General features: G+C 36.2%; 5 protein-coding genes across 8 annotated transcripts; 2 read left to right on the top strand and 3 right to left on the bottom strand.

Moving 5' to 3' along the window:
• Positions 1 to 11,852: 11,852 nt before the first annotated feature.
• On the top strand, positions 11,853 to 24,262 carry LOC131932251 (small cardioactive peptides). 4 transcript variants are annotated; one of them, XM_059289110.1, is made up of 6 exons: positions 11,853 to 12,073; positions 19,225 to 19,251; positions 20,384 to 20,416; positions 21,057 to 21,146; positions 22,939 to 23,187; positions 23,964 to 24,262. In XM_059289110.1, the coding sequence occupies exons 1-6, from the start codon at positions 11,996 to 11,998 to the stop codon at positions 24,015 to 24,017; spliced, it is 531 nt and encodes a 176-aa protein (XP_059145093.1). In that variant the 5' UTR covers positions 11,853 to 11,995; the 3' UTR covers positions 24,018 to 24,262. The 4 variants fall into 4 exon arrangements, with proteins under 4 accessions (XP_059145093.1, XP_059145092.1, XP_059145094.1 ...); XM_059289109.1 differs by having other exon boundaries at positions 21,042 to 21,146; XM_059289111.1 differs by having other exon boundaries at positions 21,042 to 21,146; positions 22,939 to 23,203.
• A 1,896-nt stretch (positions 24,263 to 26,158) lies between these two features.
• On the bottom strand, positions 26,159 to 39,727 carry LOC131932249 (deoxynucleoside kinase-like). Its single transcript, XM_059289107.1, has 10 exons — positions 39,640 to 39,727; positions 30,909 to 30,985; positions 30,651 to 30,725; positions 30,353 to 30,406; positions 29,142 to 29,231; positions 28,807 to 28,883; positions 28,461 to 28,549; positions 27,254 to 27,333; positions 26,946 to 27,026; positions 26,159 to 26,275 (listed from the first exon to the last, which is right to left on the bottom strand). The coding sequence occupies exons 1-10, from the start codon at positions 39,650 to 39,652 to the stop codon at positions 26,159 to 26,161; spliced, it is 753 nt and encodes a 250-aa protein (XP_059145090.1). The 5' UTR covers positions 39,653 to 39,727.
• An 875-nt stretch (positions 39,728 to 40,602) lies between these two features.
• On the top strand, positions 40,603 to 45,890 carry LOC131932250 (DNA fragmentation factor subunit alpha). The gene is made up of 5 exons (XM_059289108.1): positions 40,603 to 40,614; positions 41,280 to 41,520; positions 42,037 to 42,195; positions 42,565 to 42,677; positions 43,258 to 45,890. Exons 2-5 carry the CDS (start codon positions 41,403 to 41,405, stop codon positions 43,474 to 43,476), a joined length of 609 nt encoding a protein of 202 aa, XP_059145091.1. The 5' UTR covers positions 40,603 to 40,614; positions 41,280 to 41,402; the 3' UTR covers positions 43,477 to 45,890.
• A 1,382-nt stretch (positions 45,891 to 47,272) lies between these two features.
• On the bottom strand, positions 47,273 to 49,106 carry LOC131932252 (uncharacterized). The gene is made up of 3 exons (XM_059289113.1): positions 49,014 to 49,106; positions 48,235 to 48,322; positions 47,273 to 47,647 (listed from the first exon to the last, which is right to left on the bottom strand). The coding sequence occupies exons 1-3, from the start codon at positions 49,035 to 49,037 to the stop codon at positions 47,415 to 47,417; spliced, it is 345 nt and encodes a 114-aa protein (XP_059145096.1). The 5' UTR covers positions 49,038 to 49,106; the 3' UTR covers positions 47,273 to 47,414.
• A 1,532-nt stretch (positions 49,107 to 50,638) lies between these two features.
• Positions 50,639 to 53,734, bottom strand: LOC131932248 (cell division cycle-associated protein 3-like). The gene is made up of 4 exons (XM_059289105.1): positions 53,670 to 53,734; positions 51,505 to 51,810; positions 50,768 to 50,902; positions 50,639 to 50,667 (listed from the first exon to the last, which is right to left on the bottom strand). Exons 2-4 carry the CDS (start codon positions 51,797 to 51,799, stop codon positions 50,639 to 50,641), a joined length of 459 nt encoding a protein of 152 aa, XP_059145088.1. The 5' UTR covers positions 51,800 to 51,810; positions 53,670 to 53,734.
• Between the last annotated feature and the right edge of the window lie 3,251 nt (positions 53,735 to 56,985).

Genomic DNA, 56,985 nt, shown 5'->3' with positions numbered 1-56,985 from the left:
ATAGATAGATAGATAGATAGATAGACAGACAGCGAAACTATTAGTATTAATTAGTCTTCGGAAAGTAGTTATGTTTCCATAATTTTTTTCTCATTTAATACAGAAAACAGGTTTATCGAAATCTTTGTCCTGCTTTATTTTCGTGGAAAATGTTTTTTTTTTTTTAATGTAAACATTCCGACAGAATAACTGTTTAGCCCGTTGGTACTTTACGGTTTCTATGTCTCTGTGCATGTAATGCCATAGTGTGGTCAACACTGTGACATCCAATGAACCGGAACTAGAAACTTTTTGGTTGGGGGTTATCAATTGTTGGGGGGGGGGGGGGTCCTCCCTATCGTCACACGCCGTCACAAATAGCCCAATTCCAAACATGACGTCACTCCTCAGCCTACACCCCCCCCCTTTTCCCCCTCAAAATAGCATTTTTTTTCCAAACTTCGATTTATTTCTAAAATATTTCTGAGAAAATCCTCAACACAAAATAATTTTTTTTAAATTTCTATTACAGTTTCTAAAAAACATATTGATGAAATTTTGACATAACGGCTAAAATTCAGTTTATAACATTACTTTCTGATCCCCCCCCCCCCTCGTCCTATATTGTCACAAAATACTACCCCCCCCCCCCCCCTCCCCAAATGGGTTGTAAAAACAAATGAAAAGGTCATTTTAGCTGCATTTTTGCTTTATAAATAGTTTGGGGTGGGAGTGCAAATCAAAAGTTTGAGGGGGGTGCAAATCAAAAGTTTGAGGGGGGGGGGGGGGGGGGTGCAAATTAAAAATTGGCTCCCAGCGGGCGCCATATTGAAAATTTGTCCCCGGGCGCCGGGAAGGGTCGCTACGCCTCTGACGTCGTCTAAGGATGACCCCTCAACGACCCAGTGTTATTTTAAACTAAATGAGACGAAATCCGAATCAGTCTCTCATGTGCTTGCCTTCAAACTTTTATGACACGGACGAATCCCAAATGACCCGTGATTTTTACTGACCCACATTCAACCCACCGCCATGTTTATATACACATCACGTGACCCTCTTCCGGAAGTTTAGTGGACAGCCAGCCTCGATTTGACATGGCAATAAAAAAAAAAACCCGGCACTTTGTTTTTCGAGCTGCCAAATTTGACGCGGTGCAACCAGGCAAGCGTGGTGCCTGTAGGAAATCTGGCCACATGAGCGGGAGTTATTTACGGAATTTACGGCAGGTTTTTTGGTGCATATTTCGCGGTCGTGTGGCAACCTAGCCGTGATTAGCGGTAATTCCTGTTCTGTGTACATAGCACCGAAAAGGGTAATTGTTTGCGAGTAATGAATAAATTGATCATTTGCTGCAATTAATCAGAAATCGTATCTGATTGAGCTTGGCTGGCTTTCATACGCAACGTAAAAAATTCAGTTTGTGTGTTGGTCTGTGTTCATTGTGTGTGTTGGGGGGGGGGGGAGTTGGGGTGGGGGAGGGAACAATAATATGTGGGGGAGGGAGAGAGCTGAGTTATGAATTTGTTGTGTAAATGTTTGCTTGTTTTGACTCAACTAAGATAATTAATGAGATATTGATTAAGACCACGTAGGAATTCCCAATTCATGAGAAATCGATAACTGTTTAAACAGAGCTACACAATATTACGTTAAGTTAAAAAAAATTATTTTAGTTAATGATAGAAATTGGTCTCTGGTCTCGAGTTCGAACCCACGGGCAGATGAGGCTCGATAGCGGGGGACAGCCACTCTTCTAGGAGAGACAACTCCAAAATCAAACAACTGCTGCCTTGTAGTTTGTTCTTGGTTGGACAAAAGCTATGGAAGCAAATCCAAAAAGAAAAGCAGGCTGAATTCGGAGTCAATGGCCTGAATGGCGCATAACCAGTTGACACGTAACGCGTAATTGTGTTGGAGTCGTGGTCGAGTCGGCTAATCTCATGGTTGTTAAGAATTTGGAAAGGTCTCGAGTTCGAACTTTCTGGCAGATAAGGCTCGATCTCTTCCAACGCTAAAAATTAAGAAAGAAGAAGAAGAAGGTCTCTAGGGTGTATAGGGTTAAGGCTAGCATTAATGTCTATACAAAAACAGTGTTAAGAATTTATTTTGGTTTATTTTAGAGTCACAATAACTTTAACTAAAAACATCAAAGTCAATAGCATTCTAGTACCAACAACCTAAAGTTTTCATTTTCCCTTCCGGTGCAAAACCGGCAATCTACTTTCGCTTTCGTTACTTGGGTTTCCGTAGATAAACCGGTTAAAAAATCTGCCGGATCTTGAACGCAGTCAAGTCACGTGATGACCGTATATGTCAGATCTATGAAGCGTGAAACGACTGAACCTTAATCACTGAAGCGTAGCCATTCGTGACCATCTAGTACTAATACATCAAAGTCTGACCTTATGTATAACCACTCTTCCGTTGACCATAGAGACTGTTACCCAATTCTTGATCCATTTGGCGAGTTCAGCAACAGAGATGTTGAAATAATTTTAATTAGGTTAATTAAAATTCGGTCAAGTTAATATAATTTTCTGATGATCAAAGCGTTCTCTAGTCGATCGACTTATGTGGTTAAACATGACCATCACTTGAAATAAACATTACGGAAATCAGCGAACCAAACACTGTAGTCTTCTTGCTCAAGTTGATTTTCAAAATCTTAGTTATTTTTAAAAAAAAACGTTTTTCGAAAGGGGAATGGGTTGACAGGGAGACTAAATAGATCAATGGAAAGATGTTTACTAATTATATAAAAAAGAAATCATGTTTAAAAATTAAATTTTAAAACCTTTTTTTGACTTCACGCGAAATTTAATATGATAGGATATGAGATTTTTAATTAGTCGAACGCATTCAGTTAGACCCCACCAAAATTATTCGCGCTGAGACCCTACACAGATAGACACCCACTTGGAACTGGTATATCAGCCCTCTGAAAAGAAGACAGTGTAGAAAACAAAGCAGAGCCTGAAAGCTTTGAGAAAGCATTCACTGAACCCTTCTTAATAGTTTATCGTACGCACTGACAAAATCCGATCGTGAATCATACGAGCCTGGTGTGTGTCTTGATCTCCGCTGAACCCCTGATACTGACTCACCGAACCCCTGGAGTTGGATCGAACCCAGGTTAAGAACCACTGGTGTGTAGTTTTACCCTCATCCAGGGGTAGCTGTGGGACATAGGGCGGGCAGCGTTTCGCGAATACAGTGTGAGGCTTATAGAATTGAATTCATGAAAATGTACCTCCGCTGTAAAATTATGCACTCTAAACAAATTACAAACCTTTTTTCCCTTGAATTACATCACCGATTTTTTCCATCAATTTATGTTTTACAAAAATAGATACAAGAATGTTAGAAGCACTAGCCTCGCAATCAAAAATAGAGTGAATTGAAGAAATATTTCAGCAAAGACCAAAATATTTATTCTTCGTTTCACATGACTTCCCAGTTCATTTTTAACAGTGCTTTCAGCTCATCAAGTAAAGGACATTCAACTGTATAAAAATGTATTCTTAACAATGATTAGGGTAATGAAAATCGAAATTTAAAAATAAAATATTGTTGACAGCCTTCCATTAAAAAAAAAAAATTTTATTTTAATTTAATTACATCATAGCTGTTTGTAATTGCAATGTTAAAATTATTACAAGGGTATTCATTTCATAAAGGTTGCCTTGACATTAAATTCATTATTTGATCTTTATTCAGGCCACCTTGATATGAAACGTTAAAAGTTAAAAATATAGCGTGCTTAGCATCACCTAGCGTTCCTAGAACCATATAGGTTAGCTACACCTAACACCATTAGCTGGATCTAACACCGTCAGATATAGCTAACACTATCAGCGGTGCTTAACACCATCTAACCATCATCAGATATAAATAGCACAATCAGATGCACCTGACACCATCATAATATACACCGCACACCATCAACTACGCCCCACCACCTCCAGATACACCTAACACCATTATGTACCGTAAAACCAACAATTACAAATAACACCATCATGTACACCCAACACATCAGCTGCATCTAACACCATCAGTTACACTTACCACCATCACATACACCACTCGGTAAACTAAACCTTATCATCAGTAACTAACACCATCACATTTACTTAACAGTAAACAATCTAACACTATCAGGCTCACCTAACACCATCAGATTTACCTAATAGTAACACAACCTAACACCATGAGACGCACATAACACCATCACGTACACCTGACACCTTCAGGCGCACCTAACACCATGAGACGCACCTTACACCATCGCGTACAACTATCACCATCACGTACACCTGACACCATTCAATTCACCCAACACAGTAAACAATCTAACCCCATCACACGCACATAACACTACTAGACGCACATAACACCATCACGTACACCTAACACCATTCAATTCACCCAACACTGTAAACAATCAAACCCCCTCTATCTCACGTGTGAACTACGGCCATCTTTGTTTACACCTGTAATGATCCCTAAAACGTCAGAATAATTAGACAGCAGTTTGATCGCATAAATAATCGATTGGTGACATCATCGATTTGTGTGCCGAGTTAATTCGCGTCTAGTCGTGGTTGAACCGCAATCTGTCTGGCTGTAAGGTCGATTGCATTTTAGGACGTATCAACCTGATTTTTATAAATTAATTGTTCGATCATTGTGTGACACGGTGGGTTGTTTTCGTGGGGGTCAGAGTACTAAAATAAAGATTGGGTGGTTGTGAGGGTCATCATACTAATATCAAGTCACACTGACATATGCTGGCACTACCAAAAGGCTCACAACGGTGAAACCATTTTTCAACACAGCCGTTGCGACGTGACCCTCCCAAAAGAGGGCATTAAGTTGCACGCGGCGAACCACCATCCGATACCCTTGCCCATGCCGTTTAGTAAGGATTTGAACACTTAATTGCTACTCAACATAATGTTTAAACGTTTTGTATAAAGAACATAATAGGGAAACATAGAAATAACAAGGTGTAATTGGCATAAACATGTATAAAATGTATATGTATAAAATTTATGTATGTATATGCTCATGTAAACCTGCTCTTGCTGCCTACCCTTGCTCGATTGGGGAAGCAGCAAGAGAGAAACAATATTAAACACACATACACACACACACACAAAGAAAAAAAAATATCAAGGCTGGGTTGTGATGGGGGTCATCATACGCATATCAAGGGTGGGGTTATCAGGGAGGGGGTTGGTCATCATACTAAAATAAAGAGTGGGTTGTTGGGGGGGGGGGGGAGGCATCATACTAATATCAAGGGTGGGTTATCTGGGAGGTTGTAGTCATCAAACTAAAATCAAAGGTAGGTTATTGTGGGGCGATCTTACTAATAACAAGGCTGGGTGTGGGGGGGGGGGTCTTCATATTACTAACAAGGATGGGTCGTTTTAGGGGGGGGGGAGGGGTCATCATAATAAAAATCAAATGGTGTCTTGCGTTGGGGGTCATTAAGCTAAAATCAGGGATGTGTTTCTTTCAGCAGGCATCTCTTGGGGGGAGGGGGTCATAGCTCTTCTCCCTCGGAAATTACCCCCCCCCCGAAACGAAATATAACTTATATACACAAAAAATACTTCAACCACTGTTCGCTACTCTACCCCCACCGCCCTCCTTCGAAAGTTGTTAGTGCCCTACATTTGGAGAAAAATGTCTGAAAGAAACACTGCTAAAATCAAGGGTCGGTTCTCGAGGGGTCATCATACAAACATCTTTCATATCCTGAGACAATTCTGTTAAGTAGGAAGATTTCTTCATAGAATGAGTGGGTGGGGGGGGGGGGTAGATATTAGACCAAAGATCGCGGTCATTAGTAAAAGCTAACATTGGTTTGGTCGTGAGGTTTCTACTTGTTCCTGGCTAGTATTCTATAACAACCAATTCGTAAGTTCATATCTGCCAGTTAGGCTGACTCTGTTGTAGAAATCAATCACATTTTAACACAAGTATTATTTGTTTATGTTTTTGACATAGATTCCATTCCCTCGGGTTATTGAATTATACCCTCTGATCGTTTAATTTTTCCCTTACATCGTTGAATTATTCCTTACATTAGTGAATTATTCTCTCATACTGTAGAACTATTCCCTAAAATTGGTGAATTATTCCCCCAGATTAATGAATTGTTCCTTCAGATTGTTGAATTATTCTCTCAGATTGTTGAATTATTCCCTCAGATTGTTGAATTATTCCTTCAGATTGTTGAATTATTCCCTCAGATTGTTGAATTATTCCTTCAGATTGTTGAATTTTTCCTTCAAATTGTTGAATTATTCCTTCAGATAGTTAAATTATTCCTTCAGATTGTTGAATTATTCCCTCAGACTGTTGAATAATTCCCTCAGATTGTTGAATTATTTTCTCAGACCTTAGATGTATTCCCTATAATTGTTGAATAATTCCCTCTGATTGCTCAACTTTCAAGACCGCCATGCCAATCAATTGAACACCGGTCACACTGACCCAGAGATAATTTTTTGATCCAAATTAAAAATAATGTCATTATGACGTTTCAACCTTGGTCCTTCTAAAGAAATCGACGATAATATATTAATGGAGATGTCGCATTTTGTTTAACATAGAATTTTATTATTTTGTTTGTAGGGAAATTAATATTTTACTTGATTACTGGCAATGATATCTCTTTGTTTGATTTCTAGTGTATCTCGTCTTTATAGCATACAAGGATATATTGCATGAAATGCGGCGTTTATTTTATTTAACGCAAATATACTGCATAATCTAATTACATACGAGTATTTAAGTCAAATAAATTGGTCAAAATATATTGCACTAATTAACTATGCCAATTTTTTTTCAACAAATTTAGTATCACAAAATATATTACAAGAAAAAATTAATAAATTTACATTAAAAAGGTACAGCAAAAATGGATTATACCAAAATGTGTTGCATGAATAGATGTTACTGTATTTTATCAAATCATATGTTTGATATAAATCTTTATATAGTAACACAAAAATTAATAATAATTATCCAAAATAATAAACATCTTTTATTTGTATATAACATTTAATTAATTCTTTAATTACAATCACATTTTTGGACCCTCGACCCCCAACGCTTTGAGAACCACTTGCCCCTAAAATTATCCTCGATAGTTTACATGGTAGGGGAAGCGACCACTGGCGGCCTATTAAATATTGAATCTACAAGCTTTTTTTTCCCGGGACGAATAGCCTCCCCCAATCTTTCCCATGAGTCAATGCGGTGGTTCAATACCTGAATCAACACTGCTATCGATGAGGTCTTCGCGAGATAGGGTTTTGTTACTGAACAGGATTTTTTTTTGTCAAACGCGACATTCATGCCAGGCTCCATTTAGATGGAATTTTTATTTATTTCTATGTAAAAATGGCAAATATTTTTGAAGGAAATGCTCGGATTCTTGATTTAGAAACATGTGAATTTAGAGGTTAAAAATAATCTTTAAGTTTGTATACGCCTATATCTTTACCGAAAAATGTTCAACATACTGTAACCAAGTAGGCCCTATTCTCTACGCTGCGGAGTGACCTAGAGGTAGTTAGCCAGACTTCTAATCTAAAAGTCTCGAGTTCGAATCCGGGTTCAAGTCAGTAGAACGTCCTTGATATTTACTTAACTCACGTTAGTGAAAGTAGAGTCGGTTGGGCAAAGTGCTGACCACACTGTCGCTTCATATGCCGAGGTCATAGACAGGTGAACTCTACCTCACTTTTGCCCCATAGACCATTACGTTAGGAAGGGGGGACTTTACTATTCTCACTATTTTTATTTTTCTGTAAAGTCGAATTTCAAAGTCTTATAAGTCTGACTCATTTATAAATTTTTTTTATTTAAAAAAAGATCATCGATATTTAAACAATTTTTTTGTAAAAAAAATATTAATAATAACTCTACATGCTTGAGCGCCCGTATCTAGGAATTAAATGTTAATCAAAGCCACGCACCTTTTTATAGCACAACTAAATTGAAAAACAAATACCACATCATTTTGTAAGACGCCATTTTCCGCGAGACAAGAGATTTGTTTTAGCATGCTGGGAGATCATAGGGCTAGACCACGTGATGTTGACCAATTCCATTTAAGCCTTCGGTGCGTCGGTTGGTCCAGAAACCGGAGGTAAAAATTCTGGCAAATATCAGACGACAAATGCCGACAATTAAAGACAGCTCACGTACCGCAAGGCTGGTTTAAGAAAAAGATTTACAATAAAATGTAAAGGAATATTTGGAAATTAATTTATCTGTCATATTTAAATTGGGTGTACTTCATAGATGTTTTTATTTTATTAGTCTATATACCAGTAAAGTCAGTAAATACAGTCACTAACTTAAATTATTTCTAGCAATATTTTACACAAGCAGAGTTTCTTCCAGGCACTCTTCAGGACGGTAAGCCCCCCCCCCCCCCCACCCCGAATGGAATGTATATAGAAAATATATACTTTTAACCGAGACCGCAAACGCCATTTTCCAGTAGTCCCTTTAAATTCTTCATTACCTGAGCATCTTTCTTCAACACCTCACCTGAACGAGAGGTCACTGCACTGTTCATTAACGAAAGAATTAATTAGCTAATCAATTATTTAATTAATTATTGCATGACTCGATTAATTCAATGGTCTAATATTTAATTAGACCATCTATTTCGAGATGCTATTATGACATTAAGGATTTAATAATTTGTGCCAATATTAATTAGAGATCAGGAATTTTTCGGGGTGTGTCATGCAATAAACCCTCCTCACACACTCCCATTCTCCACTCCCAAACAAATCCCCCCACACCCCTCACACACACGCACGCACTCACTATAAGTTTAGTGATGAACTTCATCAAGTGTATTTCTCAAAGAACCAGGAATACGTTGTCTTATAGTGCTATGAGACCGCGGCATTAATGACCGGGCTAAACTAGGTAGGCAACGCATTGTGGCTGGAAGAGGGGGGAGGGGGGGGGGGGAATACCAGCGTGATCAAAATACAGTCGATAATTATTCTGTAGAACAAAAATAATTGATGTTTTGAAGACTTGAATCGAACTCATCAAGTATTTTACTTTTTTTTTTGGCGTCAAACATGTTATTGACAGTGTCAGTTTACCTTGTCATATTCGATTTAGTATTACAGTTTTCAACATCGTCGTATATTTTAGACTAGAACTTACGATAAAATATGCCCAAATAGACCCCAAACCTACCATACTCAAGATAATGATACTACGTTGATTTTAATACAACGATTTTATTTTTAAATTATCAGCTTTAGAATTACAGTGTTCGTGTAATTTAATGACAATGGTGCAGAATTTTTTTTTTAAACCGCTGTAACTACCAATGTAATTATTCTGTTTCGCGTGGTTAACTTTTCGTCACGTGTGATTAACTTCTGGTGCTTGATTAAATCGAGTTCTAATTAATCCTGATTTAAAAACAAATAGATGGGCACCGCCTGATAAACAAGAGGATTAACTCTGACGTACAAAGTTGCGATAACTCTGTTTCGCTGACTGGAGTTGACTCTCTTTTAATGCAGAAAGCATGTTTCACCTTAGTACTTAGATCTAGTATTTTTTTCTACGAATTAGTGGCAATTATTTAACAAAGGTTAATAAATTACAATAAAGTGACAGGATTTGACCTTTACCGTAGACCGCATCCAATCAAAGATACTGCGTTTGTGTTTCTCAACATAGCACTGAAATAGTTCAATGAATAAATTTAAGTGCAAAATACCTATTCTATGATAGGCTTTCAATCTGCCACAAATATTCACATAAATAAAAACGTAGATATAACGTATTTTCTTGTTACCATGTTATTCTCTTGTATCGTAACTCTAAAATTAACAAGTTAAATCCTAGCCCTGACTATATTACTGAACATAACTCTGCTTAGACACACATGTTCGATATACCACTGTATTGATCTTCAATATACCAACGTATTAATCTATTTGATATACCAACGTATTTATCTATTCAATATACCACCGTATTAATCTATTCGATATACCATCGTATTGATCTATTTGACATACCAACGTATTGACCTAATCGATATACCAACGTTTTGATCTACACTGTGTAGGCCTATGTCTTGGATCTCACCCAAGACTTTAACTTTTGGAAAGACGTGTAGCTTTGTTAAAGCGTCGATTATCAGGCATAGTCGTGTTAGAGTTTAATTTTTCCGAACTACGACCAAGAACACACTTTATACTTTACCACAGCAAAACAAACCACGTTATAGCACATTTGTTAAAAAAAAACTGCGTTAAAAATTAATTCAAGCTCAGGTTTAAAAATCAGCAGGAAGTGTGTAGCGAATAAAAATGTGTATTTCCGGATAGAACGCCAATCCCTTCATTCATGTCTGTCAGTGTATACAAACTTTAAGCTCAAAGTGCACATTTTATTCGAACTCTCAAATTTCAAGTTTTATTACTCTAATAATCTTAGAATATCAAATTACAAAAACAAATGTTTAATGTGTAATTCATTATTCATTTTGTTTTTTATATTTACGGTTACCGGAAAAACGTAATTGATAAAAATATATTTCACTTCCGTATCAACATTTGTGAATGTTTAAACGTCAATCAATTAACGTTTAGAATTAGCATTCGTGCAGTTCTTTAAAACAAAAAACTGCTTTTATAATTACATTTCAAGGAAGTTCGGACTAGGAATCTATTCAGACTGATATTACTGAAGAAAAAAAATAACATGATAACATTAAAATGTCTGATCACAAAAACATGCTTGAAGATTAAATAGTTAACCTTCTACATCATCTCTTTCCGTCCTTATCCATGAAGCCCCACAGACTAGAAACCGGGATTCGAACTCGAGACTTGCGGGTTAATTGACGCAAGGTCTACAATCCGACCACACTGTCCTTTTTTTAGAGGCAAATGTACGAAATGTAGAGATATTCTCTATGACGTATGTTCAACAGGGCAGCTGAAGTAGAGTTTACCTGTAATTGTTTTTAACCAAAGATCATGTCAGACTTTTTTTTCTTTGTCTTTGAACAACTAAAATTTTAGATTTTGAAAATGTGCTTATGATTCATTTTTTTGTTTATTTTATTCACCTGTTTCTGTGACTTCTGTCCATTAAGAGATAATGTGGTCAATCCTAAGTCTTACAGTTACATGCGAAAAATGAAAGATCTTTGAAAACCATAAGCCATATATAGAAAAAACCATCGTTGGTAATACAAGACTGAATTCGATATTAAACAGAATACAATTTTTATATCGATACGTTGGTATATCGAATAGATCACAATTCTTTTCAGTAGATGTATTTTAAAAGATTTTTTTTTCTCTAAAAATTTTTGTATAGATTTAGATATTTCTTATAGTATTGTATTAATGTATTTGAATAGTTTTATATATTTCTTATATTATTTCAAGAATGTATTTTACTGTAATACTAATTGTTTTCGACATACCTCATTTGTTCTACACTGAGGCCAATTTATTTTCATAATTGGAGACTATATTTAAATGACGTCATGTTTAGGTGGTTTGAGGGGGGGGGGGGGGATTGTCATGACGTGCAACGTAGGGAATGCTTTAGAGTGAGACATGTGACGTATCACACGTGTATATCTCATTCTTTACCACCGCAGTGTAAAGGACAAAAAGAAAATCTGAAATTTTTATCAACGACCAATTTCCTGAGTCCCTTGGTCGTTGATAAAACATTTGACGTCATTCGAACGTCTATGACGTAAAAAATATCACCACTCCTCTACTCTGCTTCCCCTACATTTCATTAAAACCTAAATGATGTTGTCTCCCACAGGTCGAGACGTAAAGACTACAGCACCGGGGAAAGAATTATCAAAAGATAACGAGGAGCCCAGCTTGAAATAAGGGACGTAATCAGAGGACAGAAAATTTAAAGAGTTAACCCCCTTGAAGAAAATCAAATTTAAAGCCAGCCAAAGAAAATGGAAATTTCGCTGTCCAAGGTGTCTATGTCACTGGCTCTGTTGATAGTCATCGTCTACAGCGTCACGGGAGATCAGGTCAGATTGTTAGAGTTGTTTCCCCTGATTTCATCCTTGTTTATTTCCCTTTCAGTCGTGTCTGCTGTTTTTCTATTTGTTTTAAAACTAATAAATAAATATATAGATCTAGTATACTAAACCTGTTATATGTTTTACTTATGTTAACTGTGGATGGCTTTTATTCCTAAGAAGTAAACAATTTTTTTTTCAGTTATTAAAATTTTATTAAACACTACTATCATAATCTTAGCGATTCTACTATTTTTTATTATCTCTTTTTTAAAAAAAATGAATTAGTTTTAAATATCAATAACTTTTAATGATTATTTTATGTAGAAGTGGCAGAAGATAAATCACTGATTTTTTTTTGTAAATATTAATTAACAGTCAATGCAAACAGTTGTATTGTCGTCGTGTTTTTTTTACGTCTGTTTACTCTGTTTAAATACAGGTTAAACATTTTAGATCCCCCACCCTTAAGGTGAAACTACACGTAAAATTTGTGTATCACAACCATTTGACAACCAAGCACCAAATTTAAGTCGGATTGATAATTTTACACATCATCTGAACTTCAGTGTCTTGCCCCTCCCCCCCCCCCCCTGTTTATATTGATGATGTCACTATGTCACGTGTGGTTGCTACCCCCCTTACACCCACACCCCCATCCCTTTCACGGCCTAAAAAACTGATGATTCTAAGACCAAAAGAAAACTTTGGCTAACTAAGGTGACTTGTGTTCCAAAACAAATAATTTAAAAAAAGCTTTCCTCAAGTCAACGTGTATTAAAGTTCGCTTTAAATTAATTAATTTTTCAAATCCGCTGTAATTATTTTGTAACAATAACAAAGGGAAAAACTAACTTGTTAATTAATTTGAAAAAAAAACTAAGCCTTTATTTTAATTTTAATGACAATCAAACTTCGGAAATCAAGTTTATTTTAATTTTAACGACAACTAGCAAAACTTTAAGTTGATTTTACTTTTAATTTTGTGCGGCTATTATTTTCGGTTGCTGTTTTAAAATCGGTGTTTTCGGTTGGTGCGCCTGAGGTATAAACCACCATTTCTATAGCGAATGGGGTGAGGGGGATTCGTGAGGACATTTAAAACTACAAGCATATATATTTTCAAAAGGCATGTTGTTCTTAGATAGAGAGAAAGACGGCGGTGGGGGGGGGGGGGGGCTGGGCTGAAGGAAATTTAGATTACCTTAAGCGTACAAAGTTAATTGGTCCTCGTTTTGCTCAAACAAAAAAAATTAAGCCTAAACGAGATGTAACTCTTAACCTAATGTCCAGGCTCTCCTAAACTCACCAACCGTGGAAAACTTTGAAGCGTTATAATGGCCGGCTGGCAGACGTCATTACGTCACGAGATGTTCGATCGCCATCTTGCTAAGTACCCCATCCCCCCGCGGCCGGGATTCCAGAGTGCCGACCCAGCGCTTGAGTGGGTGGGTCACTCCCTGTTCAGTCACGCGTAACAGCCGGCTCGAATGACACGCATTAAAGCACTTGGTACGGTATTTAGACTTGATGCTGCTATTAGTTGGTGTGGGGGTGAGGTCGGTTGCCGTGGGGGTGTTTGGATGAAATGTCAGGGTGTTGAAAAGGTTGATGTGGTGTGAGGTGAGTTCAACATTCTTCAATACAAGTAGTGGTGTTAGCGGCAGTGATTGCACGGAGGTATTACAAAACGGGTTTTCCCCATCCCCTACCTTGCCCTTTAGGCTTGAATAAAATTCACTAGATGGTATTCTGCCTTGGTGTAATTAATTGCTGGTCGTTTAGTGAACAGAGTTTCTTCCAGGCATCTCTTCGGGGGAGGCGAAGCCCCCCCCCCCCAACGAAATGAAATTTATATAATTTATATAGACAATTTATACTTTTAACAGTGTCCGTCCCCCCCCCCCCCCCACAGAAGAAAGTCTACCGCCCCCTCCCCCCCCCCCCGAAAATTTCAAGTGCCACCCCCCCCCCCCCCCCCCCACCCCGGAGAAAAAAGTCTGGAAGAAACACTGTTAGTGAAGTCTTAAGATTGTCTGTTTAAATGGTGGCTATTTAGTCTTAAGATGGTCTGTCCTTATTGCTTGTCATTTAGGAAAGTCTTAACTTGGTCTGTTAAGGGTCGGTAAAGCTCAAGGCTGCTAAACCTAAAAGTCTCGAGTTCGAACCCTCGGACAGATGAGGCTCGACAGCAGGGGACAGCCACTCTTCTAGGAGAGACAACTCCAAAATTAAATAACTGCAGCCTTGCATTTTGTTCTTGGTTGGACAAAGGCTATGGATGCTAATCCAAAAAGAAAAGCAGGCTGAAGGAGTCAGCCGCCTATATGGTGTAGAACAAGTTGACACGTAATACTTAACTGTGTTGAAGGGAGTATCTTTAAACACTAAAATTAAGAATGCTGAAGAGGAAGAAATTCGATCTGCTCAATTGGTGGGCTTTTGGTGTTGTGTAGTGTTGTTGGTATTTAGATGATGTGTTAGTTTGTTTGTCTTTAAATTTTTGGTCTCTAAATGATGTTTTCAGTTGGTGGTCCGATTGCTTTGTGGTATCACTAGAGCTAGTGCAAAAAAAAAAGTTCAATTTAAAAAAATAAAGAACACATTTAAAAACAATTACAAAATAATCACATTGCAACATGTACTAAAAAGTAGCTCGAACAATAGTCTCACATTCAACGAATTAACCTCACAGTTAATGAATTAACCCATTACCTCCCAATCGCTAGAGGCGAGGGTTCGCCCCCCCCCCTCCCTCAATCGTTACCGTAGGCTGTGCAAATCTTTTAATCTAACGCACCATCCACCATTCTGTTTTATCCCTTTGTCCCCACGTTTAATGTTCTATTGGAAATTACCACAGTGATCAATAATACCCTGATGCCAAACAACAGCCCCCCCCCCCCTCATTAACACCGGGAGATGTACCGATACTTGCATTGCTTCTGAATAACTTGTCAGTTTTGTTACCCCCCCCCCCCCCTTCCCCTCCACGTACAAACACTCCTCAGTATATTTTCGCAAACACGTTAAAAGTATTTTAAAATAAGTGTCTGTTTTGTATAGATTGGATTATATATATTTTTTATTGTTATTTTAGTCGTAGCTTGTTTCGATTCTGATAGTTGTATTCCTAAGACTTTTGTAAAAAAAATATTTCATAAGGTAGGTCTAATCATGTTTCCTGAATTATGTTTTTATTTTTTTTATTTTGTAAGTTGATACGTTTCATATAAAACGCCACGACGAATTAAAAAATCAATTATTTAAACTGTGCTAACTTGTTCAAAGGTTTCCAAAAAAAGTTGGATTACATTTCGCTTTTATATACGAATCAATTATTTAGTTGTTGGTTTGTCAGACTTGTTGACCTACTGTTGTGACCTCTGTGTTGAATCGCGTGACCATACCACGTGACTTTGTATACATGCACATTTTTAAAAAGGTCAAAGGTCTTGTTGTTTTTTTTTAATCTGATACTGAACATTTGTTTTAGACTAGCCACTAGAAGTAACAATTAACCTAACCATTATCAGTAACTTAACCAGCACTAACCTAACCAGTTAACTTAACCATTAGCAGTAACTTAACCACCACTAACCTAACCAGTTAAAAGCTCATTTTAACCTAACCATTATCAGTAACTTAACCAACACTAACCTAACCAGTTAACTTAACCATTAGCAGTAACTTAACCACCACTAACCTAACCATTTAAAAGCTCATTTTACCTGCAGTTTTGCATTATAAATATAAAAAATATATGGTGGGCGCCAAATCGAAAGTTTGTCCCCGGGCGCCGGGAAGGGTCGCTACGCCTCGACTACTCACAGCCTACCATCTACCGACATATTTTTTTCGCATTTTAATGAGATAAAAGATATCAAAAGCTGCTTATAAAATAGCTTGTTGAGTAGCGAAACATAATATTTGGGGTGTGTCACAGTCTTCGACTAGACTAGTGTGGTACCGTGTAATTATTTTTATTGACGGTATAACGGTTAGGGTCAGGATTAAGATTAAATTAGAGTCGGTAGAGTCATGATTAAGGTTAAACTTAAGTCAGGACCAGGGCCGGCGTTACCTATAAGGCGAACTAGGCGGTCGCCTAGGGCGCCATCCCTAGGGGGGGGGGGCGCAAAATGCAGCCCCACCTCACTAATTTGGAAAGGTCGGGGCGCTTTTTACTAGTCACTTTGCCTTTTAAATATTTTTGTTTCAATTTTTTTGTTTCAATTTTTTTTTGTATTTAATCAATAATTCTAGCAATGTCTAAAACAGTTTACCGTGTTTGATGTTTTGAAAGACGTCACTTTATTTAGGGGATCCAAAATTTTACGAAGATTTCAACGGATTACCAGCAAATTTTAACGTGTGTCATCAAAATTGAATAGAAGTATGTTATAATAAAGCTACCGTTTTTAGACTTTCAAACAAAACCTACAGTTAAGTATTCAATAGGTAAAATATATTGTTTTCACAGGTTTACATAGCTAATATAAACAATTTGTTATAATTATTACGAAATGAAATTTACAGCGTTTTATTGTGTTTTTCAATTATGTCTTTGTTACACTTGGTTAATTTAGCTATTCTTGTGAAAGTTATTTACCTTGAATAAAATTTTATTTGGATTTTCGAATGGGAGATAATTCGTTGCTTAACTTAACATTCCATTCAAATTCCTGCAACTTAGGTTGACCGCTTACATATAAATACAACTTTAAGTTTTATTTGCTATTGAAAAAATTATATAGAGCTTAAGTTCTAAACAAATAATTTGGTAGGTGTTTTTAACATTATTAAGTTGAAAAACAATACATCAGAGCCGTCGTAGATTGCAATACTTAATGTTAGTAGACATACAGTCTTAGTCGTAAATTAAACATCTAATTAATTGTTGTATTTTCATATTTTTCACCCTCTCCTAAAGGATTCATATATAACAATTTTATTCTGGAATCTATAACATTTATAACCTTTTATTTTTCAAAAACAAAACAATCGTTACATAATAACACAACATATACATTTTACAATTATAACTAAAGACAGTCAAGCTTAAAACAGGTTACTTCCGTTTTGGAACTCGCCTTGGGAGAACTGCAGTGAGCTTAACACTTCAAGAACTTTTTTTTTCAGTGTTTTTTTTCCAGACTTTTTTGGGGAGGGGGGAAGCACTTGAAATTCACTAAGGGGATGGGTTAGGGGCTATGTCGTAAAGTACAAAGTAGACTCGTGGACTTAGCAACAATTTCAATAAAATTTGATTACGCTTGCAAAACTGGAATTGAAGGAATTAGTAAACACTTATGAGACGAAGGAGGCAAGTAAAATTTGATTTTGATGTCTACTTATAACGTGTATGCAATTGATAATAGATTAATATGACACTTTTAATTAACTGTTTTCTTATACAGATGTTTTAGTAATTAATTTGTGCGAAGGGGGCGTTTTTATAAGTTTTGCCTAGGGCGCTAAATATCCTGGCGCCGGCATCAGGTCTAAAGCCAGTGAAACGGCAAGGGCCAGTGATAGGGTTAGAGTAAGGATCATAACTAGATTTTGGAATTATAAACATAATAGCAAGTGTTATGCTATTTTTATATTTATAGTATAACTATTCAAATCTATATTAAGCCTAGTTCCTATATTATACCCATAGTTAGACTTTGGATATCGATACCATAGATATCAAAATAGCATCGAATACGTTTTCTCTGTGTTTTTATAAGTACAACGTTCTATTTCCTCCATAGTTTTCCAGCCCCCAAAAATAACTGCGTCTAAACGACGTCAGAGAGTCACGACGTGAAGAAAAACATCGAACAGACGGTTCGTCTAGTCACGTATTTTTTTATCCCGCGCCCCGCCCAAACTCTGGACAAACCCTCCGCCATGAAACCTAATCCCCGGATTGACCTGCGCAGTGAAACAAATGGCGCGTGTCATCTGTATCGGCCAGCATCTTCGGTCGGCTCGCGATTCTATCGGCCTTTTGTGAGCGCCATAAAACGGTTAAACCGCCGCCGGGGGAAAAATTATCCATCCAATTTGTAGATTGACAAGTCAGGGGGCCTGTACTCCAACGTAATAAATGTTATTAATTGCGTCACCTCCCTTTATAAGTGAAAAAATACCAGCTGCTATTTTCTTGGCGTTTTACAGACAAGTTACGTCAGGAATATGGATTTTTGTTTTGTATTTGTGATTATTCTGGCGTCCAACGCAATATTGTTTCATTATCTGGCAGATTTATCTCAATAGGGAGCTCGCTGTGAATGGAACTGGAGATAAAAATAGGCCTATATTAAATGAAACGAACTATAGAAGAATCTGAACTTTGTGATATGCTGACGTGGGTGAGGGGGTGTGACGAGGCGGGGGGGGGGGGGGGGTAAGATAGGACAGCTGTCATTACATACATGCCAGGTTTTTTCGTCTCGTGTGATGTGGTGTAAAAAAATTTTCGACACTTCTGATGATGCACATCATATATTTAAGGGTTACAGATTAAGATACACAATTGGCAAACTTGGCTAATACCATCTTAAGCTTAGGCTTTATGAAGATAGACAATGTTTTGATTTGGTGAAGGTATAAAATATATATATATATATATTAGTAAAAAAAAAAAATTGTATTTCAATTATTTTTTTTAAATTGACGTTATTGATGAGAGAGTGAAGGGTCCTGTATTTTATCTACCTAAAAGGCTGGTAAGTAGGTCACCAACCAGTTTTATCGGCTCAATAAAACCCTCATGAGCTATAGAACTGGTTGGTGACCTACCAACCAGTTCTATAGATACATACATTTTACAATCCACAATAATCAGCATAATCCTGTAACCACTAATTTAGAAAATGAAGCATAGGCCCGTATAAAAAAAATAATCATCTTACCCATAATTTAGGATCTCCTGATGTAAACTGATATTACTAATGATATTGAAACGTTTTATGCCTAGTATTGCAACAATGAAGCGATAATGATAGTGATGCTTTTCAACGATAATACTGTGATAAATTTAACCATTCTGTCATAATGCTAGAGCTCAGCTAGAGCTGAATACCTTCTCTAACTTCCGTAATTTTATAATGCCTACTATCCTTGTATAAAGCATTTTATCAATCCTTTTTTTATTTTTTTATTTTCAGGGTAGTGAGAACGTTGCCAGGAGAGCGGTGAGTTCTAATTAAATTTTTGTCCACGTGTATGTGTATTCATTAATTAAAATCATTCATCAATGCAGCTATTTCATTAACTGACATTCATATCTATTTATTTAATCTCCTCGTGAATATTTAGTCTATTGTTTTTGTTTTGAAAGTAAAATTTGGGATGGAGTTCAGTGAAGCTAATTTTATTTTTTGTTTAATTATATCACATAGTGTTGTATTGGCTCCTATTTGGGACAGTTTTAGGTTAGGTTCGGTTTTCCTGTCGCCCCTCCTGGGACATAGGCCGCTGAAAAAAGTTTTCCAAACGTATCTTTCCTGGGCTAGTCTCTCCAACTGTCCCCAGGTGTATCCAATCTTCTTGGTGTCTTCTTTCAGGTTACGTTTCCATGTCTTCCTTGGTTGGTCTGGGCCAATTCTACTAAACCAAACATTGTATTTGATTTCCTTTATAATTTAAATTAATTTTTGTTTATGAACATTAACAAAATGTTGCCGTACTTGCACCCAGTGATGTTGCTAGGTCGGGTGTCACCCGGTGCGGCACCTCTTGGTGTCACCCCCCTGAATGGTGTCACCCGGTGCGGTCCGCACCTTAGCCCCAGCATTGCGACGCCTATGCTTGCATCTACTTGGGCAACAAATGACATTTTTTTTCATTGCTTAAAGCAAGGCACTCTTCTAATCCATATTTTGTTAAATGTGTAACGTAAAACTTAAAGCAAAGCTTTCTCCAAATCCAAGTGTTTCTTTCTTCTAATTCCTTGAAATTTGTCTATGGTACTCTATTGTAACAGGACCTGTTTCCTTGGCTTTATTACCACAAAAACGTGTCACTTAAGAACTTGTTAGATTTGTTTGTTTATTTATGTTTTTTTTTTTTGTTTCCATAAAAACATATCACAAATTTATTTTATTGAAACTTGTATCATAAAAAAAAAAATCTCTGAAAATTTTGCTTTTTGGAAAGTTCAGTAAAATAATTTTCATTGGAACTTTTTCAATTGAAACTTTTTTTCTTCAAAAATTGTTCCCTTAGGACTAGTTTCAATTAAACTTGTTCCTTTTTAATCCCACCCCCCCCCCCTACACACACACCTAAAAGTTGTTCCCTAACACTTCTCTTCTTGTATTCCAGACCTACTTGGCACTTCCAAGAATGGGAAGATCGGTGAGAGACCAACTGTATTCGTGTATTCTTCCGCCAAAGAAATAGTCCTAAACAAATGTGTTGATAGCGGATCATTTACAACACATACACACACACACACGTACACGAAAACAGTTCAAGACAGCTAGATTTACATCTTTGAGATCCAGCCTTAAAAATTATTTATACTTCCAAATATTCTAGGCGTTATGAAATATTATGTTCACATTCTTTAAATTATATAAACCGTCTTCTTTATTAAATTAGGTATTCCAACATACCATTCACTTGAAAAAAAAATAAAAAAAAGAGCAATTCATTAAATACCCCTAGCTATCTTACGGCATACAACAAAATTATTTTAGTTCGTGCGGTTATTTCTGTAATACGACAAGGCCTCATTTTTTTTAAAAATCTCAGCTACATATTTTTTTTACAGGTGTTTTAGATTAATAAAAAAAAACGGTTACATTAAATAAGATATTTTTATAATTTTTATTTATTGTATGTAATTACTGTTTGTGTAGTCTGAAATGCGGGATTCGATGCTCTTTGTCTGTGTGTTGAGAGCTCATCCCGCAAAAGCAGAAACCTGCTTGAATTTTTTTTTCTTGTTTTTTTTATTGCCCCTGTGATCATGCCACAGTTGTCGCCCTTGCAGGAGGTGCAGAAGAAACCGCAGCTCCCCTGGAATTTCATTGTTCCCCGAAAGAGGGGGCTCCCCCAAGGATTTATACTTCCGAGAAAAAGGGCAAGAGCTGCCACTTTGTTACCTTGTTTGTTTACATTCTGTTGAGTGTTTACATTTATTTCTTCCCCCCACGTGTTTGTTGAGCGGTAGATTTGTGCATGATCGATCTACGTCACGTCCTGTAGAGTCGTCTGCTCGTCTGTTCTGGCTGCCGAGAGTTACAGTAAACATTCTAAAACGGCAGTCGTTTTTTTTTTCAATGTTAAATTTGTGTGTATTTTTCGCTTTGTTTATTATTCGGGGGAAAAAAATAGCAAAATGTGGGCGTCGAACCGCCCACCCCCTCTCATGTTCAATCGATTTAGAAATATTCGAATATTCCAGAATTTTAAACACTATTTATAGGCGCATTTTAGGCTGTAGAAATATGTCATGTTTATTTCAGATATCTTCTTTGCGCATGCGTAATTTTAAACAATCATTAATAATCAATTATTTAAATACGATGACTGAATCATTACAATCATATAACAAGTTATGTTATAAAAATATGTTATTTTTAAATTGATATATCTATATATTAATGACATTTTTTTAAAAAGAGTTTTTTTTTAACAGTAATACATACACGTGTATCGTTATAAGTGCGTGTATGTTATGTATGATTTGTGTATGGGGCAGAAAGAGAATGGTATTATGGTAGTGAATAGAATTAGCGTATCTTGCACAACCTTCTACTGTAGTTTCGCACATACTCTCTAACTAAACTTCGTTGTTTTTCAGACCTGTGTTGCAAACTAACATTAGAAATGATTAATTTTCACTGTACTAACAAAATGGGTCCTTAATTATCTAACATATGTGTTAATATATGCTCCTGACGTCAATTTTAACAAGATAGTTATGGTATTTACAGTAAACTAATTAGTTAATTACACTGTGTTGAGTGTTGACGCATTATTCACAAACTAGGCTTCATATGTTGAACTAACAGTTTATATTTAACAAAATACGATTGTTGGCCTGCTTCCTTTGGGATACTAACAAATTTTGTGTTGTAAATAACATTTTTAACCTAGGCTAATTACAATTACTAAAACTGTTTAATTACTCAAGAAATATATTCTAATAAAACAGTATTACTACTTTTTTTACCTCGTTAAATTTTAAAAGACTAAAATTATTAACCTATATAGGATTAACACAACTGGTTTTTAGCTAGACGATTATTGTTTTTTATTTTCTAAATAATTTCGCTAAAAATATTGTTTCGTAGACTAGAAATTAGTGCATTGTGTTCATAGAGGTGACAATTTTAGGGTTAGCATCATACAAGCCAGTAGCCTTTTGCTACTTTTCCGTTATGAGGTGCCAGCTAGTCACTATATTAGCCAAGTATAGAGTGCCTTACTTCTATCATTATACTAACACGACTCATTAAGTTTTTACCTTAGCTAGATGGTAACCATAACCCTAATCAATCACACAGGTAAGTGTCTATTACCGTCACAATATTTATGAGTGATAAATTCCCTATGTGGTACCCCATAACGGAAAAGGTACTGTAATGTATTGCATGATTAGTAAAAGCGTTTTTTAAAAAGCCAGGCATATGCCAAATAAATAGATCTAGTTCTTTGCCAAAACAATTTTTTTTTAAAAATAAGGAAAATTGAATTCAAACTAGACTTAAAATTAGAAAAAAAAATCACTTTTAAAACAGATATTTGCTAGTTTAATTAAACCAGTAAACTTAATAATTAAAAAAATATTATTTTTGTTTCGTATGATAGTGTTACATTTTTACGAATGTTTACTATATTATAATTGATCCAACTTTTTAAACAACCAGGGATATCTAGCCTTCCCAAGAATGGGCCGCTCCCACTTCAAGTCTGAGACCGTCGATGACATCAGCAACTGCTGCGGCATCGGCCTGAAGAACGAGTTCTTCGTCGGACAGGACGGGAGGGAAGAGTTGCAGTCCGTGTGCCCGCCCCGCGCCGAATGCTGCGAAGGTTTGAGGGAGATAATCGACGCTAAACCCGATGGTGTTTACTACTCCATGTGTGTCCCTACATGCCCCCTCAGTCAGGATTCTGTAAGTCACCGATAAAGTAAGAATTTGTTTTTTTGTTATCGTTTGTTGTGTTGTTGTTTTTTTGATATCTTTGCACATCATCAAGAAAGCGCAGTGACTGTCATAAACGACGCCCCGCCGCGTGTTTCTTCCAGACATTTTCTCCGGGGGGGGGCACTTAATTTTTTTTTGGGACACAGGTAAATGTGTATGTTTTCTATATAAAATCCATTTAGTTCGGGGAGGGAGGGGGTGGAATTTCTTTGGAGAAGTCCCCCCCCCCCATTCCCCCAGAGATGTCTGGAAGAAACTCTGGCCGCGCTTTTTTTGGCTATTTTTTACCTCTCTGTATCGTCAGAAAAAGCCAGTATTTTTAATAAACCGTCTTTTAATAAACCGCGAGATTACGGCTAAAATAATCCTTTTTCCTTTCTAGATCTAGCTTTACTTTGTACAATGCAAAAGTGTTTCGGCACACATTTTTAACCCCCCCCCCCCCCCCGCCAAGGACTTTGATCGCTGTTCGATGCTGTGACTTAGGTAGTGGATTGTTGGGGGGGGGGGGTGCACTTGAAAACTTATGGGGGGGGGGGGGGGCGGACTTAAAATTCCCCATAGGGGTGGGGGACGCTAGAAAATTATTTTTCAACCAGTGCCTTCCCCTCCTTTAAATCCGCCTACCCCTGTATGTTTCACGTACCCCCTCCATCATGGTGAAAAATGTCTGAAACGCAGCTAGTATTTGAATATGATAATTTGACAACATTGTTTATATTTATTTATTTTTGTCCAATCAGAATGCCCGATCTTCAGAAGTGAGAAACAAATTGCTGAGTGTACTCAAGAAGTGATGACGTCACCACATTTCGTCTCGGATGATATGTTTTGCTTCTCATGATATTCAGTCGTACCTGAGTGTTGCTGTCTAGATTATAACCAATTGTACAATTTTTGCTTTGTTTTTTGAGGGAGGAGGGGAATGATAAAAGATAATTGGGGAATTATACAGATATTTTTTAGAATCTTCAATATTGGAAAAATATGTATGTACGAGAATTATAATAAACTTACAGGGGAATTTTGAACAAATTTGAAATGTTTTGATTCGGTTTTTTTTTCTGTTCTTTTGAAGTTCAGTGTTTATGATTACATGTACAACTCACTTAAGCATGTCATAGGTTAAAGGTGGCATGGCCAATGGAATTGATAAACTAGTGTTGAGTTGAAATAGCTTTGGCCTTAAAGCCAATAGTATGAGTGGGCTACCCGTTATTTAAACAAAACTATCTGCAACTCTGGCGGTATGCGAATGTACCATTAGACTCGTCCCAAATTGCTTTCTAGTTTGTTGATATATAGACAACCAAATATATCGATGCCAGCCGGATTTTTGTGGGATGAGGTGTCTTGGTAATTATTTCCAGTGATGGGAACAAGATTATAGCATTGTATCAGATCATCTTTTCCCGTTTGTTCTATAGACACATGGGGCAGATCAAGTAGTTCAGCTGTTACAATGACCTCGGCATAAAACGAGATAATGTGGTCAGCACTATGCCCAGCCGCCTTTGTTTTCCTAACGTGAGTTAGGTGCCGATCGGAGCTGAGTGGACATATACATAAATACATACATACATAATATATACATACATATATATATATACATATATATATACATGTATATATATACATATATACCTACATATATACATACATATATACATACATATATATATATAATATATATATATATATACACATACATATATACATACATACATACATATATATACATACATATATACATACATATATATACATACATATATACATACATACATATATACATACATACATATATATACATACATATATATACATACATATATATACACATATATATATGTCTAACATAAGCTAAGTGAAGCAATCCTTAACACACAGGATGCTAACTACTCACAGCCTTATCAGAATAAAAACTCATAGTAAAAAATAAAAAGACAAAACACATACAAATAACACCAAAACAATTAAATATAAGCAACTTCCAAAAATTTGAAATAAATAATGGGTTTAATTGTATGATATACCAAAAACAAACAATGTATGTGAAAAGTCAAGAAAAGTAACATTAATTATGATGACAACAAAAATAATAAGTTACAGCTATTGAGAAATAACATAAAAATATACACAAGTTGAGTCAGACAATAGTTTTCAACAGCTACATGGTTGTCAAAAGCCAACCCAATGTGGTTTTAATGTTCAACCCACCACATGTGGTTGTAACATTTTATTGTGTGTAAAAACATCATAAATTAAAATATGAGAACATTATGTATATTAAAAAAGGATTTCAGTGCCTATGGATGATCAAATAGTTTCTAAAAAAATTTCAAATCCAACCGTTAATTATTAATTTGGTACATTATGTTGACCAAAATCTGGTGTATATCTAGGTAACAGCTAAGGCGGTTCATTAAAAAGAAATATGATTTTCATTTAGTCTTTTCTATGACTTGTTAAAATGTTGTAACTATTTAAAAATATTATTTAAACAAAGTTAAAATTAATTTTTAAAACTTTGCACCTTTTTTGTAAAATATTAAAAATTATTTTGTGAAGATTAAAATTATTCTTTTAAATGTAGGTCTATAGAATATACAGTAACAAAACTTTAATTATAAACCTACTTTAAAAAACTAAAATTGAAAATTTTCATGTTTAAAACTTGGCACTTTAAAACGATAAAAATTAAAATATTGCCTTAAAATTAAAATGATTAAATAAATATAAGAAAAAATCTGATATTTTAGTGCAGGGTATCATTAGATCAACAAAGTCACCAACGTGTACAATACTTCATGTCATTCAACAAAGTGTCTCTTTAATCTAATTTGATAATTCAGCTACTGTATTTCAGTATTAAGAAATTTCACAACTGGATTTCAATGAGTGGTAAGAGTTAAACTATAGCTAACATCAGCGTGCGCTACCTGCATTCTTCTTCTTGATTGTCTCTATATGGTAACAAATCTAAAAGAATATCCTGACTCAACCCTTCAATTTCTTGCTGAAGATCTTCCAAACCTTTATCAGCATTTATCACCTTAAAATAAAATTTAATTTTTATGAGCCTAATTGTATTATAAGGGACAGTGTGGACAAAGAATGGTAGGGCACTCAGTTGCTAGCCTAAAGTCTTGAGTTTGGATCACGGTTCAGATTAATGACTGAAAGATGTACCAGAGTCCATACAGCTCTAATGGGTACCTCACCCATGTTGGGGAAAAGTAAACTGTGGTTAGTCATAGTGTTGACCACAGCTTCCTTTTATATGCCGAGGTCAAGTAACATTTGAACTCCACTTCATCTATTGTTAGATCTTAAAGGGGAACTTAATTGTGTATTAAAGAGGAAATCTAAAGATGTGCAACAAAGTCTAACTACCATGGGTAAGACTAAAGAGTAGCAAACACAATTTGTAAGTGTAAACACAAACTGACCACAACTTGTAAATACAAACTGACTACAACTTGTAAATACAAAATGACCACAACTTATAAATGTAAACACAAACTGACCACAGAATGTAGACACAAACTGACCACAACTTAACACAAACTGACCACAACTTATAAATGTAAACTGACCACAACTTGTAAACACAAACTGACCACAACTTATAAATGTAAACACAAACTGACCACAGAATGTAAACACAAACTGACCACAACTTGTAAACACAAACTGACCACAACTTATAAACACAAACTGACCAGAACTGGGGCTGGGAGTTTTCCTCGCTTGTTATGCAGGAGCCAATCATCATGAAGAACATGGAGAGCCTTTAAATACTCCTGGAAGAGAAGAGCTCCATTAAAGTAAACTGGCAGTAGACTAAGATAGACAGCAGTAAATAAAAAACAACTGTGTGACAGTAAAAGATATTTAATAGTATATCAACAACTCATTTGATATGTGTTACAGATATTACTAAGAATGGAATGATTTTGTTCATCATTGTGTCAAATATAAATTTTACTAAAATATTTTATATGTAACATTTAAGTAGTTATTTACTTACGATGGGGACTCCTGATTCTTCCGACCTGTTTCGCGTTTTGATTCTGTTAGCACAAACCTCTGGTGTTGCTCTCAAGTAAACTGTAAAAAAATGTTAACTGTCAACTCAAACGTAGCATAAGCTAGTTGGTGTGTAGGACAGAGAGGAATGTGACTTGGTGAACTTTATAGTTGATGAAGTGTCTATTACTTTACATTAGAGCACAAAATGACGACACCTGTTACAATATGTCCAGAAACGTCAGATATTAATAAAACATAAAAATAATACTGATGGTGTGGCCTAGCGGTAGAGTGCTAGATTGCTAACCCGAGAGTCTCGAGTTCAAATCCGGGTTCAAAATCAGTGGAACGTTCACTCAGCTCTGATGGGTACCTAAATTACGTTAAGGAAAAAAAGACGGCTGGGCATAGTGTTGACCACACTATCCCTTCATATACCCAGATCTATGAATCAGATGATCTCTACTTCATCTGCCCAATGCATCTTGGGCACGAATGGGATTAAGAAGAAGAACAATAATATTGAACAAAATAAAATACACGTTTCAGAACCAATAATTCATGTGGCAGAGGAAGAGGAGATTTTAAAAAATTTAACCACAAGATATGAAGGAATAGCATCCTCAGTACTATGCCAGGCCATCTTTAAGGATAATGATCTTATTTAAACTAGTTTTTTAAAGAGTAGATTTAATTTCTAATTAATATGTTAGGCATAGCATACTATAAGGGGGATTGTCTAAAAAAAATATTTTTTTAAGTTCATGTTGTAAAATCTTGGGCTTTCATAGATTTTACACTAAAAAATGATAAAGCAATTATGAATTTTTAAGTTTGAATATCAGTACAAATTTAAGTAATTCATTCAACAACAAAAAAATTGTCTATAAAAATTGTATGGTGTAAGGTAGGTAACTCAAGAAAAAGTCTTATATATTTTTATTGTCTGACTAAAAAAAATGAAGGGTTACTGCAAAGAATTAATTAAAATTAAACCTAAGTTCTAGATTATTTAGGTACAAATGTTTTACTGCAACTGTTTTTAATTACACCATTAAAAAAATCTTAGAGATTATGTTTAATCAAATTATGTTACTTCTGATAAAAACAATAGGGAAAAAAAAATAAAAACAACCAGCAATATTTTATACAAAAAATTGAACACAAGTTTTGACACATACAAGCAGGCTTCAGCATAAACTCACCTATCAGATCTACCTGGACATCTTCATTAACATCCACCCAGTTGTGCCAGGCTGTAAGTATAGAGTGGTCAACATCTGGCATTATCGAACTAAAGATTGGACAATATGATGGCTTTCAGTTAGACAATAATAGAAATTGTACTAGAATTATAATTTTAAGATACTCTTTTTAAACTGTTAAAAAAACACTTCTTTTGATGTGTAAATTTAAAAATGTGATATCCATACAGGAATATAAAAAAATATTTAAATTTTGTTTTTAAACAACAATGTATTATTTGCGCATAAGAAAGCTAAACTCAAGTAATAAAACTTCTTTTGTATAAAATATAAAATTTAGACCTACTTTTGTTTTAAATTTTCGATAAAACAATGCCTCGCGCTGTAGATTGACCTCTCCATCATCTTTACTGAGTATGGTTTCTGAAAAAAAAAATAATTTTATTATTTCAATAATTTAAAATATAACTAAAAATTACATCCAACTAGTTAACTCATTCACAAATGGTGCTACTGCTTTCCAAGGTAGGCAATACGCAACATAAATAAGAAAACAGATGAAATTTATTTGTTAAAATTCAGAAATTAAAATGTTTGCAAATATAGGAATATTTAAGCCGTTCATGTATTAAATTTTAAATGTTAATTTATTTAAAACAAGCAAATTACAAATAACCAGACCTCTGGTAGTTTATGGTGTTCCAACATTGAAAGTGTGACAAGGAACTGGAAAGCACAGCTCCAGCGCGGGGCATCTTTATACATTAGCTCCTAAAATTCAAACAAAAGATACTTTCAAAGTTTAAAGTCTTGTTTAATTTTTAAAAACAGTCATAATTTAGGAGGACACATGAATACATTTTTTCAGCATTTCCCCATTTTTATTTTTTAAATGTTAATTTTACTATGGATTTTTTTAAGTGTCTGCAAAGGATAAAAGGCACCCACTGGCCCAACACCATCTCCAATGATAAAGATTACAAGGTTAAATGGCAATGGAAGTTTTTTGTGAAATAATTAAAAAAAGAAGATGGAGCTGGATGGTGCATGTGTCAAGAATGAATCCAGACAGTAGCGTAGCGAGGGGGGGGGGGGGAGAGTGGGGCGACATATGTCCCCGGGCGCCGACCTTAGGGGGCGCCAAAATGGGTTGGAAAAATAAATTCAAAGGTTGAGGGGGGGGGGGGGGAATTGAAATCTTGATGGGGGGAGGGGTGCAAATCAAAAAGTTTGTCCCCGGGTGCCAGGAAGGGTCGCTACGCCTCTGAATCCAGATGACATCACAGGAATGGAACTTAACAGGACGCCGCAAGGAAAAAGAAAACAGAAAAGGTGAAGGGAAATGTGGTGACTCACAGCTAGAAAGCAACTGGGCTAGACAGGGCTAGCTTGGGGAAAGAGAATGGCAAAGGCTGAAAAAGTTGTCTGTAGCTGCCCCATGTGTCTTGGGCACAAAAGGGAAAATATAATGATTCTGATTATTATACCATGTAAGATGCTAGGTTGTTAGTGGTTTAAAACATGTTTTAAACAATATTTTTCTTCTTCTAAATATTGAATTTTACAGGTATATTAACTACCTACTTTAAAAAATGCGGGGACGGAATGGCCTACCGGTAGAGATCTAGGCTGCTAACAAGTAAGTATCGAGTTTAAATCTGGGTTCAAGTCAGTAGACCGTCCCTGAGTCCACCCAGCTCTGATGGGTACCCATCTCATGTTAGGAAAAGTAAAAGAAGCTTGGCATAGTGGTGGACCACACTATCCCTCCGCAGGCTGATGTCAGAGAAACAGGTGAACTCTACTTCACTCGCCCCATGAACCGTCAGCTTTGGAAGGGGAACTTTACTTACTTTACTTAAAAATGTAATAATATAAAAACTAATACTTACAAGTGCATTATAACCCATAACATCTGTCCATTTTCCAACAGGTTCGGCCAAAACCTGTAAAATAAAAAGATATCTTTATCATTCTTTTTTTTTCAGATTCAAATCGTTATAAATTCTGTAATTGAAATACTTTTACTAACACTAACACTCATTTGAAAAATAATTTTTTAATAAATTTTACATTAGAAAATAATGTTTGCCTTAATACTATAAAAACAATCTAGGGATAGGAATCAGGATTAAAAAATTCAGTAACCTATTTAATTATTTAAATAAGGCTAATGAGGATGGGAATTACCGTAACATTACTGTACTTTTTAAAATAGTTTAGGAATGTTGACTTTCCACATCCAATATTTCCTTCAACCAGAACCTAAGCAAAAAATTAGACAAAAGTTACATAACATATTTTACAGTACCCTGAAATTAAACAAGTTTACTTATTTTGTTCAACTTGGCTTTAAATTGTGTAAAAAATGTTGTATACTAATGTACAGTAATCAAACATTCATATAAGGCATAAAAATTGTGTTCAAAAAATGAAAATTGAATTTACTGTTTTCCAGCTTTTGATAGACCTCATCTTTTTTTCATCCTTCCTTGGGGGTGAGGGGGTTGGAGAAGGAATTATTTCTGAAAGAGACAAGAAAATAAACAATGCTGAGTATGGCTAGTCATACAAAATATGTATGTAGATCTATGCCTAGCTGTGTGGATAATGATTATTTTTCTGTCAACTGATAAATAGCTGCATCTGAGACCTAGCTAATGATAGAGAAAGGAGGAGAGTTTATTCCTCCCTCTGCTGAGGTGATTTTCAAAACTGTTTCACATTTTTAAGAGATGAAGGTGGATTTCTTATACAATAATAGCACAATATTAGAATCTTCTTAAAACTGAGGTGTGGTCAACTGTAGTCAGTAGTTTTCACCTATTCCCACCATGGCCAATCACAGTAGCCTATAGTATACTTTATCTATTCCGCTCAGCCCCTCCCTAGAAGAAGAATAAAGGAAAATGTATAGCCTATAGAAAATATATAGGTCTTACTAGAAATACTAGTTGAACCATTGTTTTCCTCCCCCTCCCCCTGCCCACGGACAAAAAAAAAATGCCAGGAAAAAACTCTGCCCGAGGGCTATGCTAAAAAATAAAATAAACAATGTCAAATTGAGAACGCAATTTTTTTTACCTCATGTTGTTTTTTTTTTTATAAATCACAAGATATAGACCTAGATCTAAATCTAGATTTAGATCTATAAAACTGGAACCTCTGAATTTTTATCTTAAAAAGAGTCCGTCTAATCAAGACAAAGTTTAATAGAGATATTTATATTGTCGAATACATGCGCGATCAGCCTTTTTTTTTAATGAATCAGATTGATATTTATAACATCCAATAGCCAAAGCCGATTAGCGGGGTCAGTTAAAGTTCAAAACATAGCAGACCTAGCGACTCCCGCCCGTCTTGATATTGAACAAGAAGGGAGGGGAACGGGAAGGTGTTGTCACGGAAGCCGCAAGTAAACAAGTAGATCTAGGACGACCTCTAGGCCTACAGCTGATCAATATCGTACCAGGGCTCGGTCTAGAATATTGATATTTGTAATTATTTTAACTAGATCTAGCTGAATATAAAACTCAGACCAACGGCAATCGAAATTTCATCACAAGAAAAAAAAAAACATAAAATAAAGTTAAGCTACAGTATTAAAATTAAGTAACGCCTAGAATCCGGTAGATCTACTTAATTTTTTTAGCGCAATTTCCATTCTGGAGAATTGCGTTTATTAACCCGTCATTTCTGGATGTATGAATGAATGGATGGATGGATGTGTGTCCGCAGCTTTAAGTCGTATCTCCTCCTCAACGAAGCAATATCGATGACTAGTTCCAAAAGCAATTATGTTAAGCAAGTTACGAGGATGAGCATAGGCCATAAAAATTCCGGGTTTCTTTCATGTATTTCCCGGAAAAGCCAAAAAACCGAGAAAAAATGCAGTTTTTTGCCCATATCTCGGCAACCAGACCACTTAGCGACTTGAAACATGTGCCAATCGATTCCTGCCATAATTTAGAACAATATTGCCGAAGAAAGTTTTCAAAAATATCCTCTCGTTCGGGCACAAATTTTAAAATTACATAAACACCTACAAACCGATCGTTCTTCTAGCTTGAACGCACCCCAGTATTATACGTCAGAGCTATTTTTAGATAACATAAGGAAATTGCGCATAAATGTCACTAGACTTTTTTAATTAACTTGTTTTTCCAAAAGACAAAAGCGTAGAGTTAAAATGTAACTGTTGTGGCGCAATCGCAGTAATATCATGATCATAACAAACATGGTTGTCAAAATCGTACAACTACGGGCAAAGTCATAGAATCTAGATCTAGAATCTATATGTTCACAATAATACAAATACACAGCCCTGTTTTTTTTATATAGATCTAGACTACTAGATTTATGATGTAGACAGGGTTTCCGTCAGGCATTTTCCCACAGGGAGGGGTATTAAGATCTACTAGATCTATATACTTCCTTGACATGTCGGGTTAAAATTAAAGTATATAGATTATAGGCCTAGGCGTCTAGATCTATTTATTTTCCATCGCCTAGGCTTGCAAATAATTTTTGTTTCTATTTCGTCCCAGCTGTGGAGGGGGGGGTGGGGGGGGGGGGGGTGGGGGGTGGTAACGAAAAGAAGAACATGGAGAGCCTTTAATACGAAAAGAAGTCTGAAAGACAACATCCTAGATCTAGAATCTATCTATTTTTTATATTAAATTTTATAGTAAGGGGTAATCCATTTATGACGTCCACATTTTTTTTTTTGGATTTTAGACCCCCCCCCCCCCCCCCAAAAAAAAAATCCACTTTTTTTCCTTTTACAAATATACAAGTCCATATGCGTCCACTAAAGTCAGTTTTTTCCAGACCCCGACCCCCCCCCCCCCCCCCCCCGCGTGTGGACGTCATAAATGGATGACCCCTATCTAGATCTAGGTCGGGATATCTAAATCGGAGTATTCTGATTCTACTCAGTTTTAGACTAAATGACGATGACCCTACCATGACCTTTAACACCTTCGTCACGTCTAGCCTACAGCAGTGTGGCCCAAGCAACATCGCTGTTGGATAGGCACCATCTCTAGTCATCGCTGGGTTCTGCTTCATTTTACTATCAGGGATTTTTATTATTTGTGCTCCAAATTTGTAACATAATAAACAAAATCGCATTTCTTGGGTTATCTTCTATAGACTTCGTGAAGTGATACATTATATATGATCCCAATATAAAGATTTGCTTCCAAATGTTATGGATACTAAATTGTTATTACCAATTTTTAGCGGCAATCCGATTTTTTTTTTCCGTTTGAGCTTCAATTTTCCTTCGATTACTTCATTTTCTCCGAATTGTTCCACCAATTTTAGATTTTTTGCGAAGTTTGGAAAATTTGGATGAAAGTGATAATGACCTCTATGGAAACGACCGAATTATGCATTTGACACATTTCTTTTCAATTAGATGATTAAAGTAGATCTGACGGCTCTAGATAACAGGGATAGGTAAGTCAAGTGAAGTAGAGTTTCTGTGACCTCGGCATATGAGAGAGATAGTGTGGTCAGCACTATGCCCAGCCGCTTTTACTTTCCCTAACGTGAGTTAGGTACCCATCAGAGTTGGGTGGACTCATGGACGGTCTATTGACTTGAACCCGGATTCGAACTCGAAACTTACGTGTTAGCAGTCCAGCTCTCTACCACTAGACCACTCAGTCCTCAGATAACAGGTATGCAACTTCCAAATTCCGGCGGATTTCCGAAGTTTTCAAAAATCGCAAATTTTTACTCTGAATTTTCCACTGGTATTTCTAGTTAAATATTTTCACACAAAAATGGGACGGCGTGGCCTAGCGGTAGAGAGCTAGGCTGCTATCCGGGTTCAAGTCAGTAAAATGTCCCTGGAAAAACAAAAACGGCTGAGCAAAGTGCTGACCTCACTTTCTATCATATGCCGAGGTCACAGGTGAACTCTATTTCATCTGCCCCGTTTGTCTTGGGCGGATCCCTGAAAAAAAGCGCGATCGGAACAATGCGCAAATACAAACTAGTTATACTAAATCACTTACATTTTGTCATATTTGGTGGAAATGTTTTATTATGCTACAATATACACGTAGTTAATGTCTAAAAATGCTCGATTTTAGAAAACACTGATGCCCTTGCGCACTTTTTCTTAGCGCATCCTTCCGGTCACCGTCTTTGGGCACGAACGGGAAAAGAAGATAATTTTCACACCAAAAAAATTGGGGAAATATTTTAAAACGAGAAAAATGGCCCGTTGAGGAAGGATACACCGGGCGCTAGGTTGATAGTGCTGTCTCTTTTCTCTAAACTAAAACCAACCCACCCCCCACACACCACCCCCACCCCCCCCACCCCACACACCACCCCCCACCCCCCACACACACCACCCCCTCCACACACCCCCCCCACCCCTCCACCCCCCCCCCTCTCCACCCCCACCCCCCCAAAAAAAAACATGTCTACCGTCCAATTCAACGAAATATAATTATATACTTTTTCCAGTGTCCGCCCCCTCCCAGAAAATTCTACCCCCGCCCCCGAAAATTTCAATTACCCCCACCCCTCTCCGGGGAGGAAAAACTCTGAAAGAAACACTGAAACCAACCCACCCCCACCCCCCACCCCCCACCCCCCACACACACACCACCACCCCCCCCCCACCCCTCCACACCCCCCCCCCAAAAAAAAACATGTCTACCGTCCCATTCAACGAAATATAATTATATACTTTTTCCAGTGTCCGCTCCCTCTCCGGGGAGGAAAAAGTCTGAAAGAAACACTGAAACCAACCCACCCCCACCCCCCACCCCCCACACACACCCCCCCCCGCCCCTCCACCCCCCCCCCACACACACACCACCCCCCCCCCCACACCCCTCCACCCCCCCCCCCCCCAAAAAAAAAACAACATGTCTACCGTCCCATTGCAAGAAAACCACTTTTAAGATTAGACACATTAATTAGGCGGTAATTTTATTATAGAGTATCGATGAGGAAATTTCTTTTGAGTTGGGGAGGGGGGGGGGGCTCAGACGTTCTTACGCGGGGGTGGGGCTTCGCCCCTACCCGAAGAATTGTATGAAAGAAACTCTTCACGCAAACCACTTAGATTAGACCAAATTGCCTTTGTATTGAATATCGATAATCAATGACGTCATATCAATGTGTGCACTATCCGGCTTGAGATTATTTTCTACTCTGTGCGCTAAATGTGTCGACGTCATAGTTCGTTTTTCGAATTACTGTGCATGTTTTTATTTTCCTTGTGTTTTCTCTAGAGCGTTCTTGTCAGACAGATAGATAGATAGATAGATAGATAGATAGATAGATAGATAGATAGACAGACAGCGAAACTATTATTATAGACGAGAAAAATGGCCCGTTGAGGAAGGATACACCGGGCGCTAGGTTGATAGTGCAGTCTCTTTTCTCTAAACTAAAACCAACCCACCCCCCACACACCACCCCCACCCCCCCACCCCACACACCACCCCCCACCCCCACCCCCCACACACACCACCCCCCCCACCCCTCCACCCCCCCCCCTCTCCACCCCCACCCCCCAAAAAAAAACATGTCTACCGTCCAATTCAACGAAATATAATTATATACTTTTTCCAGTGTCCGCCCCCTCCCAGAAAATTCTACCCCCGCCCCCGAAAATTTCAATTACCCCCACCCCTCTCCGGGGAGGAAAAACTCTGAAAGAAACACTGAAACCAACCCACCCCCACCCCCCACACACACACCACCACCCCCCCCCCCCACCCCTCCACACCCCCCCCCCCAAAAAAAAAACATGTCTACCGTCCCATTCAACGAAATATAATTATATACTTTTTCCAGTGTCCGCCCCCTCCCAGAAAATTCTACCCCCGCCCCCGAAAATTTCAAGTACCCCCACCCCTCTCCGGGGAGGAAAAAGTCTGAAAGAAACACTGAAACCAACCCCCCCACCCCCCCCCCCCACACACACCACCCCCCCCCCCGCCCCGCCCCTCCACCCCCCCCCCCCACACACACACCACCCCCCCACCCCTCCACCCCCCCCCCCCCCCCCCCCAAAAAAAAAACAACATGTCTACCGTCCCATTGCAAGAAAACCACTTTTAAGATTAGACACATTAATTAGGCGGTAATTTTATTATAGAGTATCGATGAGGAAATTTCTTTTGAGTTGGGGAGGGGGGGGGGCTCAAACGTTCTTACGCGGGGGTGGGGCTTCGCCCCTACCCGAAGAATTGTATGAAAGAAACTCTTCACGCAAACCACTTAGATTAGACCAAATTGCCTTTGTATTGAATATCGATAATCAATGACGTCATATCAATGTGTGCACTATCCGGCTTGAGATTATTTTCTACTCTGTGCGCTAAATGTGTCGACGTCATACTTCGTTTTTCGAATTACTATGCATGTTTTTATTTTCCTTGTGTTTTCTCTAGAGCGTTCTTGTCAGACAGATAGATAGATAGATAGATAGATAGATAGATAGATAGATAGACAGACAGCGAAACTATTATTATAGATGCCGTGTTTTAAAATGAAAAGTAATTATCCCGAGCTCGATTTCTTGACCGATGATCTCGCATGCACGAGACTATTTTTACAAGCTTTTAAAATTCATCTTTCTTTTTAAAGCTTCCCTTTTAGCGTTTCGTCAGCTTTCTATTATCAGTTGGTTACCTTTACTAATATATTAGTGACCCACGCTTTTCTGTATGGTGATTTAAATAGTAGTGTATTATTATATATTTAAAGAAAAGCACTTATTTATTTCATTTTTAGTGCATTATTACATAAAAGCTTGTTATTAAAAAGGTCGTATGCATATTTTTAATTAATAGATTTAGATGGAAGATAAGAAATTAAATAAAAATTAAAAACAACATTGCAACTAGCTCATTACAATTAAAATTAGCTTAAAGTTGAAAAGAAAGTTCATTTCAATTTTTGTCTTTATTAATATGTCGATTAAATATTTTATGACACTCTAAACTATTTTAAATCTTTTTATATCTATTACAAAAACAGTTTTATTTTTTTTTTAACAAGAGGTATTTTGAATGCCATTTCGACTCCATGAATTTGCAGAAAAAGTATAAACTGAGTGTATATTTCGGGGATTTATACAGATATTTAAACACGTTCCACCCACTAAGGAAAAAAACATAACTTACAGAAACAACTAGATCTGTGTGCTAATGGCCAATGTAATGCAGTGGCATCACAAGACGGCGTAGGTGGTGCGGTCCGCACCGGGTGACGCCAATTTTAGGGGTGACACCGAATTTAAAAATTGTAAAGTATGCCATTAAAATTATGTTTTATCCAGTAACAGTAATAGCTTAGTATTTTGAAACCAAACTGAAATTGCAAACTTGGTGTAGGGTGTTGACACCCTCAGTTACCGCACCGGGTGACACCCGGCCTAGTGACGCCGCTGGTGTTATGTGTGTAAAAATCTCTTTCTGTAGTAATCATCGCATGCACACATCTCAGCGTCTAGAGTAGAACGAGGCACATTTTTGTCACAAAATCAGTCCACTTTAGCATCAGTCTACTGTATGTCTATCTATATTCCTTTACCATCTTCATGTGCAAGTATACACCCTTAAGATTTGCTGCCCTTTTCATGTTATCGAGTTCATTGACACAAAACGCAAAATGTATTTTCGACTCACTTGCACAATCAGTGGCGTAGGCAGGGGGGGGTTAGGGGGGGTCATAACCCCCCCCCCATAGACCCCTCGGTATATATAAAAAGTATGAGGGGGGGTGCAAATCGAAAGTTTGAGGGGGGGGGGGGTGCAAATCGAAAGTTTGAGGGGGGGGGGGTGCAAATCGAAAGTTTGAGGGGGGGGGTGCAAATCGAAAGTTTGAGGGGGGGGGGTGCAAATCGAAAGTTTGTCCCCGGGTAAAAATTGGAACCCCCCCCTTGAGACGATCCTGGCTACGCCACTGCTAAATAGTAAAATACAATAACATATTCATACTGCATCAAAAAAGTCGTGCTCACAATAATGGACTCATATATTAATGACATTGATAGGTCTAAATTTTCTATATTTCTGAAATTATCTGTTTTGTATGACTGATTTGATTTTTAATTAAATAATTCAATTAGAAGCTTTCAATACATTGAAATAAGAAAAATAGGCCTAAGTATAAACATACGGATTTCGCTTTTCAGGTCATATTTATCCTCATATTTTAGGAGACCATGAAAGGATGTAAAGTGGCAGATGAGAGATCTAGATCTAGATCTATTCTAGATCTAGTCTCTAACAGTGCTGTATAGCCTACTTTTTACTGCTGTATAGTGTATAGATCTAGAATCTAGATCTAGATCTAATTACTAACCAAATTTGAAATTAGATAAGGCCTAAAAATGTAAAAATAATTTGAAATAATAATAAGCCCAAAGACTCACTGAACACTGGGCTGAGTCTTTTACTACTGTAGATTCTGTACAGATCATAACTAGTGTAGTAACTAGATCTAGATCTAGATTAGATCTAGAATCTAGTCTAGATTCTAGATCTAGATCTAGAAATCTATATCTAGATCTACACCTACACTTACGCTCTGCAGCAGGGGATGGGCGGTCTCCAGAGTGACACCAGTACACATATTTAGGGGGTGACACAAAATCAAAATAGTTTTATTTTTATCCTAGATCTAGATCTAGAATCTAGCTGTTAATTGAATAAAATTTAAAAATAGGGGAGAGGGGTGACAACAAACTGAAAGTGCACACATTTTTTGAGAGGGGGGGGGGTGACACTTACTGACTTAGGCTACTTAGCCTACACTGTAGGCCCTACAGTTAACAGCTATCTGCTAACTCTACAAATAAATTAAATAGGCTAGGCCTACTAATTTTACTTTTAATTTTAATTTTACTAAAATAAATCTAGGATCTAGATCTAGATCTAGAAGCTTAGACTACCTAGATCTACTAGATTCTAGAGTACTCTAGATCTAGAGTTAGAGTAGTCTAGACTAGAACTAGAGTAGTACTAGAATCTAGATCTAGATCTAGATCTAGTCTAGAGTCTAGTAAAGATCTAGATCTAGATCTAGATCTAGATCTAGTGATCTAGAATTCTAGATCTAGAATCTAGATCTAGAAATCTAGCTAAATCTAGCTAGACTCAAGACTGGATCTATGGGGTTTTTTTTAATTTCTTACCATCATCTTCCATTGTTATGTGATATAAATATAAATGTGCTTCTTTAAAGGAAAAGCAGACACAGAAAAAGAAATAACAAGCAGTAAACCACTTCAGTTACAAAAAAAAAAATTAGGCTATTCAGAATTTCACATTACGCGCGCACAACATACCTTTGACCTCAAGTTTCTTCACTAAATTTTCATATTTTCGCATTTTCCTTTTAAATAATTCATCTTTATGAAAAAGGAAAATGTGAAAATCTTATGAAGCAACTTAATGATTAGATAATGTGATAGAATAATTAGGTACTGTCTCATGATCAAAGTTCTTTCTGTAAAAAAAAACCGGATCGTTTGGTAGATTATACATTTAAATCTAGATAATATTGTAATATATTGAACACCCAGTTGTTCCATCCGCCACAGCTTAAAATAGATCTACAGCTCTTTTTGCCGAAAAATAAAAATGTTCATTATTCACAACTGAATAATATGCTATTTCCTCAAGCCTCAAAGTTCTAACTAGGCCTAAGCCACTCGATTACTAAAGCTTGATTACCTAGAGATCTAGATTCTAGATCTACTTATAATATTTAACAAATTTAATCTAGATATAGATTCTAGATCTAGAAATCTAGATCTAATTGCTTAAGTTTCAAATACTGAGAAAAAAACTTCGATAGATCTAGATCTAGAATCTAGTTCTAGATCTAGTAGATCTAATTTAATTTTAAATTTGAAATAAAACTTTAAACTTTAATACTTTAAACATAACAGAAATGACAAAAAAAATTGACAAAAAGTAATAGGCTAATAATACTATTAATAGCCTATTTACTATTTAGTATTTAAATAGGCCTACTAATACTACTAAATAGTTAAATAAATAGATCTAGATCTAGTAATAATAGCCTAGTAAAAAATTATAGAGTCTACTAAAACTAAAGTGTAAAGACAGTAAAGTAAAACTTAGTAAAAGTAATTTAAAGTAAAGTGAGTCTCTCGCCAAAGAATTTTTTTGTTTGTTTTGTACTAGAGTTAGAGGTCTAGAATCTAGTCTAGAACTAGAATTTTGTAGGCCCTACTCTACTGATAGAAATATATAATAATAATATAGTATATAGTATAGTATATAGGCCTACACATTTCATTTTAAATGCCCCACCCCAGGAGAAAAAGACTGAAAAAATACTGTCAGGGGTGACAACACACTCGAGGTCCAAGTTTGTTCTACTTGGGCAAACACAAATTCCACCAGCAATTTTCTTTGAACTTGTCTCTAAGGAAGTCATTTTCTTGCAATTCAATGACCTCCATTTCATCTAGGCAACTGGTTGCATTTGCTTCAAATGCTTGAAACAGTCTAACTGCCTTTGAATCCTAGCGGGCCATAGTTTGGAGACCCCTGGCCTAGCCAGTCAAGCTAAAATTGAAAAAAAAAACAATATTAGGCCTATACACCTTGCCACTTGCCGTTGCCTTGCTGAAGTTTTTTTTTTTTTACCTTTAAATTTTAATGTACAGACCTAAGTTTAAAATTGAGTTGTTAGCCTATTTTATAATTTAAATAATAATAAAGATTAATAGGCCTAGGCACTATGGACTATAGTCCTATGTCTATTTAGTTTATAATTAATTTTTAAACATCTCTTTTTCAGAACTTTGAAATCTAAAATGAAAAACATCACAATACATTGAGAGCAACAGTAAAAGTAAAGATTAGTCTTAGATTAGATACCAGTAGATCTAAAACTAGTTGTTGCTATTTGCATACACAAAAAATGGATGATGCACGGAATGATGCCTCAGGAAATAATAAACCCTTCAAGATCTGGAGCTCTGACAGAGAGACAAGAAAGTCCATCACTGCTGCTACTTTGAATGAACTGATTTCTAGAGGTAATATATTTCACAGTGTTGCTAATAGATGGATTTCTCATCTTATATGAGTTGTTGATGTAGCTTTAAATTACTGACAACTTACACAGTACTATAATGCAAGGAATAAGATGAATCTACTACATTTACAATACTTTGCAATCAAAACTCAAATAATTTTTAAACATTAAAAAAGACCACCAAGATTTGTCAAATCTTTTTACTTACTCTACAACATTTTATTCCGTTTTTAAACAAAACTGCTTTCACTTTCATTTCAATACATTAAATAATTACCAAAAATTAACAGAATGCATATTAAATTTTATAAGAGCATAATTTTGCTATCCTGATCCTAAATCAAGTGTTAATCCTAATGCCTACCTTGTCTGAAACCTTAAAGTAGATGAACAAATCTTAGAAATCTGTGTTGTAAGAACCTAGTATTATCCACTATTTCTCTTCAGCAACTATATAATAAAATAGTTTTATTTATTTTGTTTGAAATTTTTCTGAAGACAATATCTTGTATTGCAGGCTGCCAGAAATTGGGTTTAGAATCATCAAAGCTGAAAGTCGTTCTAGAGCAAGATGGAACAGAAGTTGACGAGGAAGATTACTTTGCTTTTTTACAACCCAATACTGTTTTGATGTTTCTTGTAGATGGGGAAAAATGGCGGCCATGTGATAAACAAAGTAATTAATATTTTAATGCACTGCACGCCACCTTTTATTAACAAACCCCACATTTACATTTTATTTGTAATCACATTGTTAAACTATTTTAGGTTTGTAAAGGCCATCAACAAACATTGGTGTATTATTTTAACCTTAATAAAGTTGTAGGGCAGATGTATTATTATAAGTAATACATAAGAATTGGTATGATAGGTATGAATTTTTTTATTCCCATTCCCCACATGAAACAAAAAAACAATGATCAATAGCCTGAAATTTGAGGATTGAAAAGATTTTTATGGTGTTTTGTAGAACAAAGAAAGTTTTTTTTTTTTGCTTAAGACACTAACTGTAAACATGGAACTCAGCTTTTTTTTTTTATTCCAGTTGTGATTGAACAGGACGTGACAGATGGGGAGGCTGATGATGTTGAACAAGTGTCCCAGCTTATCAAAAACAATCTCTCACACATTATCATGTTATCTAACCAGCAGTTACAGGTATTCTTTCAACTTTAGCCCTGTTTGCTGATAATGTTCATCATCAACTTTTCCTGTTATTGCCCAAGACACATGGGTCAGATGAAGTAGAGTCCATCTGTCAGTAACATGAGCATAGAGCAAGGGGAGGTTATGTGGTCAGCATCCACCTTAGTTCCCCTAACTTGAGTCAGTTACCCATTAGATCTGGGTGGACTCTGTGACCGTCTTACAAACTCAAACCTGAAGTGTGAACTTCAGACACTTTCAGGTTAGCATTTGTAAGCTCTATGTTCCGACCAGTCTGTCTTCATTGACATTGTTTACTTGGCGAGGCATAATTACAAGTGAACTTAATTGTACATGATGTACTTGAAATAGAGGTATTCTGTGTGGTCAGCCCTTTGTTTAACTGAATAGAATAAGGAACCCATCAAAGCTTGATGGAATATCCATTGGACGTAATTCTAGATACTACGAGACCTCCATGTTAGTGGTTGTATGCTCTACCACTTGACCATGTCATCCCACTGTGCTGTAAAAAGAGCTCAACACAAAATTCTCCAACTCTCACCTATCATGTGTTAACCTATGTCGTCAGGTTCTAGTAGACTGTGATACCACTAAGCTTGCATGTTTGCTGGGAGAGAAAGAAACCACAACCCAAACACTTCAGGATGCCTGCCAGCGCAGTTTAGACGAAAGGCTTGAAGCCAACGAGGCAATAGAACTATTGAAGCTGTTCCATAAATCTAAAGAACATTCAAACCATGCTAAAAGTAGTGATGAAAAGAAGAGAAAGATGGAGGAAAATTTGTAATTTTTTTTTTCTCGCCTTAATTTTTTTCAACATTTATTTTAATAACAGATTAATAACATATCAATTCATTCATATTTGTAAATATAAAATTATTTTTATACAAATTTATAGTAGTATTGTTTACCGTAAGCATCATTTAATAGTTGAAATCAGCCAGTCGAAATACAATGCCAAATTTGGTTGAATACTGCTGCATTGGACTTTTTCAATAAAATAATCACAGAATTTAAAGTAAACATCATTAATTATGTGTAATAAATAATCGTAGATATAATACAAAAGATTGTGATTTTTTACTTCATCATGCCAAAAAAATCATGGTAATTATTTTAAAATTTTTGGAACACAATTTGATTTATAAATTTTTTTTATAGGAAGGACTCATTTAATGTACATCCATATTTTTGAAGTTGTAAATAAAGTAAGATTTTGTTGATTACATAAAATCTTAATCAAAAGAACATTTACCCACACAAAGAAACATCCAATTTTGTTTTGTATCAGAAATGGTTGAAAAAGTGCTGAACATTGGAAGGGGCATAACTCATATAATCATGCCTAAAAAATATTAAGTTTTCATATCAAACTCATAAACATTTTGACATTAATGATAGATTCTAGATAATGTTTTATCATATCTTGTATGGATATCTAGGCAAGAAGCTTCCTTACTGGAGATGTGAAAGTTTACTAGAAGTGTAACTATTATTAAATTTAAAACTTTTTTTTTTTTAAATGGCTATAAAGTTAAATTTAAAGCAATCAGAGCTGCCTTAATATGTTTACACTAATCAACCATCTAAATTTTCTTGTAAACAATAATATATCCTGCTGTATTTTCAACTAGTGTTATAATATTTAAAATGTAATACATAAAATGTATTTCTGTGTGTGATATGTATGATGGATTATATAGACCAGGTAGCAGTGTATTTGAGCATGCAGATGGTTGGGATACATGTGCAGGCTTCCACCCCACCCTACCCCAATTGAAGTACATTGCCCACACACAGCTGACCCAACATTACAATAGAGTACATAACATGGATGAAATAGCCATGTAAACAGAAAGTGATATTTCAATGCCAAGGGTAGACATCATAACATGGATGGAGAGTGTAGTAGAGCAGTGATGACTGGAGTAACAGGATGTGATGACTGGAGTAACGGGATGTGATGACTGGAGTAACAGGATGTGAAGACTAGAGTAACAGGATGTGATGACTGGAGTAACATGTGATGACTGGAGTAACAGGATGTGATGACTGGAGTAACAGGATGTGATGACTGGAGTAACAGGATGTGGTGACTGGAGTACAGGATGTGGTGACTGGAGTAATAGGATGTGATGACTGGAGTAACAGGATGTGATGACTGGAGTAACAGGATGTGATGACTGGAGTAACGGGATGTGATGACTGGAGTAACAGGATGACTGGAGTAACAGGATGTGATGACTGGAGTAACAGGATGTGATGACTGGAGTAACAGGATGTGATGACTGGAGTAACAGGATGTGTTGACTGAAGTAACAGGATGTGATGACTGGAGTAACATGTGATGACTGGAGTAACAGGATGCGATGACTGGAGTAACAGGATGCGATGACTGGAGTAACAGGATGTGATGACTGGAGTAACAGGATGTGATGACTGGAGTAACAGGATGTCTGCTGTAAACAAACCAGGCTATTGAGCTCTACCAGAAATGAATGAAAGAACCCTTGGAGTTGCCACAAGGTGGAGGAAGTCAGAAAATATAGTTAAATTTAAAGCTGCTAAAATGAAAATATGATGTAGGAACTAATTGTTTTATAAATTGGATTTTAAAAAAGCGGATTTTAAGTTGTTTTACAGTTCATCAGCTTTTCCCTTTTGTGCCCAAGACACATTGAGCCATGAAGTCAGCTGGTGTATATTTATAATTTATATATATATTTATTTTAAACTACTCATCTTGATCCAAAACAAATTAAAATATATTCCTGTTACACTTTTTTTCTGAATTAGCGATGTACAACAACAATTAATGTACAACACATCCACCACATGTAGTGACTGTCTGGTTTTTTGTTAACTGTAAACTTGTTGATACATGAAACTGGAGTTTCTATGTAATTTATTTGATGGCAGTTGTGGATTTGTTTGATATAAAAATTAATGTAACAATTTTTACACTCAACAGTATCCTAAAATGTGGGCTAACAGAAAACCTAGGTAAGATTGTATTGAGGTTTACAAATGCTTCTATCAGTCCAAATCCTCATGAATCGATAGACCAATGTCCTACATTGTTTAAGCATTCCATCAAATACACGTTGATCTTTTTCCCAATAAAATTTTATAAAGTTTTGTTTGACTACTATGATGTAAAAATCTTTTTAAAAGATATATTTTTATATTAATAAATTAAAATGCAAAAATGTTTCTTTGATAATTTTTTTTATTGTACAATATCAATTTAATCAAATGTAATGTTTAGAATTAAATAGCACAAAACTGCCTCATACAAAACATTTAAATTACAGGTTCAGCAATATAACACCATAAGGCTGATTAACTTCAAATTTTAATGCAGTTAGGTAAAAGCAACCCTAGTAGTATTTACGCAATGGTACCTGATCAGTTTCATTTGTCAGTTGCACACCCCAAGGTAACTACAGCAACATAAAACTGAAAAATGTATGTGAACCTGCACTTATAACTAATCAAATGTTTGATCAATTGCTCTTTATAACAGCAAATAACAGTTTTTAAAAAGAAAACAAAAAAAATTATATATTTCTCATTCATTGTCAGCACCTTAGAAAATGTAATCCATTTAATTTGTTCAAAGTTCAAGATTGTTCCAAGTTCTGTAAAAACTGTCTGAGATAAACATATCTGGTACTGCACGTGACAAATAACACATTCTTCAATAGGAAGTCACTTGAGTGCAAGAGTGCTGATTGACATTTCCCTGAGTCCATTGTTAATCAAACACGTAAAAACATAATCATTACAATTTGTTACTGGTCTTGAAGAATAAACAAAAACATCACATATACATTTGTGTAGAAACAAGATGAAAAAAATGTTACTACCAGATTTAAGGCAAGATCAAAGTGAGGCACGGAGGTGAACAGGCATTCAAAAAACAAAGTTACTCAACATTCTGTGATGATCAAAATCTACTATCATACACACCACATAAAGAATTATTTTAACATGTAAGTAGCACAGCTTTAATTAACTGGGTCGTTATGTACAATCCGCAGATATATACTCAGTTAAAAGATCATATTCTTGAACACTGTCATTCTCTGCCAAATGTTAACATTCTCAAATAATCAGTCTGTCATACACTTCTAATCTACAGACAAGCTCAAATTTCCCAAATTATTATGCAGCCCACCATTGGTAAACTATGATTCATGCAAGGGTGCCACTTTTTTTTAAGCAAATCCTGAAAATCAATCTAATTTTACCAATCCCAAAATCTGAAATGTGTAAAACCTTTAATCATAATGTCACACTGATTTCAAAACAATAAAATTGGAAATTTATTTAATTACTCTTTTGAGACTTTTAGCTCATATTATGCTCACTACACAGTCTTTTAGAGGCCTTATCAACTTTGTAAAAAGAATGACAAAAAGGGCCATCAATGGTAAAAATGCTCTGGACACTGATAATAACGATTTTCAAAACAGTCTTGTTTTTTTTTTAACTGCGAACCCGGAAATTTTAAAACTCAAATTTTGTGAATCCGGAAAGTGAAAAAAAAATAAGGTTTTTGAACCAGGAAATCTGGGATATCCCGGAAAAGTGGCACCCCTGTTCATGTCAACTTTATAAAACCATAACATACACATTCTTATATACAATGGTGAGACCCCAAACAGGCAATACATTAAAAAGTATTTCATGATACCACAAACTCTACTACTGACCACCCAATCAGTGGAAGACATTCTCCTTGTCCACAATCCCTGAGTATTTCATCAGCTGCTTGCCCCCTCCTGACATGATGTTGTTTCTGTGGGACATAGTTCTCCTAGAGTTTTCAACCAGTGACAGTGGTGACCTTACGACCCCTGGTGTGAGGGTCAAGGCTTCTGTCTTCCTGGTGATCTGACTTGGGTATCTGATAACGTGGTCTTTGTTTAGATTTTCAGTATTCTTTACTCTCACTGAAAATTAAAATCATTATAAAGATTCAAAAATGATTTAACAATTTGTAGCAATCCAACCTCTGGTAACTACATACCAATACATTATTCATTTTAAAAAATTGTGATAAAAAATAACTATTGGAGCCACAGTGAATATCCTCTAAATAGTGTATTAAGTATTTTTTTAAAATTTGAAGTGATGTTATTAAAATAAACAGGATTATAAAAAAACTGACAGTTTAGCTTTTGACAAAGTGTACTTAAGATTGAAAGCTTTAGTATTTTTGGTAACTAAACACAATTTCTAATAAATATTCTTATATGACACTACGTGGGATGGCAACTCGGAATATAGACATGATTTTTAATTACTTAAACTTTTAAAAATAGATTAGAATCTCGTAGAAAAAAGAATTGCGCACCAAGCTAACGCCAAAACAAAATATTCATATTAGTGCGGAATATTATTAGTACTTTATAAATTTACATGCATGTTTTTTAATATACATGTTAACAATAATGGTTGAACCCAACTCATCAAACTAGTAATAAATATTAGTCCCAAAAGTTCTCAATTTCATATTAATTAGAAACTTGAAAAATACCTGCAAAGGAAGCGGCAGAATTCTTTTCCTCAGGTTGTGGTTCAGTATTCAGATTGGGTGACACACTTTCTTCTGAATTCAAGTCATTCTAAGAAATGCAGAACAACACATTTTTATACTAGCTTTAACCAATGTTCGTTTAAATTTGAGGGGACGGAGTGGTCTAGCAGTAGAGAGATGGACTGCTAACCCATAAGTCTTGAGTTTGAATCCAGGTTCAAGTCAGTAGACCGACCGTCCCTTAGTCCACCCAACTCTGATGGGTACCTAACTCACGTTAGGTAAAGTAAAGGCGGCTGGACATAGTGCTGACCACACTATCTCTTCATATGCCGAGGTCACAGAAACAAGTGAACTCTACTTCACTTGCCATATAGACCTTACTTACTCATTTAAATTTAACAATCTCATGTGAATGGATTTAATGTTAGATTAGCTGCCACCTCAAATGTAGAGTTAAAAAGAATACTCATACGACCCAACCATTAATGGGAGTTATCTGGAACAGAATATGGAGATGAGTCAGGTGCTAACAATGCAGATAACATGCTTTGGCTTGGATCATTCTCAGATACCACAGGGCAAGATAGAATAAGAGAGGCAAATAATTCGGCTAAGGTCACTAGTCAGATGTGGTAACTAGAGGCAGAACAATATTGGAGTTAACTTGATGCATGCCAATGGATGTTGAGATGTGGTGTCAATGAACAGATAAAAAAAATACAACAGGAAAATGTAGTGGACAACAAATATGACGAGGCAGCAATGTGTGTACCTACCTGCTCAGGAAAATGTTGCTCCATGAGTTTACAATGGAAATGATCCAGAGAGTCAAAACTTAATGCCGAATCTGGGCTCTCTGCCTGCTCTGCTTCATCTAAAAGAATAATTAAAAAATATTTGTGCTGCATACATACCACATACATTAACACTTAGATCCAGCAGTAATGCTTTTTCATACCAAGTATTAAATCACTGCGATTTGACAGACCGACAAATCAGTCAGAAGCATCTTACCCCAGACTGATAGCCCTTACATAAAAATGAGAGATTAGAAATGAATGTAACTAGTTACTGTTTGACTCGTAATTTCCTGTCACTAATTTTATTGTGTTCTGTTTATCATTTGCAATTTAAGATAAAAAGACAATTGGATAATTTAAACAATCAGCTTTCTATATATGTCTGAATAAGGGTGTACCAACTGGAAGGACTACCACACTAAAGCAGAAGTATTAGTGATAATTAATGCACAAATGTTCATTAAAATAATAAAATAAACATAGTTGTTACATTATATTCATACTTTTTTTTTTAATAAAGTCTCTTGTGTGTACTTTCAGCTAAGCAGCACGGGGAAGTAGGGATTTTAGGGTCATGAGCCAAGGGTTCAACAGAATGATAAAAAGTATAAGGTTTGAATTAATAATTAAAGCTGTATACAAATAAAGAATAGAACTATTTTGCAAACAAAGCAAAAACTACTGAGAGAGAAATTATTGGCTAGGTTGAGTGAAGTTTATCTGATTCTTGAGCTTTGACAAATGGTTAGGACTTTATGGATAAGACAACTGAATAGGTTCTTTTTAGGGGTGAGTAATTTAAATTGCCCATAGACAGACATGCCTACCCCTGTCAGCCAAAAGTAGGAACAGTCATGCCTAAAAAGAGGAATTTGTAGCCAAAAAGAGGAACATACGCCCAGATGCTACTTTACTAAGTAAAAAATTAAAATAATTAATTCATCATATGTAATAAGTTAAGAGCTAAGACCCTTGATCTACCTAGTAAAAGTCCTAGCTACTTCTTACTAAGTTCATATTAGTAGTTACTAGTTAAGTTACAACTTACAAGATAGATCTAGAATCTAGATCAGTAATTCACTATTTCAGAATCTACTAGATCTAGATCTACTAAACTATCTAGATCTATATCTAGAAATTAGTCATGATTTTATTGTATTTTTCTCCCTACATGTTATTTAAGGCAAAAATCAAACCTACAATTTTATTGCAAATACTAAAAAGAACGTTCAGTAACTAGATTGTCCATATTACCTATTAGACTCTAGCAGATGTAGATCTAGTCTGGCAAGATCTAGATCTAGTATTAGATGATACTTGAAAAAATAGTAAGTAAACTAGGAAACAGAAGCCAAAGGGAGATAGTTGCTTTTCCCTCCCTATTTTTCAATTCACTTTATTAACCTTTCTTTATTAATTTTTTTTTAAAAATCAGAACAAAATGAGTCAAAATCGGAATGACTGAACAAATTACTTTTTTTGGAGAAAAAGCGGGACGGTTCCAATTTGGCGGGACGGTAGGCATGTCTGTCAGAAACAATTATTTTAATATAAATTTTAAGTTAGTTAAAAAATAACTAGTATTAGCTAATAATTAGTAACTATAATAAACCAAATAACAAGGAGTATCCTACAAACCAGGAAACAAAATCTGATAGTTCCCTAAAACTTTTGACAATTCACCTGAGGACCATCTGTGACAGCTAACTAAAATATAAAAATAAAATTACCTTTAGCTTTTCGCCTCTTCAAGACAGGGGTGACATCTGCTGACTCAATCCCAGATTCTGACTCATGACTCAACGAAGGTGACTGATGTAACCCACCTGAGGCCATCATTGCAGGCGAGATTCTCCTGGCTACAGCTAATGAGATCAATTAATATAAAAATCAGTTACAATTACAAACTAATTTCTAAAACTTGATACTAGCAGTCAGCCATAGCTTTCCAGACAGTGAGTCAATTTCTCTAAGCAAAGAGTGGGAAGAAATCTAGCAGGAGATTAAAGAACATAATCAAAGGGATGGCGTGGTCAGATGGCAAGCTTACTACTGCTGACCCAAGTGTGTAGGATGTCCCTGAGGCCACCAGCTCAAATGGGTACCTGACTCAGGTTAGGGAAACAAAGTTGGCAGGGCATAGTGTTGAACACACTATGCTCTTGTATGCCAAGGTCCCTGATACAGCCAAGTCTACTTCATCTGCCCTTGAATATTAGGCACAAACAGGAAGAGATGATAAATTAAATGTGACAGACAACTTGCTTAACTTGCTATGAAAAATATTGCAGACAGCTGGAACTATTCACCAAAAGTATGGGTAATTTTATATTCCCTGTTTATTGCAGTACTGCAGTATTGACTTTTTTTTGCCCAGATCTTAACCATTGCAGTATCACAAGCAGAACAAACAAAAAATTCTGTACTAACGATAACAGATATAGATAATCCCTTATCTTATACTCACCTGTAGCAATACATGGGTTGATAGGTGTTCGAGTAAAATCATTTGTAGGAGACCGTGGATCCAATACAACATCAGACGGAGAAACTCGCGAAGTACGAGGCGTGTCCTCCTGTGAACTGACAAGTGCGGGCTTCTCTCCTGCCGGGGTCCTCTCCACAATGATTGGTGTTCTGTCTATACATGCAGATGGTGACCTAGGGTCCAGAGCCAGCAGACGTTTGTGTTGCAGTGGCTTTGGTTCAACTGGACCATCTGCCTGGTTCATCTCAGCAAAAGTATCCAGCACATTCCCCATTGTGACAATATCTGCAGATATTAAAATTATACTTAGCAAAACACTTTTAAATTTATATTAAAATGCATTCACTTTGTATACGGCTACTGACCAATTTGCCATAGACCATAGAGTATATACAGAGTATATAGATCTACATTGTAAAAATAAATGCATGAATTTGAGGATAAAGATGAAGACTTCAATTTAGTACTCTAAATAATTAGGTAGAAAGGCCTGTGTTATGAGTTTTTGTATGCTCTTTTATTAAAAATCAGAAGTTATAACACTACAATTGAAATGTCTTTGAATTCTGGGTAAAAATTTAGAGAAAACCCTTGAGATTTCATAGTATCCGCCGCCAACCAATCAAACATGTGCTTTCAACGCGTTTTGGTTGGCGTCTGACGTCATGCGACCCGTAAACACATCGTTTTTGGAGCTAAAAAGGGCAGAAAAAGACTTTTTTCTACATGTAGTTCGGATTTTTTTACGTTTTTTAAAATGGGCCAGAAAATGACCCTTTTTAAAAATGAACAGCCATTTTTTGAAGAATTAATTTAAAAAAGGGCCGTTTTGAGCTATGTTTCGATGTAAACAAAGGCCCATGTCAACACATGTCAAACCACGTGAAGACACCCGTTTGACGATTTCGGTCATGCATGAGTGGTTTTCGTACGTTTATTTTGGTTAAGGCACGACACAGCACTATGCATGCGTGTTATGTGGCCTGACCGACAGAAAGGCATTTTGCGTCTCACAATTTACCATCACCCTGAGTAAGGTCTTAGTTTTACAGTAACCCTAGGCCTAACAAGTAACTTCTGACTGCAACACTAAATAAATTAGTAAATTTGAATGATACTATTGATAGGCCTAGGCCTACGACAATCATTTCAATAGGGATGCTAACAAATTCAAATATGAAATAGGCCTAACACATTTTGGAAGAGTCATCAAATTATTATAATTATTAAAACCCTAGGTAATCTATCGTTTTGGGTACGTAAAATCGCCCGCGGTTATTAATGTACGAAAAAGTTACCTCATTGTCAAGGCTTTAGTAGAAGTATATTGTGATATATTTGTGTCAAATATTATAGATAAATGAATAATAAACCTAAATCAATGGCTAAATATATCAATATATGCCAGAAATTAACTTTAAACAGCAGTGTTTGCGAGCAAGATTTGCTATATAAACAGCAGCCATTTGTAAAATAGAGTGGCTTCCCCCTGTCTCGCGCTATATCCGCTATAGAAAAAAACTTAAACAAGATGGCTGCTATAGTAAATGAGCATGGTTGCATCTGTTGGAAACATCGCTAGTCTTCATTTATTACTGAAAAGTTTTAATTCAATTGTTTAAAAACAGGTACATAAATGAAACAAAGAAACATTTTTGTATTTTTTAAAACATAAATCCTCCTCAAAATGTGAAATAATTATTAAAATTTAAGGAGTCACCTGTTTTTCACATTACTAGTCGCGGGCGATTTTACGTACCCAAAACGATAGATTACCAAACCCTAATATAATTAGACTAATTTAAAGTAATTTAATAATGGATTAATAATTAGATCTAATTAATGTAATTAATGTGTGCGTTTCGCCTCTCTCATAGCCAGTCGTAGCCTCTCTCATAACCAGTCATAGTGTCATACTCATAGATCTAGACTCTAGATCTAAATCTAGATCTAGCTCTGAAGTTCTGAACTCTCTTTCTCTCTGTCTCACTGACTGACACACGTAAATTATAAAATTAATCTTTTTTTTTTAAAATAGGGTAGATAGAGTCTAGATCTATTTTCTTTGTAAGTTAAACGTAATTAAACAAGATCTAGATCTAGAAATCTAGACTTAAATTCTAATTATTTTTAACTTTACTTACAACTTCAATAGCATAGACTAGAAAAGCTTGTGTTTACAAATTTACTTCGGTTTCCTTTAGGCCTAGGTAGGCCCTTTAAATTTGATATTAACCAATCAGAATGCATAGGCCAGATTTAGCTACATTTCCAGTTTATTTCGCTTTTAAATATTTTTTTTTAATGTCACAAGTAAATCGCAGTTGAAAATTTCAAATTATTATTACTGACAATCAAATATAACACGTCTAGTGGAACCTGGAATCTATTTTCATATTTTATTATGTAACACTAAATGATGATGTTGTAGCCTACACAACAATAACATACAAGGGAAAGCAAGGCATACTCGTATCATTTTACGGATTTTGTTAAGGGACTCAGCACTACAAAACATTATAATACTAAATAGTGACTCTTAACCGTTCATATAACAGATAGTTATGAAACATTTCCTTAAACCGGAATAAATAAAAACTGTATCTGCAGTGAGGTATGTGTCAACATACGACAGAAGCTTAGCGATCCATTCCGGCGCCTGGGGCGAACTTTCAACTTTGCGCCGCCTCTCATGTGTATAATTATTCACATTGGCAAAAAAACGTCTCATCGCCCACCTGCTAGGGAAGGTCGGGGGTGCTTTTAACCAGCCACTTTCCTTAACGGCTTTTATTTTAATGTCAGACATTTGATGTATAAAATAGTTAAATAAGCCCCTAAAACCGAGTCGTGGTCTATTTTTTCAATAACTTCGACTGTGTATAATTTAGTAATGCAGCTCAAAATGAGCTTTTTAATTTTTTTCTACCCCTTTCGCCCCCCCCCCCCTCCAAGACACGCCTGACCCTTGCAGTTGTAATCGACGCTAGTTTCTGATGTTTTTTACACTGTCTGTTATTAGACCCTGAAGTCCCGAGATCGAACCCCCAGGCAGATAAGATAAGATAAGCTGGAGATAGCAACTCAGACAGGAGTGGCGCCCTATAGGCAGTGTTTCTTCCAGACTTTTTTCTCCGGGGGGGGGGCACTTGAAATTTTCGGGTGGGCGGTAAACTTTCTTCGGGGGGCGGACAATGTTTAAAGTATATATTTTCTATATAAATTATATATAAATTTCATATTTCATTTCATTTGGGGGGGGGGGGGGGCGGTAAAAAATTTCGGGGGGTGGGGGGGGTGTTCGCCCCCCCCCCCCCCTCCCCCCCCCCCCCCCCCCCCCCCCCCCCCCCCCCCGAAGAGATGCCTGGAAGAAACTCTGCCTATAGGGCTGGTAAGTGGGTCACCAGCCAGTTCTACGGCTCAATAAAAACTGAGCCATAGAGCAGGTTGGTGACCTACTTACTAGCCCTATAGGCGATAGGATTACTAACCGTGGTTTCCTTTCGGAAGCTTTAGCCGCAATGCTGATTCCAAGCTGTACAGGTAACGTCCTGTCCCTAGGGTCCATCAGCTGTGTGGATAGGTCTGATACGTTGGCAAGATCGTGAAAAAAACAAATGGTGATAGCATAATACTTGAGAGCTTCTGCAACACACAGCGATCATCATAGAAAAGATGCTATTTTTATGACGATGGTTGGAGAGGGAAGTTGATGGAGCAAGGAGGTGAGACTTAAGCATGACGACCACCCAATTATATTTCGTTAAGGGTATATAACCAGAATATGTCGATTTATCAAAATATTAATTGGGTTCTTTCCATTGCATTGTAATTTGCATAGTCACTGTTACCCGTTTGCTAGCTTGGTTGTTTTTGCCGAAATAAGCGCTAACAACTTCTGAATTTATTAGTAAATCCGGGTCAATAACAGAGTTTCTTCCAGGCATATCATCGAAGGTGGGAAAAAGTCTACCCGACCCCCCCCCCCCCCACCGAACGAAATGAAATTTATATAGAAAATATATACTTTTAATAGTGTAAAGCAGTGGTTCCCAACCTTTGTCGAGTGGCGACCCCCTTTTATAAAAAGTAAGTGACCCGCGACCCCCATAGAATTAAAAAGCCTAAATTAGTATGGAAATTAATAAGCACTAAAATAAGATTTTCTAGTAGACTTTCAATATGAACTACTCTCGATAACTATTTTAATAGCATGAGTAAAATTGCATACTATTCACTAAACCTTCGTGGTTAAGTTTTAAATTTTAAAAAGTTTTTGTTAACGCCAACCTATGTCATTATACTTTTCTTAATTTTGTTTTTAATCGAAGAATAGTGTTGAAAATATATTCTCGAAAAGTCAATCAATTTTACGTTTGGGTATGAATGGTGAATACTACACCAAAATTGTGTCTGCAGTTTTTCATCTTACTCGGAATCATTCTGCAAATCAAATAATTCATCTTGTAATTCATCGGGAATGCTGGCAACATCAAGGGAAGAAGAGAATGGGTAATGTGTCAATGCAGATTCTTCTTTTTTCAGCTCAGAGAAATAGCGATGCAGTTCGTTTTCAAGAGATTCAAGATGCCCAGAAATCGCTTCTTTCAAACTTTTAATTATCTCACAGATTCATCTACCACACCGCAGAGTTTCTCCAATTTACAATATTTCCAAGATTTATTTTCTTCGCCGATTTTGCAGCTTTGATAAAAATGCCCGAGTTTATCATGGAAAGTTATAATATTCATTCATTTTCCCTGAAGCTTCAGGTTAAGCTTATCTTGATGTTCGAACACATCTGCTTGGCATGATACTCTCTCCAACCACTCTATGTCGTTTTAAGTATATCAAAATGTCTTGTTTCCTTTGCACTTCCAAGAACAATTTGATTTCAGATTTCAATTCAAAAACACAATTTACAACATTTCGTTTGACAGCCAGCGTACCGTAGTGTAGAAGAGCAGAAACTCGTGATTTATATTGATGTTTTTGCTCATTTCTTTGAAGGCTCAAGATTTTATATAATTTACTTATACTATGGACTCTTGATGTCGATTGGTAAGGGCAGTGGTTAGGGAGCTAAATCTTTTCTGTTTTCATAAAGCCCGATTTTGAGCTAAACATAGATGGCGCACCATCCGTACAAACCCCCATAGCCGTTCTAACCCATTTTAATCATCCAGTTTCAAAAACGGTATTTATTTTCTCCTTGCTATCTTCACAAAAGACCAGTTCTTCTTTGCTATCATCCGCATGAATATAGACACAGACCAGCAGTAGCGTAGCGAGGGGGGGAGGGGGGGGGGGGGGCGGGGGGACATATGTCCCCGGGCGCCGAGCTTAGGGGGCGCCAAAATGGGTTGGAAAAATAAATTGAAAGGTTGAGGGGGGTGCAAATTGAAAGTTTAAGGGGGGGTGCAAATCGAAAAGTTTGTCCCCCGGGCGCCGGGTAGGGTC

This window comes from Physella acuta, unplaced genomic scaffold (assembly GCF_028476545.2).
Source record: "Physella acuta isolate Inbredline_101_S28 unplaced genomic scaffold, ASM2847654v3 ptg002119l, whole genome shotgun sequence".
NCBI lineage: Eukaryota > Metazoa > Mollusca > Gastropoda > Physidae > Physella > Physella acuta.
This window is presented reverse-complemented; position numbering and strand designations above follow the sequence as displayed.

Coding starts and splice junctions, on each gene's coding strand:
- LOC131932252 (XM_059289113.1), bottom strand. CDS start 49,037: ATGGAGCAACATTTTCCTGAGCAG. Junction 48,323..49,013: donor AGCAACATTTTCCTGAGCAG/GTAGGTACACAC, acceptor TGCATTTCTTAG/AATGACTTGAATTCAGAAGA. Junction 47,648..48,234: donor TTCTGCCGCTTCCTTTGCAG/GTATTTTTCAAG, acceptor TTTAATTTTCAG/TGAGAGTAAAGAATACTGAA.
- LOC131932250 (XM_059289108.1), top strand. CDS start 41,403: ATGGATGATGCACGGAATGATGCCTCAGGAAATAATAAACCCTTCAAG. Junction 41,521..42,036: donor GAATGAACTGATTTCTAGAG/GTAATATATTTC, acceptor CTTGTATTGCAG/GCTGCCAGAAATTGGGTTTA. Junction 42,196..42,564: donor GCGGCCATGTGATAAACAAA/GTAATTAATATT, acceptor TTTTTATTCCAG/TTGTGATTGAACAGGACGTG.
- LOC131932248 (XM_059289105.1), bottom strand. CDS start 51,799: ATGGGGAATGTGCTGGATACTTTTGCTGAGATGAACCAGGCAGATGGT. Junction 50,903..51,504: donor CAACCCATGTATTGCTACAG/GTGAGTATAAGA, acceptor TGATCTCATTAG/CTGTAGCCAGGAGAATCTCG. Junction 50,668..50,767: donor GAAGAGGCGAAAAGCTAAAG/GTAATTTTATTT, acceptor CCTGGTTTGTAG/GATACTCCTTGTTATTTGGT.
- LOC131932249 (XM_059289107.1), bottom strand. Junction 27,334..28,460: donor TGTCCAGGTAGATCTGATAG/GTGAGTTTATGC, acceptor ATTTTTTTACAG/TTTACTTGAGAGCAACACCA. Junction 27,027..27,253: donor AAGAATCAGGAGTCCCCATC/GTAAGTAAATAA, acceptor CTTCTCTTCCAG/GAGTATTTAAAGGCTCTCCA.
- LOC131932251 (XM_059289109.1), top strand. CDS start 11,996: ATGGAAATTTCGCTGTCCAAGGTGTCTATGTCACTGGCTCTGTTGATA. Junction 20,417..21,041: donor TTCCAAGAATGGGAAGATCG/GTGAGAGACCAA, acceptor ATCATGCCACAG/TTGTCGCCCTTGCAGGAGGT. Junction 21,147..22,938: donor TTATACTTCCGAGAAAAAGG/GCAAGAGCTGCC, acceptor TTAAACAACCAG/GGATATCTAGCCTTCCCAAG.